This window comes from Apteryx rowi, unplaced genomic scaffold, assembly GCF_003343035.1.
Source record: "Apteryx rowi isolate R43461 unplaced genomic scaffold, aptRow1 scaffold_696, whole genome shotgun sequence".
Lineage (NCBI taxonomy): Eukaryota > Metazoa > Chordata > Aves > Apterygiformes > Apterygidae > Apteryx > Apteryx rowi.
In genome coordinates this window covers 316,264-387,759 of record NW_020450978.1, presented here as the reverse complement: position 1 = coordinate 387,759, position 71,496 = coordinate 316,264, and the positions used below count along the sequence as shown (strand labels likewise).

The window sequence follows — 71,496 nt, the reverse complement described above, 5'->3', positions numbered from 1 at the left end:
CTTTTTTAATATGCCTTCTGTATTTTTAGCTTAGAGATTCATCAGAGCCCTTCCCTTTTACTTGAAACTATTRTCCTTGTCCCTGCAAAGACCAAATGGTAAAACATAGGGGAGGACACAGCAAATGTTTTGTTTTTACTCAATCACCACACATAGGTCCCAATGTGGAAACAGAAATAATTGAATTCCAGGTGAGTACTACTTGCTGTAGTAATATTTCAAGCTGAATTTGTGGAAAAGACTTGGGACTGGCCACAGTTTCAGCCCAGTTTTGCAGATCCAAAGAGTTTCTGCAGACCCAACAAACATATGACCCTCTCTACCTGTAGTATAGCCAAACCCCTCTAAGCACTTTGATATTCTGCTGTTGATGCTCTTTCAAAATGGCAATCATAGGAATAGTATTTTAGCCTAACTGAGGGGGAAAGAGTTACTGGGTACAGCCGCCTGATGTGACCATCACTCATGGGCTATCACAGCCAGCTTTGAACACTAACAAATTACTTTTCTTTGCAATTTATGAGGCCTTCTCAGCCATACTTTTAACATGTCTTCAAAAGTGCCCTGATGAGGGATATCTTGAAATATGACAAGACAGATAATGAAAATTGAGAAGCCAAACTGGAGAATGAGCTGAGGCTGGAGTAGGCATGGAGTAAACATGCCAGACTGCTTTTAACATTCACCCTTTTTTTTCCAGCTATCTGGGAATATCTCATTTTTAAAGTTAAAGCACTATTATACTAACTTTTCAGCACTCTGTAATGTCACTTTCAATATATTTTCTTCATCTCTCAAATTAGGGAGGGCGATGATGATTTTCGCTGCTGTAAATACACCAGATTGGAAATGTGGGATGTGGATGATGTGGAGCAATGATCATCGTATTTGCTCTTCACCAAAGGTTGCTTTGTTTATTTAAAACAAACAACAAAAAAAGTTAACTTTTCTGGTCCTGTTTCCCATCATACATTTGGAAAGGGAAGTGCCAGAACTCCATCTGAAGGTGCTGGAAACTGGAGACCTGGAGCCAGTGTCTGTACCTGGCTATGTGGGGTCTGTTATTGGTCTGGGGCATGGGTCTGAAGGGTCTTGCTATACCTGCACTTTTTCAGACCCACTAGCTTTCAGTACTCTATTTGTGCAGTCAAATTTAATGTCCTTTTGTATTTCCTTCTAGTTTCTATCAGCCAGTGCCACCGCTGAACACAATCTGTCACTTTTCCCTGAATTCCCCATAACCATTATCCACAATCAAGTCATAAAAACAGATTTGATATCATCTCAACAGAAATGATTTTCATCTAGGCGTGATGAATACCTCTTGCACTCTGATAGCTTGGATTTGAGCCATGCATAATTTTTACATTAATTATATCATTACTGTTTAATTGCTGCAATTAGCAGCATCACTTTCTCTGAGCTATCACTGTCATCAGATGGCCTCCATGCTCTAGCAGACTCTCCCACTTTTGCAGCTAGGTTCCCACCTTTAGGGGCAGTCTAGGCTTTTTCTCGTATGAGATGTCCACCTAGAAAATAGACCCATAATTCCCAAATGACAAGTCCCATTGTCTACTGCAGTGTCACTATAAGCAGGAAGATTTTCTTCTGAGAATATCAAAGAACTGTGTTCAATTGACCAAGAGAAAGAGAGAGCCTGAGCTGTCACYCCTTCTTAGTCAGAGCACCTAGCACCCTACATGGTGAGTGTAAAATGACACCTCTTAAATGTTCATAGATAATGTCCTCTTCRTGTGGTTTTAGGTAGCTATGCAAAGAGCAGGGAAATTGGAATCAGCTCTCCAAACCTGAATTTTAAGGATTTTCATAAAATCAACTCAGATTTCATCATGCCCACTCTTGAAATACCAGTAAGTCTCACCAGCAATTGATATCCTTGTCATTTAGGCTGGGAAGTGAAGACCAGACTGGGAGTATGTTTCAGGAGGTAGACTGACACTTACTTGATTAAGAATGTGACTGGGGTTTCAGAAGTGTTACTGCTGGTCATCTAATGCAGAATGTGGATCAGTTCATAGCCATTAGGATAATGCTTCTGGAAAACAAAGTGCTTTCTATTGTCTCATGGAGGTCTTAAACTCCTATCACTAGCCCACCATTTATCTGATGTGTAACTAGTTGTGCTTCTGGTGCTGCCAATGGGTGCATTATAAATCTACCCTCTTCTGACTCATAAATGCATTTGCAGTGTGGAGGCTCTGTGTAGACCTGGTTATGGGTGCTGGCCTCAGTTTTGTAAGATCTGGGGTGATCATCTAGCACAATGAACTGAATGGAGGCATCTTGTAAGTAGGCACAAGATACTTTCCTTTCATTTTCTTACAGCAGGGTTGAGTGAAGCCCTAACTGTTATGGCTGCAGACCACATCTTCACTCTTTTTGACTTTGTCAGCTGAAATTTTCAGGCTCAGCACTACCTCTTCTCAGTATTCTGCACTAAATTAAACTCCAGTTTTAGGTAATGTCACAAGGATGCTAGCACAACAGACTATTAATCCTACAGCTAGAACACCTCAAGAAAACTTTGGACTAGAGTACACTCTGGTACTTGGGCAGTATCAAGAGTCTATGCTTCCATTCTGCAGAGGAAATTACCCTTCTAGGAATCTGGCCAGCCCCCAGAGATCCCATAATTAAAAACTACACTCTGATGCTTGGAAGCCAACTTCTTTAATAAGAGTCATGCTTTGTACTACGGTTGTTGGGATCAGGAAGTTTCTGACTGGCTGCAACCCACCATCTGAATCTCCTCTCTCCCACTGAACAGTAAGCTATCCACTAACAGCATCATCAGCCATCATTACTTTACTGCACAACATCCGTCAAGCAACAAACCTTGGCATTTATTTAGCAGCAGGAGATCATTATCCAGTAGAAGCATTTTTCATGCCTTTAGACAGTCTGCCTTAAATAAGGGTCAGCCATCCAGCCGACTGCTTAAAAATTTGGTTTACCCTGAGTATGAGCACTTCTTTTTTGTGTGTGTTTTTGGGGAGTAGGGTGGGTGAATAAAACAAAAAGAAATTGAATTTCCCAAACTGCTTTTAATTCTCAGTGACTTTTGTAATGTGTGATGATGAGGCTGTATGTGTAGTTCTGGGGACTTTTGGCAACAGCAATTGCTCTATTGGGAGTTCTTGTTATTGTTACATTCATTTGAGTTTGCTTACACAGACAAAAATCACTCAAGCAAAATCAGTGCTGATCACTGTGCAAGTGGGAATGATGTTAAGGTGACAGTTATATGGATTTTGTTGTATGGTTACAAACTAGCTTCACTGGTTGGAAAAGCTGCCTTGGGAGGGGCTCAGTCTTTTCATGTTTGCTTTCAAGTGCTTAGGAAGAAAGGCAGCAATTACAGAACATGGCTTAGGGTCACTTTACGTCACTCAATGATGAACATTTATGCCACATATTACCAGCTTTTTAAAAGGCACTGTTCTGCACCAGCGGTTACCCACTGTATAGATAATTGTAAAACAAACTCCATATTCCAGTTGACACCCTTTCTAATTACATCTCACCTTCATTAGGCTATTAAAGTGATAAATGCTAGCAATTACACTGAACTCCAGTGAAAACACTCTGTCTGTGACATGCACCGACTGCAATGTGAGTTATTTGCCCAGAAGCCTAGCACAACTCTGCTCACACAGTGAAGCTGTGAACGAAACAAACAAAAAAAGCCAGCGAGACAGGGCTCAGCTGATTAGAGAGTATCTGACAGTAATTTTTTACCTGGCATCGAACCACTCCACTGGCATGGGCTGATCCACCAGGAGTRAGTGGCAGGTTCTTTTCATTTTAATTAGCTCTATGCGGAAAAAAGTGAGCAGATTTGGCATGTGCTTGGGAGGCTAACTGTCAAGCTTATTTTGAGAGGGAATTAGGTGTTCAGAAGTGGCAGTGGGTGGGCATGTTGTGTCCAYGTGTGCTCACACATGTTGGCCCTCGTGTTCTTGTGCATGCACTAACCCTCATGCAAAGACGCAATTTTCCTGGTGAGTGTGTATATGGACATCTTTAGTCCTTGCACGTGCAAGATTTACACAGGTGTAGTCACTTGTGCTCTAGCTCATGGGYATTCTCTTAAACACATGGAGCACTGACATGGGCAGGTAAACAAAAAGCCACTTTCTGCCATTAGAAAGGGATATGGTGCATGGTGGCCTGCACTGGCTGTTAACAGCTCTGTCCTTAACGGAGTGGGGAGGCTGCAAGAAGGGTTCCCAGGCACTGAGCTGCCCTGCAGGAAAGGTGGCCTGGCCTTCCTTCCTCCCAGACAGTCCCTCTGGAGAGTAGTGGAAAGAGCTGGCAAGGCTTGGGGGAGCAGCGTTTTGGCTGATAAAAGACTTTCTCCTGTTGGCTGAAATGGAAGAGCAGCAAGAGCGGGGAGCCTGGAAGCTAGGGAAAGGAAGGGAACTCACATGGCACCTATCAAGAAGAAGCAGCCTCTGCATAAACCCCTGTGTTTGTAAGTCAGCCATGTACCCAAGGCCCCTGAGCTGCCGAAGAGCTGAGGTGCCCGTACTGTGGAGCCAAGGGGCTGCTGGTGAAAAAGGCAGAGATGGTGGAGAGGAAGCGAGATGTCCCCCAGATTACAGGAGGCTGACAGCTGTAACTCATCTCTTGGCTGTCCTTGGGACCACAAGCCTCACAAAGAAGTGGGAAGATAAGCTCATTTTGAGATTGTGTTATTGTGCCTCTACTTCATTTGCATTTAATCAGACCTGTGCTCCCAGATACCTTCCTCCAGCTGATCCCTCCCCCCCCCCAAAGTCCATGTGCCCTGGTACCACTACAGCCAAGAGAGCCACATTGTGGCAGCAGCCTCTGAAATGGACCCTCAGAGCAGCATATCCTTGTCTGCTGGGGAGTGGGACAAGACTGGTAGGGGGCACCGGCAGCTCTTTTGCAACCTGGGAACTGGTCTGAAGCTTTGAAATCACTTTGCAGTGCCTGTGCTGYACTGCCTGATGACTAACTGTTAATTGGGTGTATATGGCTTTATAGCAACTGCTTCAAATCTGTCCTATTTCAATCTCAATACAAATTTAATTTTAAAACCTCACAATACTTTATTATTGCTATACATGTGGTTCATCTGAGGGATCAGCCAGCCACTGCAGGAGCAGATGTTTCTTTTCCTGATGGGTTGAATCAACACTGAAGATAGTGATAAAGGTTTTTTAAAAATAAATATGATATTTTAAAAATAAATATGATAGCTTCCTGAGGGCTGCTGTAGGGCAACTACTGTTACTGCTAAGAGAATGCCCTGAACCAGACCCAGGCTCTTGAGAGCTGATCAGAGCTGGTGATTTTGGAGACAAACAACAGGGGTTTCCCAGGAGTAAATCATTTCCCAGAGAAGGACATCCAAAGTTGTCTCTTACCGTTTGTGATCTTCTTATGGACAGATTGAGGTTTTCTCAAATGTATTTGCTGTCTGAAGTTACTTGCTATTTACTATCATTAGGCATATTTGATTTATGAATTTTTCAGTCTGTGAACAGCTCAAAGTCAAGTATTTGATATTCAAAATCCTAGCTGTGTCGATGTGTTGATTAGCTGGTCTGAATTACTTTGAGATACTTAATGTGTTTCTATTTTCTGATTAAAATGAGCGTGCCCTTTGAATATTTTGTACTACTAAAAATAATAAGTCATTAAAATCCTTAGTAGTTGGCCCATGCCTTAAGAATACAATCTAGAGTTGGGAAGAAACAGCTGTGGGCTGCTTATTGTCAAATGATAGCAAAGGACTTTCCTCCAGCTTCTTTTGACACGAAAAGCTTTTTATTCAATGCATTTCATCATCGTATCTGAGTATCTTGCAGAAGTGCCCTATGCAAAGTGATCAGCATCTGTCACAAATTTGTTTTTTTTTTTTCCCCTCTTCACAGAAAAAGAATTGAGTGAGATGGGAGGATTTGTTTTGGTACATAGGCTTTCTCCAAAAACTACTGTTCCTAGCAAAGCTTTCTGTATCTGGTTAGTTACAGACTGGACATTGCACTAGATGAAACACAGTTTGTTGATATAGAAATTCCTGTGGTTTTTATCTCATCACCAAAATGGTGGAAACTCATGCACATGAGCAGTTTGTTTTCTGTGAAAACTGAAAACTTTTTTATAGCTTTGCTCACAATGCTATTCCTGAATTCCTTCTTGCCGGTAAAATTGTTTAAAAACACATTTGTAGAAAAGTAGCATGAAAGCAGCATGAACTTGGGGAAAAAATGAAATATTTGGAAAAGAGGAAAGGCAATCCCTCGGAAAAAATCACAGGGACTATCAACAAAGAGCTTTCACTGAATGCCGGCCCTTCAGCCTATCTGTTGAAGGTGGATGGCTGTGGTCCCTGCCGCCCTGCCCTGCTGTTGGCATCGGGAGAGGTGCTCTGGGCCTGCGGCAAACCCAGCCACCTCCTGGCAAGGCGCGCTGTAGTCGCTGAGGGAAAAGATAGCGAAACCGACGGGGAACACGCGGTTGTGTGCAAGGGCAGGACTTGGAGTGATTTTCTGCGTTTCAGAGGCGCTGGTGTGGCCCTGTGACCCGCGGAGCAGGGCAGGTCCCACCAGGCTGGCTGGAGGTGGCCCTCCGTGTCCTGTGTCCGTGTGTGTGTCGCAACCTAGCTCACGCTGAAGCCCGGTGTGTGTGATACGGGGCTAGCAAAGCTCGCTGGGGGCCAAGTTAGCTTTAACTCCCCTCCGGTGCGTGGGGCCTCGAGCTTGTGGCAGAGGCCGGCAGCAGCACGTGTCGGTTCCCCTCGGCCCCGGGCGCGAGGAGCGAAACCCACGGTAGTAGCGGACCGAGAGGCAGCGGTACGTGGACTGAGTCTGCACAAATATTTACTTTTCTAGCACCCTTGACACGGACTCTGACAAAGAGTTGCGTGCAGATGGGGTGTGCAGGCAGGGTGGGAGCCCTGAAAGTGGAGGGCAAAGCCGGGCTGGCAGGGAGGCGCAGCACCTCCCCTTACACCTACCGATACGGCTGCAGAGGACAGCAAAGAAAGACACTTTCAGGCACGTCAGACCCCTCCTGGGGGCACAGATGAGGCTGCCTTGTTTGGGAGAAGAAAGCAAGCTTGTGCCTCCGAGGGCAGCACTGCCTTGCCCCAAAAGATGCGTTTTGCAGCCCACTGGAGTTTCCAAATCTGCCCGTCAACACTGATGGCCTTTGGTTTAGATCCTGTGGGAAATGGGCAGCCAGGCACAGTTTTATCTGGATGCCCAGGCCTCCAACTACTCCTCAGTTAGACAAACATAAGCCTCGGTCGTGTTTATGAGGAAGGCTCCTGAATTATAAATTGGAATTAATTTTCCAACTAAATGCTTTCCAATTTTGCTTCAGATTGTCTCTCTGTGAATGTTTCACCCATAAATTCTCCTTCTCTCTCTCTCGAGCTTTGTGGGAAGCAAACACAAAGGGACATAAAACACAGCTCAAACTCCTTGCCGAGCCAAGGTGGCGAATGGTGGGGACCAGCCCCTGGCCACCCCAGCCACCGACTTGAATGTTGTCCAGTCTCAGCAGTGAGAAGAAGTCATCGCTTTCTGCTCTTCCTTTATTCCCTAGTGCTGAACGAGATAGCAGGGTCTAACCTCGCCTCTAAACCACCACTGGCGGTGGTGGCAAAAAGGGCAAAGTGTGTGTAATTACAARGAGGGGAAGTAGAAAAGCTACTGTTTAGCTGAGCTGTAGCTCTGTGGCCTGTGTTGCAGGGCTGATAACACCCCAAGTAAAACAAACACATAGAAATCTTTGCAAAACATACTTTTTTAAGATAATCACTTGGCTTTTCCACAGCACGTAATAACTGCACTCTTTAACGAAATACCGAAAAATTTATTAAGCTAGTTTGGTTAATAAAAAACAATTAAGGATTAACTGCTCTGCAACTACCCTGTGCTTTTTATATACCCAACTGTTAAAGCACAATACAATGTTTTCAATCTTTCATCATTCTGACGTGGAGTAATTGCTTGTTAATACTATTTGGATTATATAGCTCCTAGAAGCTCCAGTCAGGGATCAAAGTCTTATTGTACCAGGCACCATGCCCACATAACAAATAGCAGCCTGCGGCCCCAAAGAAGCTGAAGGACGGGTACCCATACTGTATCACTTTCAGTTTCCATCTCCTAGCAAGGCAGTCTCTTCCTCTCTCTTGCTCTCTGTGACAGTCCGGTTATTCAGTATGAAACCGATCTTCATGCCTGCCTTGTATTATGCTGCAATGTTCACTGTAGCCCACAGTTAATAGGAACATCCCTGGTGCTGTGGCAGGAGGATATAGARGGAGTGAGGAAGAGAAAGGTAATTCTTTCTTCAAGGAATCTGATCCGTCACRCACCACAGTGTTTCCTCCTCAATACCATTCCCTGTCACTCACTAGAACGTATATTGGGTCGAAAACATTATAGTTTGATTCTTCAGTTAATGGCTACCAAGGCCTGGTTTCAGTACACAGTGATCGAAATTCAGGCTATGGGAGAGGAATGGCTTAGTCTTCATTTCAGCATGTCACACACATACATGTCCATACAGAGTTTTGCCTTGGATGCAGTAAACAAGGAGCTATTGTAGTCTCATTCCCACACTAGCAAGCATAATGCGGCAATGCAGAGAGGTGTCAGCATAGATTGTTCCTAAACACAAAGTGTCTCATCAGAGGCAGAGAACAAACCTTTGACTGTTTGCTGTGGCAGAGTGAAGGTCCCTGATTTTTTCCAGCAAGATGCTAGGGTGGTGCTGCCTTTTCTTTTCCATTAGTGAATCAGAAGAGCTGCTCAGCTGAGCTCTGTTCAATACTCACTTCCTTTCTTCATCTCTTCATGGCTCACTAGCATCAGAGTAGTTGGAGAAAATTAAACGATGAGGAGCAAGAGAAGACTTTTCTTATCAGGTGGGCTATGGGGGATACGATAGCTTCTCATCTAGTTCTTGCTCCATCTTAAACTCTCTTTTATATCTGTACTGGTCTAGTGAAGTTAGTGTTTTGGTCTGGGAGTTTCTAATAAGCTCACCAAATTAGAATTAACATTTTCTGTTTCAAAAAAAGTTAGAGCTAAAAATGCAACAGAAATTGAGGCACTATCATGTTATTTTCCAGATGCTTTACAAACTCTCCCGTGTGCTTCCCAACATGCAACTGCAATGGTTTTGCTCACCTCAACTCAGAACAACCATTTCTGAGGCTGTTGTACCCTGGAGCTAGTCCTGCTGGGCCTTGTCCACTCCTACCACGTCTCCCTTCACCTTCAGATGCTTTGGCATTGTCTTTCATTTTCCACTTTTCCACTCTTTTACTGGATGAAATCAGTTTGACAGAAGTGATCCTCTGTAAAACACCTGAGAATTTGCTCATCTCTTTACATTCCTCTTTTGTATTTTGATCTTTGTTCTATGCTGGTTTGTGACTGTTACATATAGTGTCCTGTGCTCGATCACAGAAGTTTAATAGGGTTTGGTTCCCATGCCTCCAACCCTGAGAAGGAAGTAGGTGCTGAGATATATAGTATTGTTAGGGTGGTAAAGTTAATTGTAATCAGTGAAGAATTTCCTTTATCCACAGTAAAACCACAGGTAACCAAGGAAGAGTTGAAACTTCTATAAAAAGTGTCAGAAATGTTCACTAGGGGCCATATGCTGTTCTCTGTACTGATATCCTGTTCTCCTTGCATTCACCGAGCCCTAGGTGAATGCCTTATATATCTATTTAAAGTATTTAATTATTACTTCAGATATAGTACTGATCCTTGTTGCTACCACGTACTGATAGAACAGAGCCGAGAGCAGACTCGCTTTATTAAAATGTGCCATGCAGCTCTAAGAGGAGACTTTCATCCTGACAAAAGCATTCAGCGTTCAAGGTAATCTGAACCCGCTCGCGCTTGTAACCTGATAAACYAGCACTGGCTCTGAAAGGAGGACAGAGGCTGCAGCAAGGGGCTCACGCAGGGCACCGGTGCGCCAGCCAGAAGAGCCTGGTATGCCACCAGCATGTGACAACAGGCTGGAGAACAAGAACAAACACACGCACCCTCGCTCTTCACTGCACTGACATGCACTGACGTATTCGTTAGTGCCGTTCGGGTTTCACGCACCCCTTGTGGGGCAGCAGGCTGGGCCCTGGCTGCAAGGTCCCGTCCTGCCACCACAGGGAGCCGCCAGCCCCCGTGGCGCCCTGACAGAGTGTTTGGGTGAGTTATCTGGGTGAGCGGGCGAGGTGGACTGCCAGCTGTCTGTCTGAGTTGGAGACTGGCAGCCCATCCTGGTCGGCACGTTACAAACGACCCAATGACGAGGAAGCAGGAGGTGCACCATGCACTTTATACCACTAGTCAGCAAAGACTTGGGAGAGATCTGGGAACTGCAAATGTTTCCAGTAAACTACCTGTGAATCTGTAGGTCATAAATCCTTCATTAAAGGGTTGCAGAAATGATTCTGAAAAACAAACAAGTGTGAGACTTGCAAACTCTTCACACCAAGCCAAAAACACAACAAAAAAGTGTGGAATAAATTATTTTGTGCCAACAGAGCTTTAACAAGTGCTGGATAGAAATGCTAAACAAGGGCAAATAGACTGATGAAAGCAAGAACTTCATTTTGATATTCCTTCCACAGAGGTCTGCCTATAATGGAGTCCCCATTTCCACGTTTCATTGAAATGATCTTTAATGCCCATGTATGAAAAGGAAGACAAGGGACACCAAGGTGAGAAGAGTAAGGTTATCAAAGTGCTCCTTCATAGTCCTGGTTACAAAACATTTACTAGCAAAGTTTGGTAAAGCAAAACAGCAGTGCCGTGACTTATTATTTGCAACATAATGTCATGACAGGTCTGTTTAAAAAAAAAAAAAATCAATGTTACTGATGATGATGTAATGGTTTTTTTTTTTCATGGAGAGTTTCAGTGCTACCTGATGCAGAGCCAAACCAAGCTGTCAGTTTTGTGGACAGTTCAGTACAAGGTAATTTTGTATTCTGTTCCTCACTCAAGAGAATACCAAAGTACAAAATTTCCCATGAAACCAAGTTCTGAAAAATAATGTCAGGTTGAATGTAGTGAGCTATCACAATAACATTTGGAATCCTTTTTCTACATTGCAGCACATTAAACCTTTTGGATAACACAAAGAGGATCCAGAAGTGATGGGTTTTGCATAAACAAAAAAAAAAAAAAAAAAAAAGAGACCATTCCAAAATCAAAACAGACTATAGTGACAATATTGAAATATATTGTGTCTTTCTCATAGTGAAAATTTATTGCTAGTGGCTTTCAAGTTTGATGGATAGGCATTTTCTGAAGCAAAAATATTCCACTGGGAAATTTCTAACCAAATCTAGTGCTAATATGGGTGTCGGTGGTGGACTGCCTGKTTTTTTTTTTGTTTTGTTTTTAAGAATCTGCACTGTAGTTCTGAAGCCAGTGGATATTCCTCCTAAAAATATGGCCCTAAACAGATATATTTTTCACACCAAATCCCCCCCTCCCTCAAGTGGCAGTGGGTTCTAGCTGTGCAGATTAACTATGTATTGTTAAGCGGCTGCCACGTTTCACTTCAGAAGCAGTTGTAATTAATTTACGAGCAAAATGATTCATATGTGACTATGGGAAAGTGATGAAGCCCTGAGTTAGCCTGTACTAAGGGGCAGCTTGTGGACAAAGGCTAGGTAAAAACAGATATGGAAGTAGGAGTTTGGTATTTGCCTGATAGTTTATATGCTCAGAAAAGTTTGTGCTTTAGAATGGCAGGTCCTGCCAGAAATATGAGCTCATAAAATCAGAGCAAAGGAGGTAGTGACTTGTCTATGAATAAGATTATTCATAGCCTTCCTGCATCTTGACTGAGAGGCAAATAAATGGTAACATGTGACCAATACAGAAAATTATGAATGAGTAAATGACATGGCTTGATAGTATTTTTCCATTAGTCCCAGAATACAAAAGCAGTGGGAAACCCAGTCACAGTGACTGCGGCAAATGTGAAGGTTACTGAAGGAAGGTTCCTCCTTTACACAAAAAGTGGTTGTGTTCACTACCCTGGAGAAGATCCCAGCCTGTTTCTCTTATTTACTGTGGTGTAAATTAGGACTCTCTCTGCTAAAAGAGTGGGTTCTTTAAAAGGGCAGAGGCAGCAAAAAGAAGACATACAGACATATGTGTGAAATCTTGCAAAAGGTAATAATACTTTAGCACACGAGCTCTGTGGGTGGAGTGAGGAGACTTGTCTTTCTTAATGCTAAAGCTTCCAGAATTACTTGGGCAAAGTTAGGCTATTCTCTTTCCTCCTTGGAAAGATGACATAAAACTCACCGGTTCAGAGAGCCTGGAACAGCAGCCTGCCCTCGGGACAGCTGATGGGTGTTAGGAAGATAAATATATTTCTTTTAAAATCTCTTTTAAAAGAAGCTCTGGTTTTGTGTAGATTACTTTTATTCCACGGAGGAGTGAAATAAGGGTGGATTAAATCCCAAAATACATTAAATTCTGTGGTGCCAGCTGAGACCTTAAAAGTCATGGCAACTTCACAGAAAACAAGGGTTCCCAGCGCTTCTTGATATTTGCCCTTTGGTGTCAGTGCAAGTTAGATGGGAGGAAGAACTGCACAGCTGCTGTTGGTTGCAAGTGTAGGCACCCTCCTTTATTTATGTGTTTAACAGCCCTGAGGTGGTATTCGACACTGTAGAGGTAGTTCTGGGTTTCCAGTGATCTCTCAGCATCTTTTCCTCATGAGTGGATTAAGCTGCACAGTTACCCCAAAGGTAGATTCATGTCCCTGCTCTGCAAAAGCAAACCTCGAGTCAGGGCAATGTTGCATCTGCCAGAGTCTCGCAGGGTACCGCAAGCAGAAAACAACCCTGTTCTGCCAATGCACAGCCCTGTGCTTTTCAGTCAAACATCCCTCCTCTCTTGTGGGATTCTACAAACGCTTAGGAGAGCAAATAATCCAAAGGCTCATTACTGTACATAAATTCCTCTGCCTTCTGGGTTTCATTCTCTGCAGCCACTGTGAAAATGGACACATCAATACAGCCTTCTGCAGAAAAGCTGACAATCACAAAATGGTGTCATGCTGCAATAACTGAAATCCCCTGCCAGGTTGGTGATGGTGCTTTCTAATCAACTTTGCAAYGAATATTTCTTAAATCATGTTAATCCACCATTTAAGCAGAGATATCAGTTCCAGACAATGAATCACCATACCTTGAGGGGAATATACCTACTGTTTCCCCAGAGAGGAGGCGATTAACAGCACGCGTGCTGTCAGATGAGCTAGCAGCACCGGCGTTTATCACCCCAGAGCTCCTCTCCTGCAATGAAGGAAATCTTTGCTCCCTGCTTCTAGTGCAATCAGCTTTTATTTATGTAGCAGTAGTGGAAAACAGCTCTTAAAGGAAAACTGCACCTGTTTTGCTCTCTAGGGCAGGTTTTGCTCTAATTTATGCAGATGTGTTTCCCACTGGAGTTTGCTAAATTTTGAGTTCTCTTGTGGAAGGGAGAACCCTAAAATGTGAACAGGCAAGATACACTGCACAGCTTTTAAAAATTCAGGTCTAGAGTCCTGCAGACTTGAATTAAACATTGATGAAGAAGCTGAACTGTCTTTTTCATGAACATTTTTATGTTCTCATCTCCCCAGACTCCTGGGGACCAGCTGCTATGGAAAATGCTAGCATCACACCTCAGAGAAATTGCAGTCCAAGTAAGAAGTCTTATTCCAAAGAAATTTCTGAGCCCAGGTGATGCAGTTATTTGAGGTAAGGAAAGAAGTAGGCATTGGTTCTATCTTCTGTGTTAAGCCCCAAGCTAAATTTATGAGAAGGGACCTTAGGCGGTCATTGAGTCCCAACCATGTTCAAATCAGGACTTCAGAGTTAAGTGAGGTTGCTCATGGCCTTGTCCAGCTGAATATCTCCAAGGTGGAAGTGCCTCCACCTCCCAGAACTGAACCACCCTGAAGAATTTTTTTCCCTCCAACCACCTGGAATTTGCTTCGCTGCCACTTGTGCCTGTTGCCTCTTGTCCTTTTGCTATGCACCTTTGAGAAGAGTCTGGCTCCACCTTCTCTATAACTGCCTTTTAGGTAGTGGAAGACTGCAGTTAGACCCCATTCTGCAGGCTGAAAAGAGCAGCTTTCTCAGCCTCTCCTCTTACATCATGTGCTCCAGGTTCAGTGTCCCCCTTACACTGGAGAGCCCAGAATTGGACACCATACAGCAGATTTGGTTGCACAAGTGCTGTGTGAAGGGGAAGGATCCCCTCCCTCAACCTGCTGGCTGCACTTCAGCTCATGCAGGCAGGATGCTGTTGGCCTTCCCTGTTGCAAGGGTGCATAGCTGGCTTGTGTTCAGGTTGCTGTCCACCAGGACACCGAGGTCCTTTTCTTCAGAAATACATTCACAGGATATAGGAATACACTTAGAGATGCTGCTAGGGAATGTGCCTCAGAGAATGTGCTGCACACCATTCCCCTGGAAGTTGGACCTGTTTAGGCTATCTCAGTTTGGCCTCCCAAAAATGAAATAACCTTCTCCCCACACAATTGCTAGATACTTAATTTTGGGCTTTAGGATAATAGGGTCCCGTTCCTAGATGTCCTAATTATATGGATAACCCTTACCTCCTCAGCCAGTCCTATCTACCCAAGTGAGTAAACTGATACAGAATTCAAGGTCTGGTATAACAGCCCAGTGTAAATATTAACAGTGTTGGCCTGAAAGTATCTGCTTCTGATACTGCTGCAGAAAGAATGATACACAGCTCTAATAGCTTGTCTCACGGTGAGTACTGCCAGCCTGTGCCTGGACCCAGTATCATTTCTGCATTTCCTGGAGCTGCCAGGGGGGAAGTCGATAACATGACAGTGTGGGAGCTACAAACAAATCCTGCTTTTCCTATAAGAACAACCGTGTCTGAAACCACAGTAAGCTATGGGAGACTAATTATCAGCCTATTTAGGCAGATAGCCACCATTGTGGGTGGCTAATAGAAGAAGTATACACATATATGTGTATGTATATGTACTTATGCTGTAACGGCTGCATGAAACTACTATGACAGAATTGTATTGTTTGTTTTTTGGCCTTGAACTTGAGTTCAACCTGGTTATATTTATTAAAGGAGGGGCAAAAGCTGCTCTATAAAAGAACTCAGGATAATACTATAACGTCTTTCAGTCTGTTGGTTCTGGCTGGATAGTTCCACCGGAGGCGTTGCAGGTAAAACATCACTTTGCTGTTTTACTTAGTACAAGGCAAGGCAGGCAAAATACTAGTAATAGCGCTGGAAAAGTACCATGGACACACTGAGAGGGATTTGTCTTGGGGAGATAGACTAAATTAGAGTTCCCCATCCTTAACGTTACTTGGAGGGAAAGAAAAGATGAATTTGCCGTCCTAAAAAGAGCCTTGCAGTAAAATTGTAAGTTGTCAGAAGTAATTGGATTAAGTGGGAGTGGAGATTCTGGAGGAGGAGGACTTTATAGTTACTGTACGCTGCTGTTAAATTAGGCAAAAAAGGTAGCTGGAACTGTCCTATGCTATGCATGAAAATGAGGGGGGAATTGTTTTAATCGATAGCCAGAAGGAAGTACTTCATAGACAGTTTGGAGCAGAAGGTCATACTAGATGCCACTGGAAAAGTAATCTCTTGTAGAGTTGCCAAAGTGCCTGTCTTTGGTTTTGATTTTCTGAGGTGCTCAGGGCTTTCATGCATTGTATGTATGCTGTTGTCCATCAGTTAGAGAGAGGGTTTAGGGCATCCTGCTTGTTGTTTCCTGCTCTGCCTCTGCAGCATGTTGTCGCTGTGGGCAAGCTGCTGAAAAACAGCTCTCTCCCATTTGTTTTTTGTTTTTTCTGTGACTACRATAAGAGTTAACAAACTCAAGTCTTGTTCATGATAAACGCATTCTGAAACTGACTCCCCAAAGTTCATACAATGCTCCAAAAGAGTAAATGACGGGGTCTTAGAGGGAAAGAGGGTTTGCATTATTGTAGCATGTATTGAATATTGTGGATGAAATTAAATGTACATTGATATTTTTAAGTATTTGAGAGGGAAGAGAGTAAGGAGGGCTGCTGCGCTTCTGGAGATCTTTATAGTACTTGAGGCAAGTTCAGCTGTTCTTCCCAAAGTACAGCTGAGCCCACATGTAATGGAAATGTTTCAAAAAAATTGGTGGAGTGGAAAAGAAGGTGGACAGCTGAACTATGAAATAGTTAGTGTTTCTAATTGTCTAATTTCCACTCTAGTATTCAATGCAAAATAGCAGAAGATGCCACTGAAGGAAATGATGTCTATACTCTGACATAAATCTTTACACAAAGTATGATTAGCTGCCAGTAGTATTTGCCTTCATTGAGTACCTGACTATAATAGTGATTTGACATCTTTTGTAAATGAGTGCTGGAGGGAGATGAGGTGCACCTTCACCAGTGCGTTTTAAGCTGTTTATGACTTCAGAAAATGGCAGGTTCCTGGGCTGATTTCCRTGGTGGTCACCAACCTTTCAGCTCCCATATCCTCAGATACTCAGTCTTCCTGTCCATCCCTTCCAGTTGTCACACCTGACCTCTTTTTCTTCTTCTCCCCATGGCTTTTTCATTGACCTATTTCCCTCTCTCACCCTTTGCCATTTGACCCTCCCTCAGAGATGGGTAACATGCAGTCTGCTGAGAAGGAAGAGAGGGACCTAAAAACAAAAAGAAGAGGGAAGAAGATGCAAACTTGGGCATGATTCATGTCTGTATTTCAGATATAATGAAATATCTTGGAGGTGCTCCCAGTATTAAGTAAATGTGTCCTTAACCCTTTCTGAATAATAATTTCTCTCCTTAGGAGAGGGGACCCAGTCTCTTTGTTTTTGCCAGTGTTTCACAATTTGTCTGAACTAGCTTTTCTAAGTGTTTGAAATCCCTCCCTCTTCCCTCATGTCCTGCGGCAGGGAGCAGCCTAAGGGCAGTACCTCTGAGACCCAATCCATTATAACTTTGTCCCTTGAAGCACTCTTTCTGCCTCAGAGTTTGGTAGCTGTAAGATGCTCCTGAATCAGACAGGCAATATTCTGCCTTATAAGATGCTGTGATCTTTGCTGTTGCCGGTGCATCCATCAGAGCAAAACAGAAGAGAGCCGTGGCCAGAGTTTAGGATGCTGCTCTGAAAGGAGAGGGCGTGCAGACTGTGCCAGGTCCAGCACAGAGCGARTGGGACGAACCTGGTGTATGCCACTATGTGGGCTTGATGGCTACAGATAGAGATAGATCTTGTGCATTTGTGCATGTGCACATCCAGGCATAGCCGCCTGCAATGCTGATRAAGTTATTCTTGAAGGGAAAAGTAGTTAAGTGTATTATTTTCTTCACTCTGGTTGCTAAATTATTCCGGATATGTTAAACAATGTAATTAAACACACACACACACACATGCTAAAAACTCTTGTTCTCTGTCAGAAGAGAGGGAACGCGTGTCAGCCGCAGCCTTCAAGCTCTGTTAGTTTTAATTTGAGTTGTGGAATTAGTAATCAGTTTTGCTGGAACACTGTTGCAGGAAATAGATCTTAGCATGCATGGGGCCTGGGCACAGTTTCAAATGAGTATTTGTTAAGAAGAAGCCATTCCCTTGTCGTGTTATGGTACATTACATAAGATTTATTTCCATTGTATTAAAAAATGCAAGCCCAAAGGGAATGTTCTCTCTTCTTGTCGGTAGAGGGTGACTACTGATTTTTTGTGGGGCTTTTAATTAAAACAGTAAGACACAAAACTCCTTGTTTTTCTAGGCTGTTGTTACTGGTCCTGAGAGGACAGTGCCAAAAGACCAAGTGACTTCAAGCACCAGGAAAGGCAAAGACTGTAAGTAGAAAGTGGGGGAGCTGTACCACAGCTTCACTGAGGCCAGCCTGTGTTTTTCACGTGTGTGTGAAAGGTTCACAGCAAAATTCTGAGTTGTAGCTTTTATTAGAATCATCTGCTTTCTTTATACAGCACCAGAAATATGTCAGATGCACAGATACGTTTGCTTGGTAGTAAAGAACCCATTCATCTAATAAAAAAAAAGATGGCATCCAGTGGCTTGAAGATGAAACTGAGTAAGTTCAGGCTAGAAATTAGCACAGTGAAGGTAACTAACTGTAGGAATGGCTTGCCCAAGACATGCAGTGGATTTTCCACTGCTGGCTGATAAAATACAGTTTAAGTGCAAGCCAGGAGCTAGATGCATGAATTGCTGGATCAAGTGCAGTGGTTTGTGTCATGCTGGAAGCCAGAGGAGGCATCACAATGATCCCTTTTGACCTTAAAAATCTGCTAATGCAGGACTTCACCAAGGGCTTCTCTTTTTGGAAGGAAAGGGACAAGACTGGACTTAAAGGTCAGGACAGTTGGCTTTTTCTTTTTGAGAGGGATGTACCCAGAGGACTGTGTAATTTTGCATGGCCAACTGTGCTGGAAGAACCAGCAAGCAGGGCAGGCAGAACAACCCCTGTAGGAACTTTTCTGAATTATGAAACCCACAGCAGTGTTTTTAGCTGAAGGACGATCCCCAGGAGATGGAGCACATGTGTGTGTCTGTCTCTGTTGATCCATGCAGCTCTGGGAAGGGCACAAGATGAGTGCATGTCAAAACCTGTATTTTGTACGTACAGAACAAATTCCTCTTTAAAAGCCCTGGCTCTACTGCTCCTTGAATGTGCAAGTCCTTTTTGCCTGCCCCTACCTGTGCCCTTCTCTCACTCCTGTCCCCAAAGCTCTCCCACCCCACAGGCCGATGTCTCCATTTGAGGTGTGTTGCCTGCCTTTGGAAAGAAGGGAGATCTTTTATGGCAAGAGTCCTGCTGCGGTCTTTGGTGACTGTAAAGGGACAGAATCCACAACAGGAGATGGTATCACTCAGATTTTTCCCTAGCCATGCCAGTAGCTATATTAGTAGGTCTGATCAGACCAGAGTTTCACTCTGTGTGTRAGAAATGTTCATTTTTTCCTAAGCAAGTCACCTCTTGCCTTTAAACAAATAAACACATCTAACAAAGGTGGGACCAAAYGTGCTCCAGACTGGAATTCCTACAGGTACCAGACAATATCTCCCCAGTTTAGATATGAATCTACAATTCAGATATGTTTGAACACTGGCCCCAGCATGAACTACTGAGTCCAAAAAGCCCAGACCCTGGAGCACTTTCACATCTGCAAGCAGTGCATGTCAGATGCAGGTCTGGGTGTTGCAGCTTGGTCCCATCTCAGCACTGTAGCTTCTAGCAACTCTGGTCAGCGTCTGTGGATGCTGGTAGGAGCCCACTCATGAATCTGTCCAGGCCTTTGGAGCAGGTCTGGAGGAAAGGCAACAGCAGGCTGGTCTCTGGCTTGTGCATTTCTCTCACAGGGAGTTGACTGGCAAGTCCTCACTTGTTGCCTGGGCAAACAGAATAAAGTAAATAACTCTGAAGATGCCCTGGGCACAAGTGCAGTCCATGGACAGAAGAGTCATCAGTATGTGTGGGTAGCCTATGTGCTGGTACTGTCTTCCTTTCCTCCCTCGTGTCTGCAGCTCCTGCTCCATCTCGCAGCCCATGCTCTCTTACATTGCGTACGTCCCTCAACAGCAGCATAGTGTCTCACTAACAGCTTTGTTCTCTCTGTCCTGAGGGAAGACTCAAAATTGAATTTGTAGTAGTGACAGCACTGGTGTAAGATAAACCAGTTGGGATTTGACTACCTCGTTTTCCCCAGGCATTTCAGCTAATAAGGATTTTGTCACTGTGACTGGCCTCAGCCTTGCATGCTGCCACTGCAGAGCCTGCTCAGGGGGGGTGGCCGCTTTCCCCATGTGATGCCTCAGAGCTGCTAATTAATGGCAGTCCCTGTCTTTTCTCCTTCACAGGAAAGGGGCACGATGCTCTCCCCCAACTCTTCTAGGAGGTTAGGGCAAGACTGGAAAACAACAGGGACAGGTGGAAGCCTCCAGAGCCTGAAGAAATTTAAAAATCAGGACTTCTGCCGCCTGCGAGCCTCATGTCTGAGCCAAGGCCTGCTGTTTGAGGACGACACCTTCCCAGCTCATGTTAGCTCCATTGGTCCCAACCTGCTCTCAGAGGACAAGCTGCGGCTTATACGGTGGAAGAGGCCACCTGTGAGTTATGCCAGCTATGGCGTTTCAAAGTGCTGCCTCCGAAGGGGAGTGATGATTTCCAGGGTGTAAAAGCCTTCGCCTCTGGGGATGAGGCCTGGATTAAAATAGGGAAGTGGAGCTCAAGCACCTGGAAGCATGATGCCGCAAGGAGGGATCCTTGCTGAGAGACGCGTGGAGGGAAGAAAATCTCTTTACAACACCTCCCTCCCCGTGTGCCATGCGGATTCCCCTTTGCAGGCCAGTGCAGAAGGGAGGGTGGTGCTATAAAAATGCCTCAGCCGGCAGTGAGGTTTACAAGCAGCCTATGGGAGAAGGCCAATGCTCACTACATGCCCTGATCTCTTGGGCAGGAGCTAACCAAACTCCAGACCTTTGCAGAGCCTATTTGTTCCAAGTTTTCCTCCCCAAGTCCTGGGGCTCACAAATTGCCCCTTCAGATCAATTTCCTGTCTCTCCTCTGTTCTGAAAATGAACTCATTCCTCTGTTTAAGTAAGTTTGCCTGAAGTAAGCGGTGACCTAAATCAATTATGCTGAGGTTTTCATTCTTGCTTTTGGTAAACATGTAGATTCTGACCTTCCACTGCTGCAACTCATGTGGCTTTACCCATGGCTGTAGGTCTATATGGGTTTGCACTAGCTGTGACTGATGCACTCTCTTTTATCAAATGTAGCCAGCCCGTTGGTCTGTCAACTCCTGAGTCTGTCAGTTCAACTAAAGCTCCAGGGCCAAGGCCTGGCTACAGCTCCACTGGGTCATGGGGTCTAAATCTCTGGATAAGGCAGGTAGCTATGTTTGATCCTTCTCTAGCACTCTGACCTAGTCTTCTTTGCATTTAGTTTCCCTCGTATCCATCTGAGTTCATCCCACAGAGGTGTGAAAAAGCCTCTGCTGCTGGGAGGGGGGTCTCAGATGTTCACGACCTCTGGATTTGTCCCACAGATCTAGCGATACTGGGAATAGATCCAGCTTGCTATGCACTCTGCTGCCATGCCAATTGCAAGATTGTCCTCACAATCTGTTCTTGAGGGAGTTGTCTAGCTAGGCTAAAAGATACCTGTAATTTCCCTAGGAAAGACTGTTTCATACCAGAATATGTCTCCCAGAAGGCAAGTGAAGTTACATCCTGCCTACTGTGTGACCAATTTAACCTATGTCCCTATTTTTCTCACCCACCACAACTAGCTCCCTCTGACATTAAAAATTTGTCTAGAAATGGACCTGGTCCTATTAATCTCTGAGCCTCTACCTTCTGAGTCATATAGTATCTAGTTACTCAAGTGGCAGATAGCAATTACAACTGYTGTCGTTGTTCCAGATCCAATATAGCAGTTGAGCAACATGCTGTTTCTATTTTACCTTGTACATTGTCAAGAGAATTACCAATTACGTTCAGAGGTTGGAGTCTTCATATGTGGTGGTAATGTATAAAGCAGAAAGAAAACAGCTTGATTTTCAAACAGCAGTACTCAGTGGTGACAGTTAGAAACAACTTGTTTTGACTTGTAAAGTGAGCCAATTTGATATGGGAGTCCCTGAAAGGGGAAACAGATCAGGAGCACCAAGATAACATTTTAAATGTCACTCTTCCTAATTTCCTAATACTGTGCAGTCGTTGCAATTTCCCATTAGATGTGAACTGCTACAGGCCATATTTTAAACCCCAGGCCCTCATTCTGTGTCCATTGAAATGCATGTGCAGTTTGTAACTGAGATTTTTGCATGTGGTACTTCAGGCATTGCTAGAGGTGGGGTTGAAAGTACCAAATATGGCAGGAGCTTTGTAGGAAAACCAGTATGTGATCCTGCAATTAGAGATTATATCATAAGAGCTCTGCAATTAACTGGTCTTTCTGTTCACCCATAATTTTGAAAAATGGAAGAGAAGTACTATTTTAGGCTAAACAAAAGTGTTTTCTATTGCTGGTCTTTTTTAAAGGTCAGTCAGAGGGAAATTCTACTCGAAAAGTTGTGTCAGATTTTAAAAAATGAGATGTTCCTTTGAAAAATGTTCAGAACAAACTCTTTCCTCATTTGATGCTTTTTCTTCGCGCAAGAAATGGAATGGAAGAGAGGAAGTCACAAAATGGTGGTGCTCGGTGGTGCTGAATCTCCATTTTTTATTAATGAATGTTTTAGCTATTTCACTCTGTTTTAATCATAATGCATAATATCATGCAGATGTAGAAAGAAACTGAATTAGCATGGTCCAGATAATGTGAACTGTGGTGGTGTTAACTTCTGAATGTTTGACCTTGTAACATTAGTTATGTTTCAAAATACATACGTTTTGGGGAAAGAGGTTACCATTTATACAGTGATACCTTGGCTTTGTGACAGAGGTAGCCTTCCCACCCCCACTGTGCTAGATACAGTGCCCTTTATACACTTTGATAAGGATAGTCCCTGATCTGTGGAGTTTATGGTTTAAAAGGTAAAAATTGGCAAAGGGTAAAGTTGCTGACGGTGTTTCTTAGGGATACGCGGGTGTTCAGTGAAAGAGGTAAGAAGCAAAGCAGGGTCTCCCAGGGCACAGCCTCCTGTTCCTGCAGCTGCTCACTATCTGGCTCTTGGGAGCCTGTTGTTACCTTGACACCATAACCATAATCAGGCCTGTTGCCTCAACTGTTGCAGCAACCCTCTAAAGGCGATCTCTGCCTCAAAAAAACAAATTTTGCAGCACATATTTATGCTAGCAGCTCCACAYGCAGCCCCATGGTTTGCAACAGGGGTCTTTATGGAGTGAGGCAGTGCCAGGCAAGAGCTGGTGTATTTGTCTCATGTAGTCAGTGTTAGAGGAAGGGAGGACTAGGGTCTAAAAGAAGTCTCTTGGACAGAGGCTACAGAAAGAGACTGCTTAAATGTGAACATGAGCAAATGGCATGACTTGTGGCCCCAGCCAAGACTCAGGGAATTGTGCTGCTGCAGTGAGCAGCTAAAAAGTGTTGGGCAAAATGATACGGTCTGAGACAATGCTTGTTTGCTGGGAAAATTGATTAATTATTTGATTCAGTGATTGTGCAAAAAGGTTTGCTCACATTTTTTCCTCTCCTCCTCTGCCCCTTCCCAATGCAAGTTTCACCTTTACGGAAAAATGTCATGGAAAAAGACARCTTTAATTCAGGAAAGAAATCAGGTGATGGTTTGAAGTTAGCCTAAAAACTTAGCTCTAATAGCGCAGGGGAAAAAAGCTATGAAAAAAATAAAAAGGAAAAAGAAATGTGGATTGTCACATGAACATCTTTAGGCAAGTTATAGGAAATGGGTAGTGATGACGAATGGTATTGCCCTGCACTACCTGCAATTCTGTCACTCTATGGGGCCATTTTCTGATATGAGGCAAAGCCACTTTCCAGCTGTTAATGGTGGCAGTTCACAGCTTTAATATTTCATAGTGACCACAAGGGTACAGAGGCCTTTTGATTCTGTTCAGTATTTCTCCTTGGCAAAAATCAAAAGCAATTCACCTTAGTGTGTGTGTGTACATGCAATCAGTGTAATTGAATGGAAGCAGCATTTCCAGCCTGTCACTGCTTTTGCCTTTGCCTACTTAGCTGATTGAATCTGACCTCGACTTCAGAGTTAATATCTCTGGGCCGAGGAAGGTGCAGTGTGTCACCATTTATTACATCTGCCTCTCTGCATGTGCTTTAGACTTATCAAGGTTTATTTACACAATATCTCCAGGCTCTGCTGCTTTTGGAAAGGGCTCATTGTGGGGGGAATGTGCACATCCCTGTTCAAGGGGAAAGTAGCACTTGTGACCTCCTGCTGACTCCCTCACTTTCCCGTTTCTCAGGCTGCCCAGTCAGGTAGCAGGATTATACAGCTCTGTTGGGATGTCAGGGAATGGCTAGTAACGCTGTGCCACTTTGGAAACTYTAGCTAGTACCAAATGGTCTGACTGGGGAGCACAGCAAATTCTTGCTGAGCCTTAGCTTTGGTCCCTCCAAGCAGCAAGGCTGAACAGGTAGTAATCTTGTGTGCTATGTAGCCCACAGCACTGGCTACCTGCTTGCCTACATACGGGGACAAAACTAACAAACTAACACTACCTCAGTCTCTGCTGTGTTGCCTGGAGGGCTCCTGATTATGAGGAAGCAGAGGAAAGCTGTGTGCAGGGACATTGTCCAATATAAGCCGAGACTGGAAAATTTCAGGGCAGATGCTGTAATCTACCAGTGCTTCTAACATGGTCAGTGCTGAAGGACCCTGGCTTTGGGACGCCTGCTGCGGTAATGCCGATCCACACAGCCCTGGAAGATATCCCCATGTCGTACAGGCAGACGCCTCGGCAGAGCACACGATTCCTGCTCAGGGCATGCTCTGGGTTCATGTCAAGCTAGCGATTAGAAGCAGCAATTTCCAGTGCCTTGTTCTCCCTTTGCTTCCCTGAACCAAATTAACCTGACCAAGAAAATAGTTAAGGGGAACAGTGAGAGACTGAAAAGACCACTCTGACTTGAAGCCAAACAAAGCTGAAGCGTCACTGCTGTCGACATCTCATTGTTAGTTATGCCTTTTATTGACCTCCCTGCTTACAATATAGGGGTATGACTTGTGAGCACAATTCCCGCTGCAAACACAAGCATAGATTATAAGACTTCTAAAGAAGCAGTCTCTGACAGGCTCAGTGTAGCCCTGTATTTACCTTTTTTGATGCAATTTTCGTTGTGTTTTAGCACTGAACCACACTAAACAAAGGGGGCTTGCCAGTGAAATCTGAGCTGGCTTTCGCTTCTTCTGGTGGTTTTTTGGACAGTAGTTCCTTCTCCAGCAGAACTTCACTCTCATACTCATGGGCACCTCACACCTCCATTGCAAGAGAGAGCTAGAGAAGAGGAGGTTTGGTTGGTTTTTTTGTTTTTTTTTTTTTGGGGGGGGGGGGGGGGAGGGAACTGAGACTTGCTGTTTTGAGAATAGGAGATTAAGAACCCAGCTATTCTGCCACAAAGCAGGAAATTGAGTCCTGGTGGTGCAAGCAAACCCTTCAAGCTCAGCCTGTTTTTTCCCCTCTAAAGAAATGTCAAACAAAAGCAGAATATGAGTAAAAAAATAAGATGATTAGGCAGAACCAAAGGAGAGATTCCCTCAAGGGCTATTAAACATGAAAATGCAGAGAAAGCCTCCAGCCCATGAAGTTCTTTAGCCACCGAGCGAGGGAAGGTGGGAGGAGGTATGTGGGAGAGGTGCTAGCTTCTGCTTGTTCTGTTCTTCCACTCCTTTACCACGCTGCCAGAGACAAGGTATGGGAATAGCTAGACCTTTGGTCTGACCCTGCGCGGCTGCTCCTTTGTTCTTTCCTCCCAAGTTACTCCAAGAGGCCTATTTCTGTGTTAGTTATTCTGTGGAGGTTTCCTGTTGTTACTGGAGGTATGACATCATTGGCATGCCTGATGTTTTCTCGGCATACTGCTAGACAATGCCTTTAGCCCTGGGAACTGCAGTATCACATTTGCTTCTTAATCCAGAGCAACACTATTAAAGGCACAGCAGTTACTCTGAATTAAGATTTGTCTCGCTGAGAACAGAGTTTGGCTTCCGGTCAGCAGCAACCTTTTTTGCTATTTTAGTTGGTGTGCCACTGAACAGGTAGCTGTATGGCTCATGACAACAGGATGTGTTGGGAAGGTGGGGCTGGTGTACGAGGCAGTAACACAAGTGCAGTCAAAAGGAAAGACGTGGGGCTATGGCAGCAGCTGAKGGGAATAGAAACAAGGCTGTGATTTCACTGTAGAGTCGCACTGATCTAACAGGGCACTAGCTCTGCAAAGAGTCATCTTCTGCCTCCTAACCCTTGCTGGCCTTGCGCCTGCACACAGGATTGTGCAATAGGCTGGATCAGTGAGAAAATCAGTGGGAAAGAAGCCAAGGGCAGACCACCCTATTGAGTAGCAACCTGCAATCAGACCAGTTTATGCTGTCCAYGAAATCTTATTCTGTGCCTCCAATTTTCCATAAAGATCTTACACCGAGTCCTTTGCATATATCTGCATGAGACCTACATCTACACTACTCACCCCAAACTTCTTCTGAGTGTTTGCTGAGGACTTGCTTTTCCTTAAAGAAGCCAAGCAATTATAAAAAGAAAATGAGAGAGAAAAGTGTACATATGGGGCTCTCTCCTTCCACCACTCAAATTAATCCTCCATCCTGACCTTTGGATAAGCAGTGCTTCCATGGTAAGACCATTCACTAGAGGATGGACTGATTTGTCTTGAACATTTTGTCTTTTATTTTGAATACATAATGAAGTTTTCACTGGCCAGGGAAAGCAAATGATGATAGGTTAGTCCTGGGGGATGAGTTCAGGCAGAGCAGGGACTTACAACACATATGACTGCCTTAATCATTGTCCTCTTAAATATTCTGAGAAAAGACTACCTGCCTCTTTGAGTTCCCTCTTTTTTTCCCCCTCCAAATAAAATTGAAAAGTCTTGGAGAAAATTCCACAAAGCCTCATTATAATGAAACAGAGCACTCTTTCTGGACAGGCCTCGAACTAAACCTGTAGTTTCTGTATTTGTTATGCAATTTGAGTGCTAGTGAATTGTGAGACCTGAACATTTTGTTTGGGGGTTAGTTATGTACTTTGCTGTGTTGTGTAATAATAGACAATAGTTTCCGGTGTTTTATGGCTGCTGTATTCTTGCCTTTGAAGGAAGATGAGTTGGTTGGAGTCTGCCTGCCTGCCCTCCTTCCTTCCTTCCTTCCTTCCTTCCTTCCTTCCTTCCTGTTGAGAAGGCCCAGATTTTCAAAGCACTGTACCCATCACAGGTATGTCCCCACTAAGCTTTCAGAAACCCTCTGCACTTACTTTGGGCTCAGCAAAGCATCCTTCAAGGAAATAGGTGTTCCACCATTGACTTCAGGGGTTGTTAGGTCATACTCTCTTTCAACTCTTCTGAATATCTGGTCTTGCAATGTACCACCACCACCCCTCCTGCATTTGGTTCTGCTTCTGTTTGTCTCCTGTCCTTCCTTGGCTCAGACCCAATTGCTTCCAACTATCTCCACTGAAAGACCCTGCTGCCTACACATCCTTTTGAAGCGAGCCAATGCTGCCTGTTTCCCTTGAGCCCACAGAGCTAATCACAGAAACACAAATCATACTGTCATTGCCATTTCTGCCCTGCCATTTCTGACTGCAGCGCACAAAGCAATGAAAACTGCTGCCATTTCAGCCAGAAACACTTGTTTCAAGTGACCTTGGGACCTTACCTTGTGTTTGCCACAGTGTTTCTGCAGAGAGATGGATGCTGAGTAGGGGAGCACAAGCCAAGTTCAGAGCCTTGTTGTGCAGCTGACTCTCTCCTGCTTACGGGAAGCTTTGAATCAGCCCACATGAGAGGGGCAAGACAGGGAAACAGAGGCACAGAGAAGAGAAAGCCAGGACCGATGCGGAGGGGCAAGGAGAAGGGCTGACAGCTATTGCTCCCCTGTATGGTGACCAACCACTATGGCTGGTGACTGCCACCTCTTAGGTCTGCTCCCACCCTGTGGGAACAAGACCCTTCATCGCAAGTCGCCAAAGTACTGGGGTACGTGTGCATGGTTGTGTGAAAGCCATGTGCAGGCTTTCTGTCAATGAAGATGCCTGCCCAGGCTGTTCTTCCCTGGTGTCAGCTCTGCTGCAGGAGCATGATCCTTCCACCAGCCTGGAATGGCTGCCTTGCATTGCACCTTCTCCTGCTGGAGGAGCTTCTTAGAGGGGTTTGATCACTGTGAAGCCATTTCAGAAAACTGACAGTGTTTGCTAATGCTGAGCTCATGCAACTGTGTGAGTCACATTGTGTGCTGGTCTCATGTTTGTGCAGCGTATCAAATCAGCTGGGGAGAAGAAATGCCAGGGCCTGCTTAAGGAAGAGCTACTGTATTATTTTCTTATTCAGATGTTTTTTCTCCCGCTTACCTCTTCATTTCCTTAGGTATGCGATGGCTTCCCTATTTAGGGCTGACTGCTCTTTAAAAACAGATCCTTAGCCAGCGAGAGATGTGCCAAGGGTTATGCACAGGGGATGCTCAGGCCCTTCCTACCTGAGCACTCAGATATCCCAGGCCAATAGCTGATGCAGGTAGAATGGCTTGAGTTTCTGTGTGCAAGGCCAAGCTCTGACGTGTTTCTTCCTTCARTGCCCAGGCAAGACTCTCTGAATGCAAGGAAAATTCTCCCTGAATTAAAAATAAAAAGTCAGCCAGGGCTGTGGGATTTTGCAGCCAGAGATTAAGCCCCCTTTCTATAGCTTCCTCACCAAAAGAGATGAAAAGCAGTCCAGGCAGATCTGTATTAGTTGTGCATGAATCACAAAAGAAGAGATTCAGAGAGCAAAACATTCACATCACCAGTGCTAAGCTGAAGCACAACCCCTGCTCCACTTTCTTTGGAAAGCTCTCTGTGTCTCTGCCCTCCTATCCCCCAGGAAACTGTATGTTTTGGCAGCCTTGCTCAGAGCCCCTGCTGAAAAGTGTCAGTAGCGTTAAAGAAACACACATAAAAATCCAGCGAGTGCCCAGCCACAAGTTCCCATCCCTGGGAATAGTTGAATGGACTAACGAAGAGATGTCTGAGTATCTCCTCTCACTTCATTGTTGGAGGCACCAAAGTATCAGGGCTCAAGAGAAATGGTTTTCCTCTGGGGAAAAAGGGTGAAAAGGTGACAGTAACACCACAAATAACCACAGGGTGTCTTTCAGTTTCAAGGCATTGTAATAACCTTAATAAATTCCTCTGAGATACCTGACTGTGACAGTGGCTGATATTCTGTGTGCCCACATGAAGCAGAGTTCACAACTTTTTGCRGCTTATCCATCAGGATTTGCAGACTACCACACCAGGGGCTCATCGGTGAGGCAAGCAATCTGCAAGGGCAGGAACATGCTGCTTGTAAGGGCTGGGCACCCACAATGCTCTTTACATTTTTTTTCTTTCAGGAGCTTCAGAGAAATCCCCATTTGATCGTGGACGGAGTTAGCAGATTTGATATTATGCAAGGAGAAATAGGTATGGTGGTATTCCTGTTTTGGAAATCAGCACAGGGCAATGACCTGTGGTTGCTTTGCTATGTCATGAGTGCTTATTGGAAAGTTGAAGACAATGGTGGCTGCAGTAAATAAACAACTAGTGCAGGTCACTCCAGACCGAACAAGTCCATACAGAATTTATTGCAGATGTTTAACAAGATTCCCAAATTCAGCAGCTCTAATCCCTGTTGCTTTAGTTATATGGCACCTGCCCTSTCTGTATATAAAGATAAGCGTAGAAAGGGAGGCCCAGCTAAGACCAGGCAGAAGGCCACACAAGGGTCAAATGCAGTTCTAGGGTAAGCAGGCACAGCTCCAACATGTGCAGGACTGAATTTTGTCTTTTCATCCCATTGTCTCCATCTGGTCACTCTCGGTGTTTTCTTTCAGAACTCTTCACTTTTATGGATGTTTCTCTCCATTTTCTCTGATACTTATGCCCAATATTTGTCTGCTTGCAGTACTAGTTCCCATAAGCATGTTTGTCTTTGGGGGTAGCTCTGCTCCAACAATTCACTGTCTTTCCATTTCTCACCCCCATGAGAGGTTTGTGAAACCTCTTTCTAAACCTGCAGGTCTCAGCATGACCATGTAGGGTTGGAGAAGCATAAAAGCAGAAACGGATGACTATGTGGCAACACAGTTCCCAAGGGACATTGCTGCTGAATGTTGGGTGGTGGTTCAGTGTTTTGGTGGGAGAGAAGGGAGGACAGAAGAAAACTTGTTTCTTTTAACAAGCTGATTCTTAGACATCTTAGATGTTGAAACCCTGTCTCCTAAAGAGTTATTTATTTACCACAACAGTGGGGCAGTGAATAACTGATTGAATATATTTGATTCTTCTCTTCCTTGAGGTGACTGCTGGATGCTGGCTGCCCTGGGCTCCCTGACGCTGCAGAAGAGATTTTTGGAAAACATTTTACCAAAGGATCAAGGATTCCAGGATGATTATGCTGGGATTTTTCATTTCCGGGTATGTATTCTGTGCTGTAGTGGGACTACTCTGACTTGGCTGGATGGGTTATACAGAAGGTCCAAACTGCAGTCCTAGATGTCAACAACTTTCAATGTTTTGTTTCTTCAGTGCTGATGCCCAGCTCAGAATTTTGCGAACCCCAGATTTGATAATAGGCCCCTATGCTTCAGGCATAGTCGAACTTTAGGGAATTCGAAGCCCTTTTCCAAAAGTTATGACTTACGCCTAGCTCCAGAGGTACAGATGCCAGCTATTCAGATGGATTTGTGTCCATATGCATTTTAAATGTCTTTCTGACACCTGATTTAATTTGGACTGTTGGCATCTGAGTTCTTTATCTATTTGGACTCATTTTCTATTTCTCCAAATGCTTCACCTTCCACTTTTAACTGGATGAACTTGCTTGAAATTACAAGCCCTTTGGGACAGATCAGAGGAACTGGCTTTTGACATTTTAGAAATAGATTTGATTTGGACAGAAGAGCAAAGCTCCTTAGTAAATCTCACTTTCTACCAGTTCTTGTAATTCTCTGAATCATCCAGGTGGGTGACTGGGGTACTAACTGGCAGGCCCTGCTTGCTTSTATCTGAGAGAACCAAATATCACATGGGATTAGAAGAACATGCAGTCTCATTAAGTCCCAGAAGCTAAATCGGAGGCAGAGAGAATCACTTGGCCATTCATCATCACCTTTTTTCACAAWTCTGTTTTGTTGTATGCAGTTCAGTACTAAGCAAAGAGCTCTAGCAGTGACACTTCTTTGACCCCCTGGAGCTCTCAAGTAGCAACCCAGGAGGATTATCTCACAGTCAATCTAAATATTCCTGTGTTCCTTTGCTCCTTGGAACACCAGATGTTTCTGGCTTGGCACATTTCCAGCATGCAGAGGTGCATTATGTAAGATAAACTAGCTGAAGGGACACCAGTCCTGCCTAAAACACATTAAAAGGATGCAAGCCAGTTTTTCTTTCATGAGATCTTTGAAAAGGTAGGAACAATTCTTAAATCTTAAGCAGTATAAATACCTTACAGTATTTGAAAATGTTTTCCCTGTCATCTCATCTGCAAATCAGTGCAACTGTTTCTGGCTTTCCTCAAGCAATAAACCCCTGAGAAAGCTACTCTGAATGGAAATGCCTTCTCGGAAATGCCTTTCAATTATTCCATCAAAGATATTTTACTGCCATCCACAGGCTAAGCTGCTGGTCCTCAGTTCAGCGAAGGATCACAAACAAGGCATATCATATGCTAATATAAAAGTTTTAGCTTACAACTTTTTCTCAACTTTTTGTATCTGGAGCACATTGCCTTTCAACAACATGAAGAGCTGCTCTGGGCTTCCTGCGTAACCCTGACTATTCAGCTGCAAGAGTTAAGAGTGTTAAGCACTTCAGCAGTGGTACTTAAGATGGTGACATTTTTGCCTGGGGAATAACTACGATGATAACATTATTTCACCAGGAATTAACTGAGTCCTGTGTTTGCACAGGAATCACTTTATCTAGCACAGAAGCTCTGATGTCTCCAAGAAAGAAAGTGCCAGGCATTGTGACAATGAGCAGCAGCAGCTTGACCTTGGAAACTAACAGAAATATTCCTCAGGAACTGCAGAAAATTATGGCAGAATGCATCTGCTCAAAATGGGGGTGACCTGCCTCTAGCCTAGATGTCCCTGCTCTCAGGAAGAAATTGAGGAAATCTTTAAAGACCACAAGTGGTCAAGACCTCAGTTTTAGGACTCATCCAAAAGGCACCTCCCAATACCATACCGTCAGTTCTACTCTGCAGAAGAGAGTAGTTGAAGGGCATGGGGTTTTCACCTTRCTTGCTTCTGGAAATTGATTTCTTTAAGAACCCTGTCAAGGGAGGGAAAAAAAGAGCCAAAATAGCAACAAAATGTTCCACCCCGACCAGCAGCACCCTACTGTGTTGTCATCTTGCATCTCTCCATTTCTTTTTMTTCCTCTTCTAAAACCAAGAAAATAAAGTACCGATTTAAAAGGGTCACTATAGAGGTGGAAGTGAAGAACTTCCCTCTTCGCAGCCTGCCTAAATAGGGCTTTGTTCAATCTACTGTCATGCTCCCAGCTGCAGTACCTGAAATCCTGAGAGTATCAAGGCAGAAATTTTGTGAAGAGGAATTTCATGACGAACCATTGCAGATTGGCTCTTCCTCTGTTACGCTCACAGTTCTGGAGGCATCGTAGGACTTTCCATGAGGTTTCTCATTCACTTTCTGGCCTCCTCTGACCTTGCAAGCTCGGATGAGACCATGACCTGAAGGTTTGTGGTAGTCAGGGTGAAGCAACTCTGTTTATTCAGCCAAAACAACAAAAAAAAMCCCCACAATGCTATGGTCAGAAGGACTCCCTGCTAAAGACCACCAAGGAATCTGGCTTTTAGAAAAATGCCACTCAGGGGATTCAGACTGCACTAATCCCCACAGACAGCTCCTTATTGTTCTCTGCAGGTGTTTGCCCATCATGTTTGCACTTGAAGTGCTGCTTGAAGGCGTGGCTGGATGTCACACCTTTTCTCCATACAGACCTGTTGCCAGGTGTTGACTGGTGACCTTGGGAGGCACCTCAGGTGACCAAAAGGACAGCTCCTTTTGGAAAGGTAGAAGTTCAGATCTTTCCAGTCCTTGCATATCTCTTTTTCCAATAGAGGCAACTTTGCGACAGGCTTTTCTTCCAACCCCACTGTCCTGAAGTCAGGCAGAACTCAGGCCCATCCTGCAGCTGGGTTCGGAGCCCAGCTCTGCCTCCTCTCGTCATCAAGGCAGAAAGCAAGTGGTCAGGGTGAGGCAGAAACACTAGAATGATCAAACCTGCTTTCCCTTGAGCAAACTGGAAGCTGCTTTGCTGTTCCTGGCAGATCAGCTCTTGTGTTTTTCTAACAGAACAGCTTATTTGGGGGCTTTTCATTGACCAAAGCCATGGAAATAAAATCAAGCTAGACTAAATCTATTGCTGGCATGATTCCATTGGAGTCCTTAGCATTACTGCAAATAAAAGCTTGGCCTCTTATGATTGCAAATCATGCTAAGCTACATTAATCTGCTAATGACTCTGGAAATGGCTCCTTTAGTTCATCCCCACAGATTTCCTTCCCTGCCTTCTCCCTTGAAAGGTTGCATCAGCCGGATCAGCTGGAGGAACACCTGTTCTGTCCACATGCTGGAGAGTCTACCTGCATCCTCCTTATCTATCAAGGAGATGGATAACACCTCAAAACAATCTTTAGTCACTACACTGTCCCTGTCCATGACAGCGCATGTCAGAGTCTTAACTGAAACACAGAAAAAGGAAAATCTAGAGACTGGATCATGGCAGAGGCTTTCTGGTTAAAAGATGTGCTGCAGGGAAAAATCCAAGTGCAACTGAGGAATGAGGCTTACTGAATTGTCTGCATGATTATTTTTTATCATCCTGAAGGCTTGCTATTGCCCAATAATATTAGCATTAGTTTCCCATGTCATATCTTTCCTCACATTGTTTGCAGAACTGCTTATATTTCCAATGACTTCCTGTGCCACTGAAAAATCCGGCCACTTGGTAGCTTGTTTAACAATGTAGAACATTAGGCTGAAACAGCTCAGAACAGAACTTGCACATATCTATGCTTTATATTCTTTCCTGGGCTATTTCAGGATGCTGTTGCTTGACATGAATTTTGCTCTCAAAAGAGGCTCATTCTTTTCTCCCTCTCTCTTGCAGTTCTGGCATTTTGGAGACTGGGTGGACGTAGTGATAGATGACCGGCTGCCTTTGCTGAATGGGAGATACCTGTCTGTACATCCTCGGACATCAAAAGAATTCTGGCCATCCTTGCTGGAAAAAGCATATGCCAAGTAAATATACCCAGTCTGTTCTTCAACCCAACACTGACTGCTTTATATGCTTTTTTCACTGTCTGTTTTACACAAAGCACACGGGGGGGGGGGGGGTGTTCAGGCCCGCAGCTGCATGTGTTGTGCTGTGCTTGTGTAAGGGTCTGTGGCTGCCGACAAACACAGGGCTAGTGTAAGCTGGAGACGTAGGTCTTGGACTGAAGATCTAAATGTGTTCAGTCCAACTCTGAGCTGTTAATGTCTGAAAATTAAAATGACCAGGGTAATACCTGGTAACACAGAAGGGCTGGGCTTCTCTTCCTTATTTTAAGCAAATTTCTTTACCTCTTTCCCTCCCATGTTTTTGTTTGTTTAAAGCTACAGACTATAAGCAGGGATTACCTCTGTTTACAGTCGCTAATCAGGGACTACATAGACGTTGGGACTGGACAATGAAAGGAATCATGACTGAAGAACATGCCCAAGCACAATGCATGCACTGCTGTGAGTCTCTGATCAGCTCTCATTTAGCACAGACAGCTCCAGCTCTTAGCTGAGGTACCCAGAGTACTGCAGGGTTAATGATGATTAATAAAGAAATAATGGTTAATAAAAAATCCTCTGAGGAGTGAAGGGATCAGCATGTGATCTGTTAGTATCCATAGCACTGTCCATTATTAAATGAGCTGAAGCGAAATTACTGTGCTAGGGGAAGGTGCAAAGGGGCTGGGACTTGGAAGACATACCCTACATCTAGCAGGTATAATCCGTGCAATGCAGTAAGGAGGGGCTGGACAAAAGATTTTGTCAGAAATAAGCAAACATTAAGTCAAGGTTTGAGTGACTCGGGAATAGAATGCGTTTTGCCCTAAGATACCTCAGGAAAGTTGACTCAGGAGTCAGTATCAATTTGCTGCTTAAGATTTTAATTACAAAGTAAACCAAAACCCAATTAAATTAAAGTTGCAAGAAATGCTGTTTATGAGATTCCCATTTGAGAAGTTTTTCCCCAGTGTCCATGACAAATTCCTTTCATCAACATAGGACAAGGACAACCCTTCAAAATACAATTAGCCACAGACTTCATTCGATTATGTTCATTAAATACAGTGTGTATGGTGGGTTTTAACGGCATGCTCTGCCTGCTCTAAGTACARCATGTTCTAGCTTATTTGCTGTCTCAATAAAAAGCACATGATAAGAACACAAGGATTGTGTTGGTAATATTAAATTATTGTCATATTACTGCACTCTAGCAGAGTAAATTGGGATCACAGCTGTAAACTTGCTTCTGTCTTGTTTTGAGAGCATAGGCAAATATCTTTACCTCTCATTTCTTCCTATTTCCTGTTTGCAAAAGGAATACTGGCCATCTTTATAAAGAGTCATGACAAAGTATAACACAAGAACTAACARTTTAGCTCACCAGCCCTGAAAACTTCCATTTGAGCTAGTTGCCCTTAGCTCCTTTTCTGTTCAAAAGAGAAAAACTGGATATTTTAGGGTGAGATTCAGCTCATCTCTCTTAAATGTCTGTGTAGGCATGAGATGCACCAGATTATTTCCTATTGTCCGTAAATGATTCTAGACAGCTGTCTCCAATGTGGATAAATACAGAGAAAAAAGTGCCTCTTTGCCTGATTCATTCCACAGAGCATGTGTTGTGTCTGGGCATGTATTTCAGTCGTGTTTCCTTTCATTACCTGGCCTCAGTGTCTACACACCCCTAGCTTCCCCCATGCTCACCACCTCACTGTGGGTGTCCATCAGGGAGACTGTCRCTGTGCATTGTTTGTTAAAACACAATGTAAGGACTCATTAACTTCTCTTTTATTCAGATTTCGGGGCTCCTACCAGAACTTGCATGGAGGCTACATTTCTGATGCTTTAGTAGACTTCACAGGTGGAGTCCAAGTACGGTTTTCATTAAAGGACCCGCCTTCTGATCTGGAGGAGATACTGAAAGCAGCTGACAGATCACACTGTCTGATGGGGTGTAGCACTTCAGGACAGGTAAGTCCGAAGGCCAGGAGCATATTTACATAAGTGTTGCTCTTTTGAGAGGAACAGGTCATGCATACTTACTCTGTATAATAGTAACAGTTTATGGATGCCTGGAGAAATCTTAGAAGTAGAAAGCAGATAAGGCTCTGCAATAAAGAACATAAAAGAGATAAGGCAGATATAGAACTAGGCAGTCAGAGAGAGTCCTGTTGATGCTCTCCTGGCTAATTCCATTGCAACAGAGTGGTATCCTCCTGAAGCAAGACTAATTTTGGCCTCATGACTTTGCAATAARTTTCTAGAAAGGCCAAAATGCATCTCTCTTCTGCAAGGGGGTGCTATGATCATGATTTGCAGGCTACTGGTATAATGCTGGGAAGTTGCAAAAGGCTTTGTGATGTTTAGCAAGTATCTTGCTAAAAGCTTGCTAAGGGTTTACACAGGATGTAAGGGAAGACCACAAAGTGTGTGACATTGCTCCCATAGTGCCTGGTTCATCAGGACACAATGCTCTGCTATTGCAAGCAAGGCAAGGACTAGCCCCTCAGTTCAGGTGGCTGACACTGGACTCTAGGCAGTAGGGAAACTCTGGGGCAGTGATCCAGSCCAAGTCTTCCTGCAGTTGCACCAGCTGTGGACTGTTAAAGAATTTGCAAATATGTCAGGACATGTAGTTTTGTTAAATTTGCTGTACTTTTTTATGGCTACAGTGGGAACAACTATCATCTCTCTCAGGAGCCAGTATAGCTGAGATACTGACRTAGACAAAAACAAGTCTCTTTTTCTGCCATGTCAAATGCCAGTTCTGCAAGTTGATGGTCATACCTTTGCAGTGTGGCAGAGAGCTAAGGGCTGTGCTTTCTCCCTTCTGCAGCTGCGGAACATAGAGCTGAGGAATGGGATCGTGCAGGGTCATGCCTACACTGTCACAGGAGCTGAGAAGGTAAGATCGGGGATCTGTTCCTGCCCAGTAGTTTCTTACTTGCAACCACCGCTGCAATGTGGAGGGCAGTCACACTGCTGTTTCTGTAAGGGTTATTTTAATTAACTTTACACTTAGGAGGGAATGTTGCATGGATTTGGTCTGAATTCCAGTACATTCCAGCATGGCTTGCAGGAAATGGAGGGATTTTGATCCAGTGGGAAGAGTAAGGATGTCAGAATCCTATACTGTAATTTTTCCTAATGGGAAAATGCAAYTTAAATTCAAAAATCAGTTTTTTTCAGAACTCTTCGATGAGTTAGAGCAAAACAGAGAGCCCATACAGCATTTCTGGGGATTTTCATGCCACACTGACACTTAAAAATTTCACTCTTCTGTTTTCGATATAGAAGAGAATAGAAGTGTTGGCTGAAATTCTGGGATTTGTCACAGGTTGCAAATCTACATTTGTTCAGATCAATCTCAAGCTGCCAAAAATTGCCGTGTGAAAAGTTAAGAACCTGCTAGTTCAAGAACAGCATTTCTCCACCTTTTAAAGCTGTTCTAGTCATGAAGAATGTCTCCTGGCCAAATATTAGTATTGCCTGTCTGAAAAAAGGACCAATTYATCACAGAGAAGATAAAAGAAACAAAGAATTTCTTACAACCAAAAGTGAGAACACAGTTTGCCCCAACAAGCTGTAGTGCACATGGGGAGTGTTATAGCGAGCAAGGCAAAGAAGAAAACCAAACAACAGGCAAGCTGTCAAGGCAGCTGCAATGCCTTTTGATCCAGGAACTTAAAGTACCTCAGAAAGGGAACATTGTTTTCCCTAAATTGTTCTCTCTTCTCCCCCTCTATTTAGTGGTTTCTGGTATGAGCCTGGCTTTGGTTCATGAGGTTTGATTCTTTTGATTATGAGCCTCAGGCCCTCCGATGCTTGGTGTCATAGTCAGTATATTTCTTCTCTGAGCACACTTGCTTGTAGCTGAGAGCCGAGAGCCAAGAGGTAGGGTTGGGGCTGCCAGGCTCCAGGGAGGGTCCCAGATGGCACTGCCCAAGGAGGGGATGGCAAGGATCTCAAATATTGTCGGAGAGAGGAGCAGGGTATTTTAGCTTTCTTTTGCTCACAATGTGTGCACAGAGGAGAAACAGGCTCTCCCCCACCTCACAAGAATGCCAGGGCATCCTAGGGGCGTCCTATGTGGAAATGATTTGAGGCTGGCCAGAAGGCCATGCCTTTTTATCTGGGAAGAGTCTGCCACAGGATTTGTCTCCAGCACTGTCTGTGTGCTTGAGGAGAGCCAGAAACACCACAAAGTGCCTGCTCCTCCTTTCCACTTTCACCACTCAGCTCCGCTGGCTAAAGTGAGCTGCTTCTGGCTTAAACCAGTGACAGCAAGAAGGGAAAAACACCCAGAAACTCCAGCTGCTGCAAACCACAAGTCCGACTTCTTTAGCAGAAAGCACTATGTAGAGAAACTGAAACCAGAAGTCAGAGGCTGAGGTGATGCACTCTTGGGAATACCTCAGAAATAGAAACACACATTGTATTTACCAATGGTTCTCCATGACAGCTATCAACATTTATACACTCCGCAGTTTGGTGGCCTAGTTCTCCAAAGTCCCTGACTCTGCTGGCTCACAGCATCAGCTGTGCGGAATGGGCAACTGGATTTTCCCAGGGCTGTTGAAGCCATGTGGCGTGGCAGGCACGTTGCAGCTTCCTCCCGTGTCAGCCTGCTGTTCATTGTCCTCAAGAAATAAAAACGGGTGCAGTTTTCTCCCTCACATCATTCCTTTACAATGCAGCAAAAGACATTGATTTTTAGTTGCAGCCAAACAAGACAGAAGTTAAACCAGTCCTCCAAGGTATAGAAGAAGATGCATTTTATTACCTATCCCTTCACTGAATATTGTGATCATGGAAAGCGGTGACTATAGGTTTTTTTGTTCTTTCCCTTTTACAGATACGCTACAAGAATGGCTGGGAGCATATCATCAGGATCTGGAATCCTTGGGGCCACGGGGAATGGAAGGGCCCCTGGAGTGATGGGTATGGCTTTAAAGCTTTAATCTCATAARGAGAATTAGTCTTTTATAGGATTATTATAAAGGCGCTCTGCCTGGGACCCATGATAATGAAGCAGACGTTTCTAAATCAATTCATTTATAAGCCTTACTTCCATCTGCAAAGCCACTGCCCACAGAAATCCAATTCAGACCTGGGAATATTAATGCAGCATTGATTTTATGTGTGCTCCTCACTAAGCCTAGTTCAGGTATTTCTTTTTGTCTAAGCGTAGTTTTTCCAGTGAATAATTCCAGATAAGTCTTGGATGAGAGAACAGTTATCATCTGAAGTAAGCTCTGGACACGCTCCCAGCCCTGGCTGGCTGCTACTAGAGAGTTGTCCTGCTGCAATCGTGCATCTGCCTTCCTGCCCTCYTTCCCCTCCCTTGAGTCTGAATCTGGGGAGGTTGATAGTTAGCAGAGTCCCTGAGAGTAGGACAGTATTTTTATGTGGTATTGGACACAGAGAGACAAAAAGGGCCCTCAGTTATTGCAAAAACAAAGTGCCACTGGTTGAACTGAACTGCTCTCTTGGATCCTGCATGCAGCTTTGGAGAGGCAAAGAGTGCTTTGTTCTTGCATGTACAAGCTAACTTCTCTTCCCAGAAGATAATGATACAGAGGAAAGACTGCAACAGTTTTTTGGCAAAATCAATGTTGGTTTCCCAGTGGAACTTCATCAAGTGTTTTGTTGATTAGAGAGATGTACAGGTGTCACCCTTATGTGATTTAATAGCAAGAATCTCACCTTTGCTTGGTACTAGGATCATTTATAACTCCTCTGCTGAGAAAAAAGCCAGGCTAGCATGCAACATCTGGATGGGCCAGTGGGTGATGCAGGCTGGGATAATAGCTATCTGCTCAGACAGTACCCTCCCATTTTTTGGAAGGGTGAGCTATAATCCTAACTGTAATTGAAATGTCAGTAGAGCGCATTCACAAGTAAACTGCATAAATCAATAACTTATTGATTCATGCTCTGTTTATTTATCTTACACTCTGCAGAAAGTACAATTATCACTTAATTATAAACCTGCTGTCTAGAAATAACACAACTGACTGGCTAATGTGCTCTCTGCATGGTGATATAATATCAGCACTTAGGAATGCTAAGCCTCAGTACCTCGCTAACCTCTTAGATCTGGGGGCGGGTGATCAGGATGCAGAGGGCAGGGGCAGGACTCCCCATCTGTGAGTGTGTGACTCAAGGGCAGTTATAGCAAGGACCAGCACCCTGTTTTCTGGCCTTGGCTAAAAAGGTATTGAACACAGTCCTGTTTCCAACATGCAGTTTGCCTGTTTCTCCTGATCCCTCACAACTTGACAAGCTGGGTAGATGAAGGGATAGGCCAGGGAGATGGAAACTTGTGCATCTCAAAACTGCTTGTTGATTTGTTCCTGTTTTCAGTTCTCCTGAGTGGGATCATGTTGAGCCTACAAACAGAGAAGCCCTCTGCAGAAAGAAAGATGATGGAGAATTCTGGTATTTTCCTGTTGATGCTTTCATTTACCAGGTTTTCTGTTGGCATTCATTATGGAACGGGATCTGCTAGGCATTGGTTTTCTCTGCTCTTAGTAATGGTTCCAGAACACCACTGTGTTAGCCCTGCACAAACAGAAAATTGGAGGTTTTCCAGGCCCCATGGTCTCAAAATCTGACAGAAGGCAGGAAAGGAAACAGACCAAGAGAAGTGGAGATGGCCAAGATTATGCAACAGGCTGGTAAAAAGTGAAAGAATTGAAAATTCAGCTCCCCGATGCCTGGTTATTGTGTCATGTTGCCCTTCCCAGTAAAGTGACAAGCTTGAATCTCAGATTGATTGCTATTCAGAGGGGATAGGTGGCTGAGCTTACACGCTTGACTGGTCTGAAGATGCTTGTGGCTTTTCACAGCCTCTGGTTACTCTCAGATCCAATTCAGCCATGGGTGAGCCCTCCTTTATAAAAGCTATTAGTCATCAGAAAGTGTACATTTGCCCAGTGAGGCTCTGAGGGCAGCAGGGGGAACAGCAGGCTAGTGCGAGATCAATGCTGAAGGCTTGAACCAAGCTTGGATATGGGGCAGGACACAGGGCCACTGTGGCAGAGATGCACAGGAGACAGAAGGGCTCCACCTGGCACTATTGAACATGCCCAGTAACTGCACTGGGGCTTTAGGGTGGCTTGAATGTGCCAAAAGCTCAGCTCTTCTGCAGGGCGTCAGCCAGCTCAGGTACAGCCTGCAGGGTCTACTCTGTAACTCCTTTGGAGGACATTGCAGTTGAACATGAATAACTGGCTGGCATCTCAGACTGAAAGGTGAGACCTTCTTCTTTGCAGGATGTCCTGTGAAAACTTCCAGGAGCACTTTTCCTGGCTGTATATATGCAACAGCACCCCGACGTTTTTAGACTTTGGAGATCAGAACCGCACAACATGGTCTGTGGACAGGCACATCTGCCGGTGGAGTCCAGTGCTCACCACAGGCAGGAACAACTATTCCCCTGGTAATAAAAGCCCACTGCAATCACCCTGTCCTCTCTCCTCCTTTCCTCCAGTGCTTACACTGAAACATTTGCTTTGATTCCCACTTTGCAGAAATATTGATTGCCAGTTATTAAAGCCTGCTCTTTCCCATTACAGCACCTATCAGCTAAAGAGGCAGAAACAAAGCAGCAGCACTGGCTGCTGAGTTAAAACAGAAGAGCTGTGATTTAGAAACCCTAAACTCTTTAAATCAAAATGTGCTTGTCTGTCTTTCTTTGGTCAATTGCAGTAGGTGCTACTAGGGACCTCATTATAAAGTCTGATCTGGCAACATATGTGGCTGGTTTCTCAGGGCGAGTAATATTCTGAAATTAAATGGATATGAAATGAAAGAATTCTGCTCCAAGCCTCTGTTTTGGAATGTAGAAAATCCTTTGAGCAGATAAGACTGTTGGCTTTGCTGCCTGTGCCAGGACTGTTTTGGCATTGCAAGCTCTGACTATTATTATTATTGTTATTATAGTTATTGTTGTTATTATTTTATTTAATTTTACTTTTATTGCTGCTGCATCACTTTGGGGGCTTTGTGATTTTAATCTAAGATGATGGCATTTGGTCAATGAAGGAGCTGCTTTAATCTGCAGCATTGATCCCTGCCTCAGCAGCAGACAAGTTTATACTTACAGGTTCCAGTCTTCTCATAACCCTGATCACCATCTCAGGGGATGATAATAAAACAGTGCATGTGATGCTGTGCACTGAAGACACTGGAACCCATCAGAGCCCAGGCTGGGTGACAAGCTGGAGGTGTTGAACTGAGAGCATGGGGAGGGAGTCATCATCCTCAGAAATGTGTTTTGCCACCAACCCTCTAGTTGAGTTCATGTCCAAAAACAGTCTTGGGCTAAAATGCAGCTTTCAAAGCCAAATGACATAACTACTGGCTTAAAGTCTAGACTGGTTTAAGCAGATGTTGCCACCTCAGTTCTTTGCCCCCAGTTTGRGCATTTTGCTGTTGCTTATCAGTGACACTTCCTGTTAACCAAGAAGAAGCCATTTCTTTCTGGCCCTCAACACTCTGTCTTTTCCATGACAAAAACTAACAGAAGGAAAAGAAGGATAGCTTGGCCCATTTTATCTTTGTCTTTTACGTGCTGTGATTTTCAAGCCACAGCCCTTTTCTGCTCAGCCACTGGATCTGCCCAGGGGTTGAAAATCACTGCTCTCCTGTCTCAAAGAAGGTGTACCATGTAGGTGAAACACATGGTGGGGGGCTGGGAAATCTCCATGACATTTATTACTTTGCCAGAGATTTCTAGAATGATTAATGGCCAGTTAGTTTAACTCCATATGCCTCAACCCCCTACTGATAATGTAGAGACTGCAGTGCTCTATTGTATCAAAAGCATCTTGGAAAAGGAACTGCCTCTTCCTCCGGGTGTATATAAGCAAGATGTAACACAACAGACTACTAAGGGGACATCTAAGCACTATTATGTGACCACTACTAATATAACAACACTTTCTTAGCAGGTGCACTTTCGAGGAACCCTCAGTGTTTCTTCAAAGTGACAGATTATGACCCAAAAACCTATAATGTGGTCATTTCACTCATACAAAAACATGCTGATAATACATTGGATGCACAGAAACTGAAGATTGGCTTTTTGATCTTCAGGGTAAGCAGAATCAGGCATCATGAACACTGTTGTTTTCTGTGTGGCTTATTTTACCTATAAATGGAAATGAAGGACTAAATTGCCTCTTGGGCTGTAAAAAGGAGAGCAATCAGTATTTTGAGAGAATTTCTGGATGCTTTCTATGTTAGAATGCCGGAGGAAGGGTAAGGTTAGGCAGTCTTAGTCTCATTTCTTCATATCTCAACAGAGGGAGGGTTGAGTTTTCATCTCTGTAGCACCCCAGAATAGCCCCAGGAAACTCAGAGGATTACCAGATTGCAGCAGATGCCAAGACAATGTCCTTTGTGCCCTGCAGTCCTGGTGAGATGCCTTGCTGGTGCAGCACACGGCATGACAGCCTGGCACAAACCACAGTGCTCAAGCAGCGCTTCAGGCCAAGCAGGGGCAAGAACTGCCTCTTGCTCCCCTAGAATGGGCCTGTCTTACTCATCCTACCTTTTTCTGTCAAACAAATGCTGTGCAAAGCTCAGCATGGCTGGGCACATTGGGAGCTCAACAGCTCCATTCCCAACACCCATGGGAAGGCTTTGCCCCAGACCATGGCAGAGCCAAACCACGCCTTTCCTGGGACCTCCACCACAACTTRTCTGGGGTTTTTACTCGGTGACCGTCCAAGGATGTGCCATTGCAAGGACAGTTATTGTCAGAGCGTTGCCAGGCTTACTGAAAGTGCAGTTGCCAGTGCAGATGGATGCTAGCCTTTTCCAAAGTGTTTTTGTTGTCGGCTGAGTGGGTCAGGGAAGACTAAGCCTGAAGAATAAAAAGGAAGCAGAAGCTGGTATGATCCTAACTTCACATTCTCCTGATTACAGGAGAGGTTTGTCCTAATCCCAGACTGTGAATAATTGATGCCATAACTCTAACAGCTATGGCTTTGTAGCTCATAAAAAACAGTGGCAGTGATCTCTCATGAGGAGTAAAAGGCGTAATAAAAAGAGCATCCCTCCAGTGAGTGGAGGTCCCAGTCTCTATACAAGGAGATCTTTTGCCTGGAGCAGGTATTAGTCCTGCAGGATGCCATGGAGCTGGCTTTGCCTGATGGGAACAGCTCCTGCTCCTGGTAAATGRGGAAATCACTCCTTTCAGGATCCTCACCAGTAGTCCTCCAAGAGTCACCAGATACTGAGATCCCTCCATACTCTACCATGATGTATGCCCACCTTAGTTAGTCACCCATTTGGACAGAAATGACCCACTCTGGGAGTTGATGGCAGAGTTCTTGGTTCCTTCAGAAGGAGGTAGTTGTCTAATCAGGGAGGTAAAATAGAGGACAATTTTGCACTGTTCTTGCTTTGTATTTATTCTTCATCTTTCTTCCCCTCAAACTGATCCTCAGGTGTGTTTAATTTTTCTCTCTCCTGGTATATTCCCCAGGATGGGTGAAATTCAGTGAGTATGTCAGCTCTGCATAACATGGCCTCCATGGGGTGCTCAGCTCAGGCTCAAGTCAGGCTTCTGATTCCCCTCAGAAATGTGGCATATTGCAGGACACGTGAGAGCTGAATGGCAAGGACAGAGCAGACCATTAAAAAGGCCACCAGGGTAACTGTGGGGTGCCTGGTTAATGAAGGAAAGTGGACTGCCATGCTACTCTATCACAAAAGTGACCACACCATAGGTTTTAGTAATGTAATGATATTGGTACAAATCCACACAGAAAGTTATACAGAAAATACTCCCACATAGACAAAGCCTAAGCTTTATAACATGGGAGCTGTTATACCAGCTTCTCTTAGCCAGTCCAGCATCCTGCCCCTGATAGCAGTAAAGCCTAGTCCAGGGTATGTGCGTGGTGGTATATTCCCTTGGTTTATTTCCCAGCTTCTCACATCAGTGCCTGAGGGCAACCAGAGGTGGTATCTTTGCATAGAAGTTTACACAGGTTTTCTTTACACAAGGAGAGTGCAAGTTCTAAGAGTCACGTGGCCCGACTCTTCCTCTCTCAACAGCTTTCACTTGCCGTTATTCATCAGCAGCATTATTCATCATTCAATACCTTTTGAGATGCATCAAATCTTTGCTGTGAGGCAAAATGGATATTATCCCTTGGCAGGATGAGAGGGGAATACAGTGCAGTCAAGGATGCAAAACCGAATGGACATATCTGATAGCTCTAGGAAGCCTTTGATTAAATATAGACATGAAACACTAATGCGTGGCTGTGAGGGAAGTTTAATGTTGTGTGATAGAGCTGAGCAATGTATAGAGCCTGATTCTTATCTCTCACCAGTTTTGACTTCATTGAGATATTAATCTGCTTCTGCTTTTTACCAGAAGGAATGTGGAATGAGACCCAAAAGTAAAAAAGGATTTTGTGCCATTTATTTCTTTGCAACATCACCCATTTCTATCAGCTGAAGATCTGACCCATAATACCCAAGTATTATGCAGTCTACACACCTCCTAACCCCTCTGTAACAGTAGTCATTTTTTTTTCTCCCAGAATAGCAGTTTTATGTTATTTTCTCCCAAAGGCATGGCTCATAAATAACTCTGCCACGCTGTATAACCATTCTAAATGGAATTTATACACACTGATATATTTTGGGGAATATGTTTAGTAAGGGTTTTTTATTATGCTATCTTTACATGTCATCATAGTAATAGCTGTTACATTGTATTTGTTTCATCTCAGCAAAAATACTGGAATAACAGAAGAAAGATCAGGTTATGCTATTTTCTTACAACACTTTCTGGAAGGTTTGGGATGAGATTCTTGAAGCATTGTCATCTGGGTGAGATGCTTTGTGAGGTCTCTGACCACTCTGAGTCATGCTGTATCTCAAGGAATTTTTTGTAACAGTATTCGCCCTTGGTTCCTTGATGAACTCCAGCCTGCTGAATGTTAATTGAAGTTGACTTCAAATCCACTCATCCACATTTTGCCTTCTATTTCTTTCACTTCTTCCACCCTTGTGCAGTTTTGATGCATCCTGGGAGAGAGGCTGTATCCTAGGCAGGCTTTGTCTGCCACTACGGAGAATAAGGCATCTTAGATCCAGTGTAGATGCAGAGATTTGTGGGAATGTAAGACTGCTGTGAGCACACTTACTGATTTACTTTGGTTCCTGACATGGAGGCGTGGATTGTCAGCTATATTTTTCTTTCAGGAGAACGCCACAGTTCTGAAACAAGATTTTGCCCTGGCCCGAGATGTAACCAACTACTTCATCCTGAGCCCAGGAATCTATGCTGTCCTTCCTGTTACATCAGGAGACGAAAAATTTGAATTTCTCTTACGAATTTTCCTGAAGAATCAAGACTACAATGGGTAGGATGATGATAAGTACTCCTCATAGGCCCCAAACTTACAGTGTTCCAACATTTAACAGTTTATTGTCAAGATAACTAATGTGGCAATTTGCTTTTAACATTCTCTAGAAGTGCATTGGGAAGACAAAGCTGAGTGTTAAGTGCTGTGTTGAGGGGAATCGGATGTATRCAATCAGATGTATAGGGTGGCCACTGCAGAACAGATTAATAGCTCATCTGCAGTCATCAGAGGTCTCATCTTCAATACAAACAGCCACACTTCCTGGGGCACACAAGTGAGCAGTAGTTGTGAGATACGTCCTGCCAGCTTGTGGTGAAATCTCTCTTTAATGAAAGGAGGACCAAGAGCTTGTTTTTCCTAAGTCATTAAGTAAGTCATAACTGCTGTGCCAGCTGGACCCCATAAGGATCAGCTCCCCACTCTCTTCAGGGTGGTGGAGAAGCAAAGACCAGTGAAAGGCTGTGATCCTGTGACCCATTTGCTGTGAGTAGATTCCTTACACAGACTGGCTGGTAGGACTCCCTATGGGTATGAGAGGTGCCTTAAAGGATAAGTTTGATGGAAAAGTGGTATACTAATTAATGTAAAGACAGCTTTTACCAGATTTTTGTATAAACATCTAGTTGTGCTTTATCTAAAGGAGGAAACCACAGCACTCAGTGTTACCAAATAGCTTCATGCATCAGGTTACTAAATAGCTTCAAGCATCAGATGCACAGTGGTTTTCCTTCAGTAAGTTTTATAGTGGAGGTGATAAGAGAGTTTACCTCATAGACCCATATTTTAATAATGAGATTGCTTTCTGGCCATTGGTCTCTGGCAAAAATATCCCAGAATCAACTATGGCAACTGCTTAGTTATGAAAAACAAACATGAGAAGACTGTCCTTTGAGCTAGGCTGACTTCAGCGTGATGATTCATGCATAAGACAGCTCAGCCCTGGGAGGTAGTTTTTTCTGAGAGAGCCTACAACCCTTACACATGTTCATGAGTGAGCTCCAGGGCAGCCCTAAAAAGAGTGCATCCCCTTCCCACAGGTCTCAGTGAGTGCCTAGCACTCAAATAGTACTGAGAGTCTGGGTCTTGCTCTTCAGACTGTCTTAAGGGACCACAGGAGTCCCCTAAGCAGCTAGGCACAACTACTACTCACAGTTATGGCACCATGGCTTGTACTAAGGAGAAGGGAGGACAAGCACTATGTGCTGAGAGAGCACTCTGTGGGTTACCATATGTGGCACCATGTTCGCCGTCTGGAGGCTGACGACTCATAGTGAGCCTGAGGAAACTTAGGAAATTCCGCAGACTTCTGGCTTGCCTAGTTTCTTCACTGAAAGCAAACCTCAAATGTTGAATGCTGCTACTGAGACAGCCTCAGTAGCAGCTGTAGGAATGATGCCCCTGGCTTAATTTTATGTAGTCTGCAAACATTTAAAACATGTTCCCTTTTCATAGCCTGCATGCTCTGATTCAAGAAAGTGTTTGATTTTATTTTCATGACTGTTAAACTAGGTAAAGGGAAAACAGGTGATTTTTTTTTGTGTGGCTCAGGGTAGGGCAGTCCTGGCTTCTGCTTGGCAAGGTTAGTCTTGGCATGCTCAGTAGTGTGACCAGTCACCCATTCTCTGCTGCTGGTCCCCGCCAGGGGCAGCTCAGGGTAGGTGATGGTGCCAGAGTGGTCAGAGACTCAGACCTGCTCATGTGTGGTTGCACAGGGAGACCTGGGAGGGTGTAACTGAACTGCGACAGCCTGGGAGGCTTGAGCGCTGGGCACCTTACTGGACCACGGGCCAGGAAGAGTGGTCCTGTCAATGCCTGCCTGCAAATCAGGGCTCCAAAAAGGCCATTCTCTCCCAGTGTGACTCTTGTAACTCTTTTCTAGGGAGCCAAACTACCCGCTTAGCCCAGTGCTGCCAAAGGTAAGAGGCTGTGAAAACTGATCTAGATACTGGTGCTGGTGAATGGTTCCCAGGGAGCTATCATGACCGGTCACTAGCCAAACTTTCTCTCCTTCCCTTCCCTGTACACCAACCACTGCTCTGCCCTTGTCTCCTTTCACCACCTGGTACCTGTCCTGAGTTCAGCTCTCGCACCCTTACCTTGCTGTGACAGAAGGTGGCCAAGCCGGGGCCAAGCTGGAGAGAAGAGATTCAGACCGAAGCCCTTCCTCTTCACACTTGCCTCTTTCATACCCTGGTTTCTTAAGGAAACAAAGTTTATACAGTCATTCTTCCAGCCTGTCAGTCTGTCCTTCCCACCTTACAACCCATCAATCAATCAAATGTAGCAGGGGGGAGAATATTTCAAAAACATTAAAATTTTCCAGTGTCTGTAAAGTGGGTATCCAAGAAGAAGACAGGGGGAAACTGAGGAAAAAGTCACAGCGTGAGTTTGACCCTTTATAAAAAGAAGGCACATCTGAGGTGGGGGGCATACATGCTCTCCCTGTAGGAACGACTTCATTTAGAGCTTTCACCTTGTTAAGCAGAGGAGTCCATGCAGGCTAGGCCCAAAACAGATTTCTTCTGATTTTCACGAGGATATCTTCACAGACCTAAGGGAGAGTACACCTGAAAACTGGGTGAGCCTGAATCTGTTCAATAGAGTCTGAGTCTATTCAGTGCTGTTGTCTTCCTGGTGCTTGAAGCTAGGGTTGCTTGCAAAACTGCCTCTGCGTGGGCTCTTATTTATGGTAATGCAACCTGAGTGCAGGTCCTTGAAGTCAAAGATGTAAAACTGCTTCAAGAGAAGGGAAAATTGGGTCCTTTTCTTTTGATTCATTTTTCAGCCTTCAATTAAGACCCATTAGTGAGGTAATGCAAATGGTGGTTTATTATCCTTTCCACTGACTAGCTGTCAATTTATTTGGCGGGTGTTACTAACCAACGTTTTACCTTTGACAAATACAGCACCCACTGTTTCTGCTCTTGCCTAAGCAAGTGGGCCTCACTGCTGTAAATAATCTCTCACAGAGCTGAAGGAATACACTTGCCCAAGGAAGGATTACAGGGCTGGGATCTTGTCACTTTACCCACTTTCTACCACTTTCATCGTGTCCCCCCTCACCTGGCTCTCTCAGACTCCCCAGCATCGCTCAGGTGCAGTCAAGGTTGCCTTCGAAGGGGGCCTAGAAGGGACTAGAGAAGGGAAAAGTCCACAGCTGCTGTATTTTCTTTGTTCGTATTATTATACCCTTCTTGGTGCATCTTCACATGCCTTGAGCCAGTGGTCTCAGCTGAGGGCTGTCAGTAAAGATCAGGCCTCATATCTCTATTCTCATTCATTTCCTTGCTGAACTCYATCCCACCTGTTTTCTGTCATCTTCCTCAGATCTTGAGCTGCTTCCTGAATAACTGAATTATTTGTGTGCATACTTTTTCTTTGATCCAGGATGAACCGAGACTCGACCAAGACAGCTCCTGTAAGACTATCTTCCTAAGATACGCTAATCAGGTACCTTATCTGTAATGTCTTGATGAAAAATAAAAACACAAAAGGCATGTGGATTTGTAAAAGAAAAACTAATCTCCAATGTTCATACCCATCCAATTAGAAAAATGTTTTTTTGGAAATGTATGTTTATCCTCAGGTGGCTACCCTAGAAACAGTATTGACTCATCTGCCAAAATCCCCAGAAAAATAGGACATTGAGCTGGAATAGATTGGCTAGCCCCGTATATTAGAGGAGGAGTGGAGATTTGTGGTGGTGCTGGTGGTGGGATTGCACGTGTGCATTTTTTGTCTTTGGTTTGTTTCTTTACAAAAAAGCAATTAGAAAGCCTCAGCTATTCCCTCTTCTCATCAGCTTCGTTTTCCATTTGTCTTTATGGCATTTGGAAACCAGACATCAGTCAGTGTTTGAGTAATTGATTCCTGCTCTTTCTGAGCCAAACTGCATGTGTTCACAGAGATGCTTTTAATGGTTTAATAAACTGTTATAAAGGACTCCTTGACTTAGTCAAGAGAAAAAAATCACCACTAAAAGTCTTTGCACAATAGACCACTTGCAGTTAATAGTTACATCAATGCACTAAGGTGAAAATGACACAGGCTGTCATGCTGAATGCGCTGGAAGTGTCTTGCCTGGGGAGGGAGACTTTCATACGGTGCTGGGCCGAGCAGCTGAAAGGCAATAGCACCCATCTTCTCAGCTCACTTACACAGGTACCCTGCTGTACCTGTGGAGCAGCAGCTCCCCAGCTTGAGGCCAGTGAAGAGGATGCCACTGAAGTAGGCAAGTGTTGCCATCACCACTGAAAGCAGAGATGCTATCCTGTGGTGTTGGGAGTGCTTGTAACTTCCCTACAGACCCTGGCAAGAGAGGACAGCAGGTGGCCCCAGGACACTGAGGGCTTGATTTGCAGCTCACCTGTCAAGAGCAGAGTTCCTTATGAGCTGCCACAGTGCACGAGTGAAGAAGTTTGAAGCAAAAGTGAGGCAGGAGAAAACCTTATGTTCACAGACCTCTCTTTCTGTTTTATTTTGCATTAGGGCTCAGTTATTGATGCCTCACAGCTGCAACAACTCCTTAATGAAGAGGTCCTGCAAGGTAAAGCTTTTACCACCCAGCTAATGTCTTTTCACATTTCCCTATCCTTCTTCTTGTGTAAATTAGATAGAGGATTTAGTGGTGTCCTGATGGTCCTCAAAAAATCTTCAGTGTGGCTTATTGCACTATTGGAGCCTCAAGAACGAGGAATGCCTCCGCCAGGGCTCCTTTACGCTCGGAACAGTTTGGTTTTATTCAAAAAAAATGAAAGTATCATTCACATGAAGAGGGCAATGCAACCCAACCCAGGTGCCAACAGACACTTCAAAGTGTGGCTGCCAGCAAAGTCACGTGTTCGTGCCTGCCCAACTGCTGAATTGCACCTTCTCCCCCTGGCTCTGCCCTGYGGTCTGTGAGTGGTGCCATGGAGGTCTCTGCCCCGAGACACTGTGCCTACCCTGCCCCATGCTGCCATGCTGCCCTTCTCCTAGACACCCCATGGCCAGCCTCCCTGTACCGCTCCAGCTCCTCCAGTTCCAGCAGGAGCCCGGTCCCTGGCAGGGCTATGCCACCGAGCACCCTAGGCAGCTGTGCCCCCTGCTCTCCTTGCTGTACCCCAATCCCCCTCGGCTCCACTGTGATCTGCAGCACTCGTCTGCAGACATGTAGGGCTGACTGTCAGCATTTCCCACCCCTCCTAACCTGCCCACTCCAAATACAGCATGTCATGGGCACAGCCCGAGGGCTCAAACCGCTCAGTCATGCACAAAGCTCAGAGTGCTCTCGGGCTCGCTAACTCAGCATAAATAGCCTTTCTTATCACTGTCTTTTCATCAGTCTATATTCGCACGGGGAATAGTTTCCAGTGGGGAGGCAGGTGGGTGCAGACTGTGCAGAGTAACTGTGAGTCTAAGCTGGTCAGCTTTCCTTGGAGCAGGGAGCATTGCTGATGTCTGAGATGTGTCAGGCTCCTTTCATGGATCTCAGCTTGACTTGTTGCCCTCCCTGCTGAGCTCCCTCAGAGTCTGAGCCAGGTCCTGGGGCTTTCCAGGGACATATTTTTCAGACTGATGTCCCCCTTCCCTCCAAACAGTGACCTGGAGGTAGAGCGCTCATCCAGCGGGGGAATGGTGCCTCTCCCACCCACCTTGCTCCCTCTGATTTCTTCTGTTTTGTCAATCCTTGCAGATGAAATGGCCAGCCTGGGAGGAAGATTCAGCTTCGATTCATGTAGAAGCATTTTAGCTCTGATGGATGTATCCTTTCAGCAGAAGCAATAAACTTCCCCAGCGTTGCCCATCCTTGCCTTGAGTTATGGCCGAGCTGAGCATCCCAGTGTGAGAACCTGCAAGTAAATATTAGCCACAAGCCTCAATAAATAACTGTCCCAGAGTCTATGCAGGACTTTGTCACGCATGCCCTGGCTCTGAGAGTGTCTCTGTTGAAAGACAGAGATCAGCCTCCAATTTGAAACCTACTACTACCAGTAGATACTGTCCTCTGATTTTCCCCCTGTGAGTGTTCACCCTTGGGCTCGGGGTCCCAAGCAGAGCCTAGGGTAAGGAGGCAGCACAGAGCCTGGGCACAGCCCTGCTCTCCCACCACGGCTGCACCCACACCTGCCTGGGAAGGCAGCAGCCAAGCCCCGGCACTCCTAGCACCTCTAGCAAAAGCTGGTGTTAGGAGGAAGGCACTGTCACTGCTGAATCRCAGCCATGTGCCTGGCAGGCTATTCATCCTGTGGTGTGTACCTTCCCTATTTAGATGGATCGCAGACTCTTTTTACTGTTAACAAGACAACATTGGAAATACATTGCTGGCCGTTGTAGAACAAGAGGGCTTCTTGATGAAAACATAAATTCTCCCTGGTGCATTTTCTCTCGCTTGCTTGCTTGCTGTCTCTTTTCTTCTATGCCTTGGAATAACTTTGAGACATTTTTAGACCTTTACAAACTACTGGTGAATGAATAAAAATGACCAGCAGTGCCTCTCTCTTACCAGCTTACTGCATCTACCCAGCAAAAGAAATTTTTCCCTCTTCCCAAAACCCTTCTCGTCTAAGAGGACACTGTGAATGCATGGCACGTGCAAGGAGCTGGCAAAGCTGCTGCTCTGCTTTAATTCAAGATGGATTTTTCAGTCTCTGGGCTGCATACAACCCATATACAGTGTGACCTGTCCTGGCCTTCAAAGAAAGGAGCAACCTTTTTCAGCCAAGTTTCATGACAGTGGTGGTGTCTGCTTATATTTCACTGGAGATGAGTTCTGCTTTCAGAGAGCTTTTGCTGCCCCAGTTGCATTAAGTGAAGTGTTGCATGTCTGCCTAGGACTCCTAGATGATGTACAGAGGTGAGGAAGTCCCCTGACATAGTCCTCAGAGCATCCCAGGAAGGTGTCTGTTGACACCAGCCCATGACGAGAAGCTGTCTTCTTGCTTACAGCATATGTACAACTCAAGGGCTGCTGGTGACTACTGACAGCAGGGGTGAGGATCAGCCCCTCACGCTCTCCTTCTGTGCATGCTCAGCTTGGAGGATCTAGCCAAGGTTAATGCTAKGCTGCCCCATGCACAGAGACACCGCAAAGCACACAAGCTACATGGGCCTGGAGCACTGGGTCTCGTTCCTTCCCGAGGGTCACTGTGTTCAGTGCTTAAATGTAAACCGGAACAATCACTGCAGGAACCTTTGTGCTTAAAAGCACCATATAAATACAAACTAATTGCTGTTTATGAGCACAGGCGTGAGCAGCTGTACAATGTGCCAGAAAAGGTAAGTTTAACTGTAAATATAATTAAGAGCAGAAAAGTTCTTGGCACACACAAAGTAACAAGCAGCAGAGACTGCGTCTTTTGTCTTTCTTTATGCGAAGGAAGCTGTGTCCTGGGCAGCATCCTAGGAAATGAAGACAGTCAGGTTTAGCTCTCATTAACTGTTTGATTCTTAACTAAACGCACAGCTCAACTCTAATGGAAGACTCACGCTGCAGGAGTTTGGGAGACTCTGGAGACATCTCACTAAGTACATGGTACGTGTGGGCTGCCCTCTGTTCTCTGCTGATACTGAACTCTTGAGCTTTTCATCAGCAGGGTGCAGGCACTCTCTGATATCAAAGGACTGTGGGGAAGCATATTACAAGGGCTGGGCAGCTTAGTGGGTCTGATTTCTGTCTTCTGATGCAAAGGCTGACAGCTCAGGTACTAGGTGGTATATATAAAGTGCTCACAATGAGCAGTCGAAGCATATTTAAGCAGGKAATATTGAGGAATAAGTGGGAAAAGGTGGTAAGCCCCATTAGGCCCAGACTTTGATGGAACTCTCTTTGTTTGTGTGCTGCCACTTGAAACTTTTTAAAAGCTTTCTGAGCTGAAATGAGTTCTCAGACACAGTCATCTGAAAAACGTCATTTCCTCACTACTGCAGTTTTTAGTGCATGGGATCTGATGAAACTGTCCCTGGTTTCAGGGATGTCTCTGCTCCAGGAGAAGCATTGGGCCTGGAAGCAGTGAGGACAGTAGCTTGGTGTTTAGGGCCTCACCTAAGTTCAGATGGCTTCTCTGAGTCAGGTTCTTCTCCCTCCAGACTTGCTTCAGGAGGGGGAGTTTTCCTGAATCCTCAAAGTTATGTGGGCTGGAAGAAATTTGCTACTCCACTCAAGCTCCTTTCATCCCACTTAAGGTCTGAGGCTGTGTGACGCACGTGGTGCTCGTTCCCCAGCTAGCAAAGGTGCTCTTCCCACTGACAGTGACTGTAGCTGTGGCTCATAGGGGTTTAGTCAGGAGTATGCTAAGAAGGTGGCCCCACACTTTCCTGAAGCTTGATGACTCCTGGCTTATTTGATGTTTTTCTGGATGGTGTCTTTTTGTCAGTGAAGGTATGAGTATTCCCATTGCTCTCCGCATGTGTAAGCCAGTGAAAGGGAGCAAAACAAAAGGCTTCTACTCACCTAAAATTGTGGGATTTCTTATGCTCTAATGCTACAAAAATGCTTGGAGGGCAGTGAGATAACTAATCATTTTTAACTTCTGCTTCCTCCTTACGCCTTTCTTTCTATCTATTAGCACAGGACATTGCCTTTACTGCTGGGAAATATCAGTGGTGGAAGGCTGAGGACAAACTTTCTAGAGTGTGTGTCTAGCAGTGGGTCAGGATTGCAAGGAGTCAGGGTGTACTGACTGTTCCTCTGGGAAAAAAAAAAATCTGCTTTGTGATGGTCCATTTAATGTTACATTTGCTTGTAGCCTGTTTATTAAGGAGGGAAAATAACCTACATAATTAGATGTAGTAGTAAATTTGGGGAATGCTGATGTAGGCCTGAAATCTGCTTTCACACTGTTTTTCAGGATATTTTCAAGAGGGAAGACAGAAATCATTCTGGATTTCTTGATGTGTCTGAACTGAAGAACGCGATACAGGCAGCAGGTATGCCCAGATGTGCTGAGCAGCTCCCTTTTTTCCCTGTGGCAGTGTAGGAAAGGCTGAAAAGGGAGAGAGGGAAGAAGAAAGAGCTTCAAGAAAGAAGTGATTTGGATTGTGTAGAGAAGCCAGTTAAATCAATGCTCTGTTCAGCACTACCTGTCTCAGAAGGATCACTTTGTTGCTGAAAGTAGAGACAAGAAGTTAATTTCGCCACAAAGCCTTCTCCTTGCTGTATGGTCCTGCTGTCTGGGGTGCGGAGAAGTGTCAACCTGCGCGGTGGCACCCACGCATGGCACTGCAGAAAGGAAGCCAGCAGAGCTGAGCAGAGGCCCCAGGTCAGCCCGAGCCTGGAGACTGGATTATCCTTAGTCCCTCTAGGTCGCGGACAGAATATACAGCAGGGAAAGGAGCAAGGGGCAGCTGATTCCTGCACCTTTTGGTGCAAACTGGAATTCAGGCAGCTTAGAGAAGACTGAGGGGGGATCTTACCAGTGTGTACAAGTATCTGAAGGGAGGGTGTAGAGAGGATGGGGCCAGACTCTTTTCAGTGGTGCCCAGTGACAGGACGCGAGGCAATGGGCACAAACTGAAACACAGGAAGTTCTGTCTGAACGTGAGGAAAAACCTCTTTCCTATGAGGGTCACTGAGCACTGGAGCAGGTTGCCCAGAGAGGTTGTGGAGTCTCCTTCCTTGCCGATATTCAAAACCCTCCTGGATGCAATCCTGTGCAACGTGCTCTAGGTGACCCTGCTTGAGCAGGGGGTTGGACTAGATGATCTTCAGAGGTCCCTTCCAACCTCAGTCCTTCTGTGATTCTCTCCAGGGCAGTAAATAAGTCTGTGAAGGAAAGCTACAGTGGCAGACTGTTATTTAGTTTGTACTGACCTCTGTTGGCTACACTAAGGTTGAAACTTCCAGTGAGTACATCAGTCCGCTTTGTGGAAGAGACGCTTTCAAGCTGGACCACCTCTCCGGAGACTTTGTGTGTGAAGTACGTCTTGGAGATGGCAACTCACCCCTGTAACCTTACAGTACAGAAGYTCCCGTTTGGCTCCCTGGAGCTTTAAGTTGCATTGTTCCTAGGAGGAACCCGATGCAAAAAGGTTATCAGTAGAAGCCACCAACCAGGGGGATATATGTGTAATTTTTTTGTTCCTAAGAGGTGAATGGAGCGTTGGCATTCCTGCTACATCCTGGGATGTGGTGGCAGCCAGCAAGCGCTGGCATGAGGAGCACAGCGCTAATGTGCCAGATAACGAAGGAAGCTGCAAGGCTGATTCTGTAAGAAAGGTGCTAAAGTGTAAAACTGGGAGGAAAATTGAACAGTGAGAAGTCCTGGCAGCCGGAACAGTACAGGTATTTGAAGGAATAAAAAGAGACTATTAACTGGCTAATTCAATACATGTCATATAAGCAGTTCTAAGTGTGAGAAAAAATAAAATTTTAAGCCCACTCTTGCCTTCTCCTGAGCCCGACTGCTACATTTGGATCTGGCTTTGCATTTGGATGACCCAGGCTTTTAAACAGGAAAGAGTGGGCAGCCCCAGAAAGAGCTCGTGAGGCTGGTGCTGCCTCTGAGAAAAGCTACTAATATATCTAAATATAGCTCTCAACCAGCTGTACCCTGAAGTGTTTAGTGGCCAGCCCTCCTCAGCAAAACACTTCAGTGTTTTGCTGCATTTTCACTGTTGTCTTAATGCTTAGAAGCGTAATAGTGATGGGTCACATCTTCAGCCAGCGTCAAGCAGGTTGGCTGCACTGATAGCAGCGCTGTCCTGAAATGCACCAGCGTCTGCCCTGGGGTACTTAGAAACACCTCACTGGCAATGTTAAACGCTTCAAAATAATAATAATTTAAAAAGTGAAATGTAAAGCCAGTATCTTAAAACAACTAAAACTAGAGCAAGGAATCCAACAGACAAAAGGTGTGGGGAATAAAGTAACAAATAAGCAACAGCAGATAACTGAAACATATTTTGGCAACTGAGAGGATCTACACTTCACTCTTACTAATGAGGTTAATTGAGAAATGCTGCCAGGCAAATAGATTTCGGAACAGGCATAACCTAGGCCTCACCATGCCAAATCATCACTGTTTTGCTAGTGTAAGGTGTAATTATATCATCTCTTAAACAGCACTTTGCTGGAATCTGCTCTCCAGCGAGATCTCAGTATATTTCCATGGCCTTTAAAGTGTTAAAAAGGAGTCATTGCTCACTATTACAGGGGTTCTTGGCAGTGATTTAAATTTGTTAAACCAGAATCAAAGAAGAAATTTCATTAATCAGATTTTTTTAATTACTATCTTTTCCTCCTAAAAAAAAAATCTAAATCGGGTTTGTCTTAATTTAAAATGTATCTTAAGCCTAAATATATTTTCACTATTTCAATATTCAGCATTGTATGTCTGCTTATGAAATTTTTAGGAAATTTAAGTGACTTTTCTGGAGACCTTTCCCTCCTAGGGACTGCAACGAGAGTTTGTAGACATGCTAATCCACCTCCATCAGTGATGTCTTCCCCCTATACAGGTGGAGAGAAACCATTACTTTTTTTTTCCCCCTCATCTGATTATTCACCTAATTTGGCTCCATGATGAGTTCATTTAGAACTGGAAAGTTCACAGCTGTTTGAAAAAGCTGGAAAGCTACTTTTCATCTTCCAGCTGAGCCATTAAAAACTAGGGGTGAGCAAATGAGACTGTCTTTTTCTGAAGTCCAGAAAATACATTAACCCAAAGCCATCAGTCCAGCACTCTGCAGAAAATTTCTCTTTTGTTTAGTAAATCAGCTTTAAGTGCACGCTTTTTTTTTTTTTTTTTTTAATGTAGCCAGCACATTTAGGGTAGTTTTATTTAACTGATAAAGGAATCATTCTAAAAGGCAATTTTTGTTCATTCAGTTGAATACCAATTTCCATCGAAATAGAGTGAGACACAAATACTGAATAATCAGCTAATAAAAAAGAAACGCACCCTTGACCATTTTCTAATATAAGAAGAAAATGTAAAAATTAGGAATCCTGGGCATGCTATACTGCATAACAGCCTGAGCACWTGGTCTCCCTGCTTAGCAGAAAGCACTGGTGATGTTGTAAATGCTATGCTCAAACTTTAACAGTTATGAGCCAAAGAAAATCACCCTTTCTTCTAGAAAWTAAAAGGTAAAAATGCAAAGCAAGGTAATGTCAGTTTATTTAATTCAGAGTTCCTCGTTTGCTGACCTAAGCTGCAATTGAAATAAGTGACTTGAAGCACTGTGGTGTTACATGGCCCTGCTCAGGCTCCTGTGCCCAAACCCGGCACGAAGGTGCCGCAGAAAAGGCTGGAGATGGCGCTTGGCAGAGAGGGAAGCTGTGGGGGTGCAGCCTCTTTCTAGGGTGTGCTCATCCGTCATCCCCTGTGCTGTCACTCCCCCTGTCCTCTGTGTCTCTCCTGCAGGCCTCTCCATCAACGAGCAGCTCCTCCGGCTGATGGTCCTGCGGTATGGCGATGCCACCAGGAGAATTGGCTTCTCCGACTTCATCTGCGGCATGCTCCGCCTGGAGACCATGGCCGGTGAGTCTTGCCACCAGGGCCTGGGGCAGGCCGAGGCGACGGGACCGCGGCAGTCGGGCTCATGGCAAGGGCAGGCTGAGGGCGGGCTGCTCTGCACAGCTGCCCGGGGCAAGGGGCTCGCTGCAGGATGTGGCGACACATGTCCAAGAGCCGCTCAGGAACAACCAACCTGCCCAAGGTGCGCTTAGCCTGCTTCTGCAGCCTTGTGCCGAGACGACCTGTGCATTAAGACTTGTTTTCTAAAAACAAGATGTGCCTGCATTTGTAACAGTGCCCTTCCACGCAACCTTGAGCCCCCCAGTCTGCTTCCCGCCTGGCGTAGCGTGGAGCAGACCAGTGCTGCTGAAGGGAGGCTGCGTGCATGCACCAGCGCTGAGGAGGAGTGAGGCAATACATGCCTAGTGGAAGGCTCTCTGTTTTAGTTAAAAGGAGAATTATTAATTCTCCTGATTATTAATTGGAGAAGTCTGAACGCAGCAATGGAGGTTGTTTGTTTGTTTGTTTGTTTGTTTCTGGAGAGATGTTGCCACCAGCCTCAGTAAAGTTCTCTCAACCTTACTGTAGTGAAAAGGTCTGAGGTCCTTGTCAGTGAAAAAACAAGCCCGTGCCCTGTGTTGTGTCCAGTTATTTTCTGGCAGCTGCAAGGATCGAGCGTCTGTAAACAAAAACTTTGCCTAAAAGTAAATGGAATTCTGTTTTGCAAAAGCATAATTTTTACTATCATGATTACAAGTGTTTTGACTGGAAATACAGACAGTTAACAAACCTGCAGTTGTGACCCGTGTGCTTAGGCCATCTTTGGAATGAGCTGGTTTTTAGCAGTACATTGAAATGAGCATTCATTTTTTGCCAGTGGTTTTTTTACCTCTGACGTTTTATGGGCCATCAGTGGTCAATGGGTCAGGGTGAGTGACGCTACTCTAAAACTGCGTTTCAAGGGAGTGCAGCAGAGGCTGCTGAGAAAGCCAGCATGTTTTCTGATTTTAATACTTTTTTTCATTAAAAAACAGACAGCTTTTAAACACCCATATTTCCCCGATTATGTATGTCACTTGCTGTAGACGGAAATTCTTATAGCTGAAGCAGTATTGTAGCAATATCTTTTTTCCCCCCCCTTATTAAAAAAATCCTCTTGCATACTATGTGCCAGTATAAAGACAATTCCTTTAAATCCATTTGGAAAGGAATCACTAAAAGTTTCATTGCCGTCTGTAATGAGTATCTAAAATTGTTCTCAAGTCTTTCAGTTATCACTTTACAGAGAGTTTAATGTGGAATACATTTTTTTCAAACTTTTCAAATCATTGTGAATAGGATTTTTACAGGAGAGGATAACTGTGCCAAACAGGAATAAAAGACAGTCCACTTTTATGATGATGTGAATGCAGCAGTGAAGATAAAATCTGTCCCATTAAATCATTGCTCATCCTTTCAAGATAGCCAGAGACTAGACCCAAACCAAAAGCAGCAGCTTCTTTGCAAAGCCTATTTAACTGGAGGAAATGGAGTAGTAAAGGGACACTTACCCTCCCCTGCCTTTTTTCAGCTCAGCTATAGTTAGCTTTATCGACTGTGAGCACAGGAAACTTTCTTGTCCTAAGGGCCCAGCGAGCAGTGGGCTGTGGTGCCCTGGCCCTACACCTTCCAGCCAGCCTTGTGCTTTTGTCTAGAGCCAAGCAGGTGTTGAAATATTCATGATCTTACAATGCCTCTTCCATTCAGAGTGGGGAATAGGATCCTGGAGAGGAGCCTGATGAGCCTACAGAAATGTTTCCTTCTAGGATAGGCAGACTGTAATTTGGTTCTACTTTTTATTGCTATTTATAACAACACATTTCCAAGAGAAAAGTAATTTCAAAATAAATAAAAAGAACTCAAAACACTGTGTTTCAACTTTATCCAAACACTTGGATTTTAACATTTCTCCTCGACAAACTGAAATAGAAATGTGCTCATAGAATATCAATATTTGGATGGATTTGAATTTTCTGGCTGCAAAGTATTCTGTCAGAAAACTTTCAGCAACGATAATTTCAAAGTCTAGATGAATAACAGCAGCATCTGCATTCATATTCCCTGGGAGAAGTTTACAAGGCATACTAATGATTTCAAGAGCATTGCTCTCTTTAGGGCACACTGTGATCACTCGCTGCCAGGGAGGATGGAAAAGGACCAACAGAAAGTTTCCCTGTGGGAAAATGTGTTTCATTAATTTTCCATTCTCCTGCCATTCTTCAGGCACGAGGTAATATTGAAACAAATTATGAGAGCAGATGCAGCTGGTCACATTGGCTAAAGCGCGGGGAAGGTGTGTTCTGTGACGTGCTCAGATCCCGGCCCTGCCACTGGGATGCCTTGCTGCAGTCCTGTGGTACCTTTCCAGGCTGTGATCCCAGGGCAAGGGCAGAGAGGGGAAAGGGCTACCCCAGCACAGAAGCGGGATGCGGTTAGACAGCGTATGTGAACACCCAAGCTCAGCAGAGCCTCCTGGCTCCGCACTGCAGGGGCAGCTGCTCTGCTCCCAGGCTGCAGCAGCTTCGTGTGGGTCTTACAACCTCGCTTCCTCCTAACAGTGTATGCTGTTCTTTGTCCTACCCCTAGATGCATTTCAAAACCTAGCAGAGGGTGGACCACAGCTTTCGATGACTGCAATAGAGGTAAGGATGCTCCTTCCTTCAGCGTCCCTTCTCACTTGGCTGCTTCTTTCCTCTCTCCAGATCCAAAGCAGGATGATGGAGTAGGTTAGTGGGAGGGGTGAAGTGCTAGTGCCAGGGATGTTGCTGCGAGTATGCCCACTGACACTGATGGGGGCCGGGCTTTCACCTGCCTGGAGGTGCAAAACGGGCAGAGGGGTGGTCTTTCCCTGGGACCTCCCAGTCCGGGTCACACAGACTCACTGGGGTGCGCGCAACTCAGCAGTGGCCAGGGACTGCGTCTGGCCGTGTCTAAAGCACAAAGCCTTCTCTCACCTGTGCCAGCCTCTCGTTGTTGTGATTCCAGTGACTTTGAGGAACTGACAAAACAACTCAATGCCCTCATTTCTTACTGCCCATCTGTTAACTTTGGATTGTGAGACATCTTGGTTTTAAAAGTAAGAAATAGCAGACAAATGCTCACTGCTGCTGTTTGTCTTAAAAGCACAGCCTGAAGGATAGCTAGCAGAATGAGGATACATCAAGCTTTCTATCAGCTAGTCTGAACCAAAAATCCTGCTGTGCACCATAGTGATATGCCTGAGTGCTGCATTTTATCGGTCTAGAGACTGTTATTTGACAACACAACATTTAAAAAGAAGGGTTTTTCTAAAAAAAACTTTTACAATCTTACCAGCTGCTGTTTAGACTACACGTTTAGTTCAGCAGTGCAGCTCTTGGTTCATTACTTCTTTGTTGCACCAAAAGCCCAGGACGCTTTCCATGCAGAGGCTCTGAACCTGGTTTAYGGGGTAGTCTGTAGGGTAACCATGTTCCCAGAGTCTGACATCCCTTCCATTCATAAGCACACAGATGGTCTCCTTTTCCAGTGCCTGCTCTTGTTACAGCTACTGCAATAACATATCTTAGAAAGTAACATATGGAAAATGTTTCTGGGTCTGAATTGTAGTGAGAAAAGCAGTTTCCAAACCCCTTACCCATTCTGTGCAGAATCAGAGTGCTGCAGTCACAGTGTCCAACCCTGAAGGTAGAGATACTTGCCTGAAGCATCGCTGTAACATCACATGCACCATTTCTTCTCCTTTTTGTAGTGGCTGACTCTTGTCATGTACTCCTAAAAGAATGTCAAGGCTCAACAAGGCTGGTAAGAAATCTCCTTATTACTGTGCACACTTAGCACAGAGGGGTTTCCTCACAGCAGCAGCAATGAACTTRGCTAAGGGGCTATACAGAAGGCTCACCCTGGGATGATGGTTATTTTTAAGAGAAGGAGGAAGCCTAGAGCTATAGTTGGAGTGGGGATGGGTAGGGGCTGCCAAAGGGAAGTGAGGAGAGAAAAGAGAAACAGATTGTGAGAAACTTTCCATCTGGACAATGGGGACCCTTTAAGAATGCTAAACATGATGCTACTATTATTTTTAGGATTTTAAATAAGGATTTGGGTTGAGAGAAAAAAAAAAAAAGCCAGAGCACTAGTTAAAATGTGGGAGAACAGAGGCTGCCAAAGGGCAGGGAGGGCTGTAACAACCCAGACAATTGGGTTGTGACCAACTGGCTGAGGGAACTTAACAGCAGGTTCATCCTGATGTTACAATTCTTATTACGGTTAGCGCTAGCAGATAGAAAAAGCCTGGAGATGCAGTTCGAGCAGAACAGGAGAGAGACTGCCTAAAAGTAAGAGAGGACTGAAAAAAGAACTGGGTTGTGAGCAACTATATGTTTGAGCTATGGCTGATGTCCTTGGTGAAATTTCATATACATCTAAAAATTGAATTCAAGGATTAGGGTAAGGGTTGGAGAAAAGAGGAAGGCTAAGAGTGCAGCTGGCATGGGGCCTGAGAGGGGCTGCCAAAGGGAGGTGAGGGCTGCCGAGAGATCTGGTCTGTGAGCCCCTTTTTACTGGGAAAATGGTTTGTGGGCCTTGCTGGAGGCTCAGACAGAGGTTATGCTCTTGTTTGGGGTAGGGTTAGGGTTTGGGCTGGGAGAATGAGAAAGGCCAAGGCTAGAAATGCATTTGGAGAGGGGCTGCCAAAGGGAAGTGAGGACTCTTAAGAGACCTCGTCCGTGAACATCTTTTCACTGGGACCGTGGTGGTGTCCCTTTCATGCAGATTCCAGCATAGGTAAAAGTAATTTTCAGGGTTAAGGTTTGGAGAATGGGGAAGGTTAAAGGTTCAGCTGGCTGCAAGGGAACTGGGCAGTGAGCATCTTTTGTCATTTTTCTGTCATTTTTTTTTCTGCCTCTGAGGGACAGAAGTACTCCTGCATGTCTTACATAGCAGCAGTAATCTTAAAGCTAGGGTCAGTGTGGTATGTGAAGTCTCTGAGTTTTCTTGCTCAGTCGGTCTGATTTCACATTGTTTAAATCAATAACTTAATTTAGTTTAACTTTTAACAATGCTCCCCAGCTTGTGCTTGGTTTGAGCCCTTCCTCAATAAGGGCTTGTGTGACCCAACGTTTACCTGGACTCTACAGCTTTACCAGTTGGTTCTAACAAATGACTCTGCTCATTCTTACAAATGTGCTGTTTATATGTCCTTAAGCCATCTCAGCCATTGTGTTTCCTCTGACTCCCAGGAAAGAGATGTTCCCAGCGGCAATGGTAAAGCATGAACCCTTGCCACAGATAGTGGGTACCAAAGAGAAAACAGGGAAGAACACAACTCCTTAGAAAAAAGGAACAGTGAAGAATCAGAAGTCTCCTGGAGTCATCTTGTGGTTGACCCTACTAACTCACTGAGTGCCCTTGGCCAAAGTCATGTGCTTCCTTGTCAACCATGTTGGAAAAGTGAGTGAAAAACACAAAATCCCAAGACCTTCACTGAAACCCAGGGACGGCATCCAGATGAGCTTTTCTACAGACAGGAATTATAATAAATAATATTTTAAAAGGATCTCTGGTACCACACATCTTGTTTCTTAAGGCACTGGACACCAGCTTTGGCGAGAGGTTAACAGGAAAATACAAAATCAAGGTGTAAATTCCACTCCTCCAGGAGAAAGCACAGTGGATTCAGACCTAAGGCAGGGATGGCTCTTTGTGTCTCCCCCCGCGGTGCAGGGTCAACACTGATGCCCAACTGCTTGTTCTGATGCTGGGCTGCAGCACCTCCAGCTGCTCACACCTGAGTGTGAGTCTGCTGGTCTCTGCAGCACTGAGCAAGAGCTGGGAAGCCTCAGCCCCTCGCCTGTGCTGGTTGAATCTCTATGTCCATCTCTAGCAGGATCTGGGTTTCACCACTCATCACTGCAATGCACATGGTTCTTGTTCAAAAGTCCAACCTTCACATTCCCAGAAAGAGAGCCTTGGATAGTGGACCTTCACTTGTCTGTATTTTGATGTGTTGATGTTGTGTAGGAACAAGTTATTCACAACACAGCACCAGCCCATTGCATCACAGTATATCATTTGATAAATATAAGACTAGAAGGACCTTGTCTTGGGGGATGAAGTTGCTTTAAATTATTGCTTGCAAATGATATTCATAGTCTATTTGGTCTCCTTTTTTCCTTTCATGAATCATTCATAAACTGATCATAACTTCTGCAAATATATCATTAATCATAATTTTAACTTAACAGTTTTGAATGAAATTCTGCCTGTAGGGTGTTCATAAGCAGTTCACTTGAGCAATTCACCACTTGCTTGCAGCCAGTGACTGGGCAGTTACAGCACATACCCCTCAGAGGACTGAAACTCTTTAAATTAGAGCCTAACAAATCATGAATGATGTGGGAAAACACACCAGGAGTTAACGCTCATCAAATGTTTGGAGCTTTCAAACATTTCACCAGCTTCCCAACTTCTTGACATTCTCGTGACAACATGAAGAAAACTGCAGCAAGTCAGTCTGATTCCTTGGGAAAGGCAGGTGGTATCTCAACTGCTTTCAGCTGCTCTGATGTACCTGGGAGCATACAATACCTACTGCACTGGCAGGCAGGGATGGGTAACTTCCCTGTCAGCTGATTCAACCTAGGGTGGTGTGCGAAGGCCTTGCCACAGTTCCAGCACAAAGAAAAACTCCTTAGGTTGCCATGTGTTTGTTTTCCCAGAGGGCCTGCTCTTCAGCTATAACACGGAAATAAAAGGCAGGAACAGCAGTGTTCATTTTTAAATTCTACTAGAAAAAAAAAAAATCTCATTAATGGTTTCTGAAGGTTGACCTCCAGCTGTCCGTGTTCTGAGTGACTCTCGTTACATCTGTTTCAGGTGCCTTTGTGCGTCTCAGCAGGACACAGCTCAAGGCTGTTCCGTACAAGAACCATCAGTGGGGATCTCAAAAAAACAAACACTGTGAAGGGGTGAAGTGGGTTTTCTTGTGGACATTTGCTTACGCTTGATGGTATTCAGATGTCTGAATAGAGAGTCCTTCTCAGGCAAACAGGAATTGGTCTGGAGAGAGAGGATGGAGATAAAGAAATAGATCCATGGGAGAACTGGTAGTACCTGACTGTACTTAATGGGTTCAGAAAGGTCGGAAGTGCTGGCCATCAGCTCCTTCTCTCATCTTCGTTTAAAGAGTATGGCTGACTCTCCTGACTAATGCATGGAAGCCAGGAATAGCTCCATTAACTCCACTGCAGATGAGAACAGAATCTGGCCTTTTATTTACAAAGAGTGTCTATTGCTCAGATAACAAAAACAAGTAAGACATAGTTTCATTTGAGTTCTCTCTTAATTTGCTTACGCCCCATTTCTAAATGCTAGAAAAAGGTTGAAGAAAAGGTTCTTAGATAACACCAGGGCTTTGCAATGTCTTTTGTTTACTTTTTATTAAAAAAAAAAGAAAGAAAAAAAGGAAAATCTTGTCCATATTTAAAAGTGTGTCAGCTGCAGGGGTTACATTTTATTTGCTGTGGGAATGAAGAGGAGTATTAGAGATGCAGAATGGATTGTTCAGTGGGCTTTTTATGATTTCCAGCATCTAAAGCAGGACTGAATGGGAAAAGACAAGTTTATCAGAATTGCATTCTCTTTCTCTGTCCTAATGTCTTTAAAACTATAGGGCTTCTTCAGATATAATTCTTGTTCAAAAGTTTAACTTAAATCTGCTAAATAACCATAACCTTTCTGTAGCCCATACACCAGCTATGCTTTCATACTTTATCATGATGATAAAAACGAATCTAGTGTTCCATTCTACTCAACTATTAAGAAAAAAAAAATCCCTGAAAACTCTATTTGTGAAAATGCCAAAGAGAAGGATGCAAATGTCGATGGATGAAAGCCATTCAAGGTTGTCATGGCAATATCATTTCACTCCACAACCTACAGCACAAGTTTCCATCATGCCTTCCACATGCAAACAACGAATTTGCTCATTTGGCAGTGAGACATTACATGCTGGAGCAACAGCTCTGTTGCAAGATAAAGAAGGGCCTCACGTCTCTGTTAGATGCAGTGTCCACATGCTGCAGCGTGGAAAACATTACTCACATAAGGAGGTCTTACATAAGCTGTAATTTCAAACAGAAAATGTGGGGAAAGAGGAAAGGGAAAATCAGCAAAATTAGACTATTATTTCAATAGTTTTCAGTCATTTCTAAGCAAACTGATTCTTTTTCCAAAGTGTGACTTACGCAATCCAACTGAAATCCAAAACGTTATGTAAGGTCTCTGAAAATAAAAAACAAAGTTGATTGATAAAGAAAAAAGACAATTAAAACAGGTGGATATGGAAAAAAATATGCTTTGCTAAAAAGGCATATTAGTGGATTTGTTTCAGAGAAGTATGCTTGTTTAATTTAGCCTACGATTTCAAAAAGTGTATGTAGAAATGTGGAACTACTTCTGTGTGATGTACTGCTATGCAGTACAGGGACACTCAAACTGGCTTAAAACTGCTGGGAACAAGCTATTTGTAGCTACACAGAATTCACCATGGGCTATTACCCTGCCAGGTAAGTTGTATAATTCAGTTCAAGTCAACAAGCCTAAACACATTTTTGTTGCTTGAAAGTCCCATCTATAAAAATAGTAGGTAAGCTGTTGAATTTTAAGATCAATACATTAAGATCAGTCTTAAAGATCTTAATTTGCATCCAGTATATTACTTTTCCTTTTGTTATCACGCGTAATTGCATTTCTATGGAAGGTAATTCTGCCTGCCATGAGACAAAGATCCTTGTCTCTAATAACTTGGTTTTGCCACAGGCTGACATATTTCTGCTTTATTAAAAAGCCAGCAGCAGACAGCTCGCATCCAATGTGAGAAACACCACTGATGTATAAGGTTGAAGTTACTAAATCAACCTACACCCGTTTAAAAAGCAGTTTATCATAACTTCCATAAACCTGTCTCCCAGATTTTCAAAGACATTTAGGTACTTAAATATGAAGACAGGAACAACTGGGATTTTAAAACATTGCTGCTGTGAATGCTGCTGGCCAGGGTCCACCTCCGGGCTGCATCACACTGACCTTCACGCCCCTGCTCTGACGTCAACATTAGGCTGGCTCTTATGCATGGCATTAGGTGCGCACTTCAGTCTGTGCAACCAGGGGTCTTCACAATGAACCTGCAGCCCTTTCGGGTTTGTGGGTTGGAGCCTGCATGTTGATATTGCACTGTGGCAGAAAGTAATAACTCACTGTTGTCAAGCCGAGCATGGCTGCCTGTCTGTAGCTTTAGAAGAATTGGTATTCCACTTGATTTATACTTCTAACCAAGCTAATTAAGCAACAATTCAGGAGGCATCCATCATTGGGACAGACTTGTTGATTAACCATCCCACAAGCAAAGTCAAGGGTGTTTAGTAGCCTGAAAAAAACAGGTCAATAGGGAGAAAAGCAATGATTTGGCCATAATACGGCAGTGACTATTATTTCCAAAAGCAACAAGAAGTTTAATACAGTTCGCAAACGCAGCAACCAATATTAAAAATAAAGGCAGCTCAAATCAGGTGTGTGGTACATAAAGAGGGAAAACTTCCACATCTCAGATAGCTTTATGTGATTAAGCTGTGAAGGCCAGCTTTATGGTCACTCCATTAAAAATCTCTTTGCACCTTCATCTGTGTTGCCAACCCTGAAATTTTAGTGCAGCCCTTGTTAGGTTTCTGACATTTTTGAAAACTATCTCTAAGATTCATGCAATTACGATAATATCAGCTCTATTTTTTAATGAAAAACAGCTTCTAGTCCTCAGGGACACAAGTTTGAGAAGGTCTAAGAATGCCCACTACTGGAAATCACAGAAAGGGACTTCAAACAAATACTTTATTTCTAAATCTTCATGAGATTAAGACCCTCAGGAGAGTAAGATTATGATGAAATAGATGAGATTAGTGGAGCTGAACTCCGTAGGGTTAGAGTTGGGATGAACAGCTGATGAAATTAGGTGGGATCCAAGGAAACCATTAGTGTCAAATGGGCTTTGGTGCATAAGTATTGACAACTGACCCTGCAAGCATCTACTTTTCAATGCAGGTCCTGAAATCCTGGTGTTCAACTACCTGGGTCCTGGAGGCCCTGTGTCTGGAGCCTCCCAGCAGAGGCCATGCCTCAGTCATCTCTGGGCAGACAGAGGAGGAGCCCCTCCACGTCTTGCCTACAGGGCCTGATCCTGTGCATGTTGCCAGAGCAGGCGGCCTGTGTGAAGGCTTTCCCAGAAGGCAGAGTCACCAGAGGCAGTGGTACTGGTGCCCATGCCACAGTGACTCACGTAGCTGTTGCAGTGTGGGAGACCAGGAGGGYTCACTGCTTGTCTGAGAGGGTTTGACCGTACCACCACCACCTTTGGATGTGCCTACAGGTTACTCAAAGGAGCAGCACTCTGGGTGTCTCACAGTGAAACTACTACAATTTATGCAGGTTTACTAAAACACTTTTTCAGACAAAAAGAGAGCACATCATTATTCCATAACTTTGTGCTCAAGGGAGAGGGCGTGCCTCCCTGGCTGTTAACCAGGGACTGCTGCTTGCAAACCTTTTCCTGCCTCTGACCATTCCCCAGGACCCACCCAGTAATGGACAGCTTTACCTATGTCACTTCAGTCAGCCTAATACTGGCTAGCAAGAAAGGGCCAGCTAGATCCCATGGGATTGTCCAAGTATATCCATGATGGTGGGTATTAGCCCAGATATTACCACTGTTTTGTTATAAAGTGAAGCAAGCCTTTAAAATGCAAACTAATTATTAATGCTAATGCTGTTTTTTTTTGTTTTAAACAAAAAAACAACCTCAACAATCGTGAAGCACCCCATGGCAGGCACTAATTCCTTTTTTTTTTTTAATGTAATGCAGTTCTTGAAGCAGGAACCAGCCATTCCACTTCACAGTAAATGCCCTGCTCATGGGCTACTTGGTCACAGGTATGTCTCAGGCAAGGGAGAAACACTACTGGACTGATACGTGTGTGTATGCACACACAGCCTAGAGGGATGCCTGCAAGCCCAGTAAAGTCTCAGCTCTTGCTGCTGCTTGCAGTGGTTACCTTTCTGCTCTCCTTCTCCCAGTACTCTAAACTCAGGAAGGTAGGTGGGAAGCTAGTCAAGAAGGACGCCCATATTCAGGTACCTGGGCCATGCTCAGTGGAAGCACAAGCAAATGTAGGTGAACTTGGCATTTTTCTAGTGTTGAGGGTAACATCAGCTGTATTTCAAATGATCTCTACCTGGCCTTACCACTTCTCTTGAGGATCTCTTTGCTGCTGTGCTGGAACCGAAACACATTACTGTTACCCAGCAATTCCTTACCTTAACTATCTCATGCCACAATCCCTGGTTACTCTTCCTTCTCATGCCAGGCCCCCAGCACCATCCTGCAAGAGTTGTTCTTCTTCAGCCCTGGAGAGGGGGGTGCCAGGGTAGACAGGGAGGGCACCAAACTTTTCAGAGGAGGTTTACCAACGCCCTCCACTTGCCCCTGGCAGGGAGGGCACTTGCCTGCCCTGGGTGCCTGCTGCCAGCTGTGCTGCCAGCGGTGGGCCAGGTGTCCCCAGCTGGCTGGGGCTCTGGTCTGGTTTCTGCTGTCTGGCAGTGACATCTAGAGGCTCTCTGGGTCACGTCCTGCCTCTCTCGCTCAGCTCACATCCTGGTGGCAGCACCTGGCAGGTAGACACCTGCCTCTCAGGAAACCTCTGTGAAGCCCATGGCCCGCTGGCGTGCCAAATGCACATGCCGCAGGGTGTTTCTGCAGCAGCATGGCCTAACTGTGCTGCTTGTTCAGCGCCTAAGGGTGAATTATTCTGAGACGTAATTTAGAACTGGTTCCCTCGCCTTCCTTCCTCTTACCACTRTGGGAAGGAGTCTTGTTGTAGCACTTTGAGGAAGTTATATTGTCTCTGGGAACCCAAAGATTGCGGGGAACCAACCCATGGTCCTTGCCCTAGAGACAAACATCCTCATGAGCTGGTGCTAATTAAACAACACATACAGCTTTCCACTCAAGGAAATATCATTTCTTTGCTTTATATACCATACATTAGACTCAGTGCCACCCAGCATCAAACCTAATGCTGCCACTGAAACAGCTCTGTASCAAGGTTTGTAGTGCAAGATGAAAAATTATTGTACAACCAGTAGTCTTATGTATTTAAAAACAATGCATTCAAGACAGAGAGTAAATTTGTCAGCTCGACAGCCTGAATAACTCAACCAGATGCATGCATCTCCTGAAGCGTTCCTTGAGTTTGAGCTGCAATGCCTACTACGCAAAGAGAAACAGGAGATATTATTGCCCACACAAGGGGTACTCAAAAGATTATATATTCCTTAGGTCACATACCTTAGGCTTTGCGAGTCAGCCTAGCATATCACAAATAATCTTCCAGCCTGAAAGCAGAGTCAAAGAAGCCTAATGGAGTGGTGCCTTCCCACAACACAAAGCAGATTGTGGTGAAGAGCAGCAGGACTGGCTCTTGCCCATCCTGTCAGACATGTTACACCTGGAAACATCCAAGAGAAAAGGTCAGGCCTTCCCTGAGGTCTAAAATCTCCAGATGAC

The 71,496-nt window shown here is 44.6% G+C and overlaps 1 protein-coding gene across 1 annotated transcript; it reads left to right on the top strand.

Moving 5' to 3' along the window:
* The first annotated feature begins 13,586 nt into the window (after nucleotides 1–13,586).
* Nucleotides 13,587–62,664, top strand: CAPN13 (calpain 13). The gene is made up of 21 exons (XM_026086489.1): nucleotides 13,587–13,701; nucleotides 19,912–20,162; nucleotides 29,093–29,162; nucleotides 30,037–30,155; nucleotides 33,879–34,012; nucleotides 35,830–36,004; nucleotides 36,870–36,938; nucleotides 38,889–38,974; nucleotides 40,400–40,474; nucleotides 41,311–41,477; nucleotides 42,988–43,136; nucleotides 46,268–46,428; nucleotides 48,311–48,347; nucleotides 49,819–49,881; nucleotides 50,920–50,977; nucleotides 52,106–52,173; nucleotides 53,876–53,944; nucleotides 55,260–55,338; nucleotides 58,758–58,892; nucleotides 61,494–61,549; nucleotides 62,638–62,664. Exons 1-21 carry the CDS (start codon nucleotides 13,626–13,628, stop codon nucleotides 62,662–62,664), a joined length of 2,124 nt encoding a protein of 707 aa, XP_025942274.1. The 5' UTR covers nucleotides 13,587–13,625.
* Nucleotides 62,665–71,496: the final 8,832 nt, after the last annotated feature.

Bases quoted from the DNA above. Each gene is read 5' to 3' on its own strand.
- CAPN13 (XM_026086489.1), top strand. From the start codon at position 13,626: ATGAAGAAGCTGAACTGTCTTTTTCATGAACATTTTTATGTTCTCATC. The intron at 46,429-48,310 runs GTAGGATGATGA...ACTCTTTTCTAG, and splicing joins AAGAATCAAGACTACAATGG to GGAGCCAAACTACCCGCTTA. The intron at 52,174-53,875 runs GTATCCTTTCAG...CTAAACGCACAG, and splicing joins GCATTTTAGCTCTGATGGAT to CTCAACTCTAATGGAAGACT.